Source organism: Cajanus cajan, chromosome 2 (assembly GCF_000230855.2).
Source record: "Cajanus cajan strain Asha chromosome 2, NIPB_CcT2T_4, whole genome shotgun sequence".
NCBI lineage: Eukaryota > Viridiplantae > Streptophyta > Magnoliopsida > Fabales > Fabaceae > Cajanus > Cajanus cajan.
This window is the reverse complement of record NC_138518.1, coordinates 45,279,875-45,351,963: the sequence shown is the minus strand read 5'-3', so window position 1 is coordinate 45,351,963 and position 72,089 is coordinate 45,279,875. Positions and strand designations below refer to the sequence as shown.

Below are 72,089 nucleotides of genomic sequence, written 5' to 3'. Positions count from 1 at the left end.
TGTTAGCGGCAATATGCCATGTGATATGTTACTAGCGCCACATGCATGATAAAATGTAGCTTGTGTCCATACATGTGCATTTTAATGTTATATGATAAATTGATATTTTTATGTCTTGGATGAGTGAGATGTGATATTATTATTAGTTTGTCTATATTATACATATTTTGTTTGTGTTTGGCTATCCAATGTATATTCCTACACTGTGAGCCAGAGTGAGATGTTTCTCACTCCCTTTTTTCGTGTTGTTTTTCTTTGACTGTCTTACAGGTGATTACCAGCATGAGGCTGAGGATGTTGATGATGAAGCTTAGGTTTTTATATTGAGATTTTCTCTAATAGGACGTGTGACATCGAGGCATAGAAATGATTAGATTAGAATGTTTTTATTAAATTATTTAAGGAGACCTTATATTATTTCTTTGTAATTTTTTCTGAGTAAGCTACTGTTTAAGTTATGAATGTGGTACCCTCTATTTACACATGTTTGTTATTTCAATTATGAAAAAATTATGTTATTCAATTTTTGTTAATTGTGTTATGGTATGTGGGGTAGAGGGTGTCACACCTTTAATAGGTTCTACTTCACATGAGGTGTTTAAGCTTATATGGAAATGGGATGGACCTGAACGTGTTAAAACATTATTATGGATAGTTGCACCTGGTAGTTTACTTACAAATTGGAGTAGAGCAAGTAAAGGTATGTCAAAAAATGCTACCTGCCTGCTTTGTATGCATGAGGATGAGACCATCACTCATACTCTACGTCACTGTGCTTTTATCAAGCCAATATGGGAGGCTCTTTTCCAAGGTTAGATAAAGGACTTCTTTTTTACTGTAGTAGTTCGTGACTGGTTGGTTCTTAACATAGAGAAAGATCCTGCCCACGTGGAGTTTTGGCAATTTTTATTTATTATTGGGATAAATGTTATTTGACAAACGAGGAATAACATGGTTTTTTGAGGTGGTACTTTCAATAGTAATAGTGTGGTGCATGAGATAAGTGGACGTGCAGCAGAGTTGCTCCAACTCAAGGGTTTTAGCCACAACCTTTCGAATCGAGGCACGAGAACCAAGTGTGATCTTATCAGTTAGGGCCTACCACCAGTTGGCAAACTGGAACTAAATTGTGATGGAGCACTCAATGGCGACATATCTTCCTGTGGAGGGGTTCTAAGATCAACTCCAATAAGAGTTGCTTAAGGTGTATCTTAAAAGTAAGTATTGGATTTATATGACTTATATAATTAGTTATTTTTGTTTATTTTTTAATTTCCTTCTCTTGTATATATATTGGCTTTTCCATTCTAAAATACAAAATATAGATGCATTTTTCAATCATTCACTTTTTCTTTCTTCTTCCTCCTCTCATCATTATGTTCAACTTTATTATTTTTCAGTACCTTTGTGTGCATCTCTGTGCATGTATGTGAGTTCAACATGGTATCAGAAGAGATTATTCAATACGATCCAAGATCCATTCCCCAACACTCAAACTGTCACTCTGATTGATTTCCTTATCCACTCATGGCTGATCAAGCAAAAGATCCAAGCCAAGATGTCTCCAATCCTCTTTTTCTACATCATTTGGATGGGCCTGGCCTTGTTCTTAGATCTCAACCTCTTGATCATAAAAATTACACCACCTGGAGCAGAGCAATGCAGGTTGCCCTTTCTATGAAAAACAAATTGGCCTTCATTGATGGTACCCTCCCGAAACCTGCGAGTACTGATTCAACCTTTGCTACTTGGAATCGTGCCAATAATGTCATCATCTCTTGGCTCTACAATTCTGTCTCCAAAGATATTATTACTAGCATCCTGTTTGTGTCTACTGCCCAAGAAATTTGGGACGTTTTAAAAACAAGATTCTCAAGAAAGAATGGTCCTCGCATCTTTCAACTCCGGCGCCAATTGATGTCTCTCCACCAAGGCATGGATGATATCAGCACATATTATACCAAGCTAAAGTCAATCTGGGAAGAATTATCTGACTACAAACCAACCTTCCAATGCACCTGTGGAGGACTTCAACAACTTCAATCATTTACTGAATCTGAATATATGATGTCATTCTTGATGGGTTTGAATGAATCTTTTTCTCAAATCCGGGGTCAAATTCTCCTTTCAGACCCCTTACCCTCCATTGGAAATGTTTTCTCTCTTGTTCTTCAAGATGAAGCCCAACGTGAAATTTCTGTCACTTCTTCTCTCCTTATGGCTAATTCAGATAACATTGCCTTTACTGTCAACTCTTCACAACCTGCAACTAGTAGGAATAGATTCACCAAGAAAGAAAGGCCTAGGTGTGCACACTGCGACATATTAGGGCACACCAGAGATACATGTTACAAGCTGGTTGGATATCCTCCAAATTATTTCAAGAATCGTACTACCAATACTGTGAATCAGGTTATGGGTAGCCCTGATAACGTAGTTACTTCTCAGACTTCAAATTTAACTCCTGATCAGTGTCAACAATTAATCAACTTTCTAACAAATCAAATGCAAGCTGATACTACCTTAGATGCAATTGCTACTAATGTGACAGGTATCTGTATGAATGTTGCTCTAGATAATAATTATCATACATGGATCATAGATTCTGGTGCAACCTCTCATATTTGTTGTTTTAAACACTTATTTCATTCTTATACTGCCATACATGATTCGCATGTCCTTTTACCAAACTCCACAAAAGTTAAGGTAGAAGGTATTGGAAGTATCAAGATTAATGATGATATTTTCCTTCATAATGTGCTTTACATACCTACATTCAGATTTAAACTTTTATCTCTTCTAACGTTAATCAATGAAAATTCTTTTAGATTTACTATGGAACCTAACTCTTTCACTCTCCAAGACCTCAAGACATTGAGGAAGATTGGCACGGCTAAACAACAACAAAGATTACTGGTTTTTGAGTTTCCTACATGCACTTTTCCTTCTAATTGTATCAATTCTTGTAATGTTGTTACCTATGATACTTGGCATAAGAGATTAGGACATGTGCCTAAATCTGTTTACAGATTGATTACTAATAAAACTGATCTCAGTTCTATTGATTCTAGTTATCACTGTAGTATTTGCAATATTGCTAAGCAAAATAGATTACCTTTCTCTAATCCTAATAAATTTAGTCCCAATTGTTTTGATTTAATCCATGCTGACATATGGGGCCCCTTTAGACAACCCACCTATGATGGTTTTAGGTATTTCTTGACTTTGGTGGATGATAAGAGTAGATTCACTTGGGTTTACATGCTTCACAATAAATCTGATTGTATTCATATCATACCCCAGTTTTTTGCCTATGTTGAAAATCAATTCCATACTAAAATCAAAACATTTAGATCTGACAATGCAAGAGAACTTAATTTCAAAGATTTTTTTCTACAAAAGGGTGTTCTGCACCAATATTCTTGTGTTGAAAGGCCTGAACAAAATAGTGTTATTGAACGCAAACATTTACACATATTGAATATTGCTCGTGCCTTAATGTTTCAATCTAACGTCCCTATGACCATATGGGGAGATAGTGTTAAAACTGCTATTTTTCTCATGAACAGAACTCCCAGTCCTATTCTAAACCACAAATCCCCTTATGAAATTTTATATGATAAATTGCCTAATTATTCTGATTTCAGAATCTTTGGTACTTTATGTTATGTTTCTACATTACTATCCAGTAGACATAAATTTAGTCCCAGAGCCACTACAGCTGTTTTCATTGGGTATCCTCATGGTTATAAATAAACTTCTCAATTTGGTCACACACCAAACCTTCATCTCTAGAGACGTGAAGTTTTATGAAAACATATTCCCATTCCAGACCAGCAACTCCTCTGCTCCTACTCCTGATGTTTTTCACAATCACATCACACCCAATCTGATACACACCGAATCTTATGATGATCTTGATCCTACACCTACCATCATCAATCAAAACATTACAGAACAACAACACATGATACCTCCTGCAACTCCCCCTGAACAACACCACCCAAGAAGGTCCAGCAGAGTTATCAATCCTCCTGGTTACCTCTCTGATTATCACTGCTACAATGTGACCACCAATAACAATCCCCTCTATCCTATTCAAAACTCCATCAGCTATTCCAATTTATCCAAAACTCATACACATTACCTCTGTCAAGTTTCAGCCAATTATGAACCCCAAACTTATAAGAAAGCCATCAAATTTCCTCACTGGAAGCAGGCAATACAAGATGAACTTACAACTATGGAAGTAAATAACACCTGGTCCATTACCCTCTTCCTCCTGACAAAAAGCCTATTAGCTGCAAGTGGCTCTTCAAATTAAAGTTCAATTCAGATGACACTATTTCAAAACACAAAGCCAGATTAGTTGCTAGAGGCTTCACTCAACAATATGGATTGGATTTTCAAGAAACTTTCTCACCAGTAGCAAAAATAACCACTTTCAGGTTACTTTTATCCCTTGCAGCATCTCAGCATTGGCACCTTGCTCAACTTGATGTCAACAATGCATTTCTAAATGGCAGCCTTGCTGAGGACATCTACATGCAAATTCCTCAAGGTTATACTCATCACATCCTTCCTACTTCCTGTGCTCCCTTAGTATGCAAGCTACACAAGTCTATATATGGCCTCAAACAAGCCTCAAGAAGTTGGTTCAATAAATTCAGCACCACACTAACTTCTCAAGGATTCAACCAGTCCAAGTATGACTACACCTTGTTCACTCAAGGTACTAATTCAACATTCATTGCCATACTTGTCTATGTTGATGACATTGTTATTGCTAGTCCAAACCCTGCTGCTATCACCTCTGTCAAAGACATGCTCCACCGACACTTCAAATTGAAGGACCTAGGTGATTTAAAATTTTTCTTGGGTTTGGAACTATCAAAATCTAAATCAGGGATTTTCATGTGTCAAAGACATTACATTCTCTCCATTCTTAAAGACTGTGGAATGTTGGCCTGCAAACCCTCAACTGTTCCTATGGAAGCTTTGTTGAAACTACATGTTGAATCTGGCACAACACTCTCTGATCCAGGTGCATATAGAAGGCTTATAGGGAGGCTCTTGTATTTAACCATTTCTAGACCAGATATTAGATACACTGTTCACAAATTGAGTCAGTTTGTCTCTAATCCTCATTCTGGTCACATGGATGCTGCTTATATGCTATTAAGATATCTTAAACACACTATTGGTCAAGGAATTTTATTCAAGACCAATTTTGACACTAAACTTCATGCATATGTGGATGTAGATTGGGGTTCCTGCATTGATAGTAGAAGATCCACCACTGGTTTATGTGTTTTCTTTGGAAATTCTCTTGTTTCCTGGAAAGCTAAGCGGCAGAATACTGTTAGCAAATCCTCCGCAGAAGTAGAATACAGATCTCTAGCATCTGTCTCTGCTGAGCTAACTTGGCTGAGGAATTTACTGACTGATTTCAACATACATATTCCATATGCTACTGTTTACTGTGACAACCAGGCTGCTATTCACATTGCTTCTAACCCCACATATCATGAAAGAACTAAACATCTTGAAATCTCTTGTATATATATTGGCTTTGCCATTCTAAAATACGAGATATAGATGCATTTTTTAGTCATTCACTTTTCCTTTCTTCTTCCTCCTTTCATCATGATGTTCAACTTTATCATTCTTCAGTACCTTTGTGTGCATCTTTGTGCATGTATGTGAGTTCAACAATAAGGGACATAGCTTACAAGAAATTTTTATTGGAGTGATCTTACCTAGCAAGAAAAATTGAATTTTTTTTAGATCTGTTCCTTCTTGAAGCTCCGTGCTCAGGACTGTGAAATACCAAATGGAGAGCTCTCAATATTTCATCCCTCTAAGCTGGAAGCTTCAAAAACATCTTTATGCCCAAAGCCACAAACCACCGCATGGAAGAGCGAAACCTTGGACTATTGCGTCAGAGAGCTCTTGGAAGTGCAAGGAGGAGTGCGGCTGGAAGATCTTAGAACAGCACGGAGGAGCGCAACACCCTTGTCATCGACGATGATGAACCCTATCGTATAGCTGTCGTCCGGTGCCACAATTGCCATCCCCCGCACCAGCCACTCCCCGTGCCTGCCGCCCCCACGCCTACCACTCCGTGGACACCACCACCTGTTGCGCAGCCGCCCCGTGTCAAGCCCGCCACCCCCCACGCCTGCTACCTCATGTGCCTTCCCTTCCCTTCCTTCTCGTTTGTGGAACGAAAATGAACATGAGATAGTTGGGGAACATTGCGGGTAAATGAAAATGAAAATGAGAGTTGCATAAGTGAAAAAGAGATGTTGTAAAAGTGAAAGAGGGTAATTTCTTTTTATTATTGCATTTTTTTATTATGTAATTTTTTTTTGTTTTTTATTCATATTCATATATTATTTATAATGATTATTTTTTTAAATTTATTAAAAAGCACAATTTCTTATATTTCTTAGTTTTTATATTTAATTTTGTTGTAATTTTTGGTAATTTTTTTTATTATGTAATTTTTTATTATTGTATTTTTTTATTATGTATTTTATTTTATTTGTTTTCATATTTATATATTATCTATAATAATTAATTTTTTAAAAATTTATCATAAAGTGTAGTGTGAGTTGTAAAAAAAGTGAAGGTGCTTATAAATAATTTTCATTGAAACAAAAATTGTAAAAATGAATCGCTTAAAGTAACGTGGTGTAGTGAAACCCATTTAAAATAAATGGGAATTGCTTATTGTAGATGCTCTAAGAAATTGCGTGGGAAACTTCATAATAACAAACACGTGCAACTTAGACCTATGTTAAGTTGTCCAAGCAAAACTATAGATAATATATCATGGGCTCAAGATCCTACAATAATATAGCCTCTTAGGTGATATTCTTGTTGAGTCTGATTTAGAGATGGTTGTTAAACTTCTAAATAACGGGTGCTTTCGTAGTCACTCGTGCTATTCTTTAGTTAATAAAGTGGTATGGTTGGTGATGATCAAGATGTACGTTGTAGTGATATCCCTCGAGAGGCTAATCAAGTTGCAAATTGCCTAGCAAAGCATGGCTGTTCTATTCTAGTAGGGATTCATATCTTTCTAAATGCACCTCAATGGTTGCAAGTCTTTTTTGTTGGCTAATGTCTCGATTGTTTCTTTTAATTTAAGCGTTAATTTAGCCCCTTCACGTACAAAAAATAATTGATAACACTATTAGTTATGAGTAATATTTAAGATGATAATTTAATTTTTAATAAATAAAAAGTAGTTAAAAATGTTCATATAAAAAATATGAACTAAAAATAATAATTCTAATTTTAAAGAGACGAAAAACACAAAAAATTTATAGAAACTAAAATCAAAATTAATTAATTTTACATGGACTAAAAAAATATTTAAATCTTAAATTTAAAATAATATTTTTTACATTTATTATTTTTAGTACGTGTCGAACAATAAAAAAATACTTATTTGAAAAAACTGCTTTTGCAGGAAAAAACACTATCATTATTTGATGAATATTTTATTTATCTTTTACTCGATATGATTTACACGTATAATATAAAATATATATGAACTAATTATTTGTAAATAACCGTAAATAATTTTTTAAATAAATAAACTTGAATTAATAATATATAGTCATTTTAATATATCTATTTTTCTTTGTTTTCTTTCTTAGCTCATCTATTTATCTTTGTAGTATTTATAATATCTTTCATGTTTACTTAATCATTTATGGGACACTCTTACTACCCCAACACATATATTGTAATAATGAAAACTTACAAATAAATTTTTCAATTTTGGTAAAAGGGTTCACATGAGAATCTTCAAAATTATTCTTCAATAACCACACGCAGGAGTTTACAAATTATTTTCAAAAATAATAATTACAATTCTAAATCCATATAAAAATCTATGTCTTAAAAATCCTCTGCCCCGATGTCACAATATCAGAGCATACCCACAATTTCACTGTTGGCATTCTAGATGCCACTCGAAGCCGGATCTTCCTCACCTAAAACATCCACAATTTATACGGTGAGAAAAGAAAATACCTATATGCAAAGCACATACAAACACACCACAAATGTAATCTCATCAAAACTCGTTGCTTAATAAAATATTTACAAGCATTCATATATATATATATATATATATCATAATTTATCAATCATTCATCATCTTCACATCTCAATTCACAATTACATCAATTCATCACAATCCACATCAATCTTACAATTAACACTATGTCAAGACCACGCCACAACTGACACAAGTGATACGGGTTAATTGCCTCACTCATCCCACACCATGCCAGGGGCACGCTCGTCCTTGTAGCATCACTTACCCAAGGTTCGTCTCATCCTTGGTCATTAGTGTGAGGAACCACAATCACATCACAATCCACACAATCTCTTGCAATTAACCCTATGTCAGGGCTGCCATATTAATTTAACATAAGTGATGCGTGTTAATTGTCTCACTCATCCCACACCATGCCAGGGGCACGCTTGTCCTTGAAACATCACTACTCAAGTTTCGTCTCATCCCTGGTCATTAGTGTGGGGAACCACAATCACAATCATATTTACATCCATGCAACATCTCATCTCATATCTCAATTCTATATTACATACACAATTCCATATCACATACACAACAGATAAGTCCAACAAAATAAGGGTTTACACACCCTTCGAGCAATTTACATCTAGATCATAAATTCTTATCAAATAATATACTAATAACATTCATGAATTAATATAATAATCAATTTAATATAATTTTAGCATAAACAGTAAAACCCCTCAATTATTCCAAAACCTAACTCACAGGCACTTTTCTACAGTTTCATTCTCCCTCTCAGATCATCATTCTTACAAATTAAATATATATTTCTAATCATCAACACATACAGAATCTAATGGTATCATTAATTCCTCAAACAGAAATAATCCAAGTTTTCCAAAACCTAACTTACAGACACTTTTCTATAATTTTGTTCTCTCTTCCAGAGCATCATTTTTACAAATTAATCATATATTCATAGTCCTAAATACATACAGAATCAAATAAGACCAATAATTCTCCAAACAGAAATAATTATAAAATTACTCATAATCTTAAGGGATTCTTCCTCTACCCAATTCCCTCATGTAACTCTACATATAAATAATTTCATTTTCCCCCGTACCTGGATATGTAGAAGCTGAATTTATACGAGATCTGGTTGGTCTCCCTCGCTAGGTTCCCCTCGGTCTGAAACAAAAAGTAGAGGGAAAAGAAGAGAAAGTAGAAGAAAAGAAATCAGAAAATGAGAGGTGTGCTTTTTGGGAGTGGCAGAGAGCTCAATTTATAGGCCACAGGCTTCGCCGGAACGGCCCGTTCCAAATTCGGAACGGCCCGTTCTGGACCCTTGAATCATGGGTAAAAATCACACCCAAAACGGCCCGTTCTCAAACTAGAACGGCCCGTTCTGGTTGCATTTATTACTCACAACTACCATAGCCCGTTCCAAGCCCGTTCCCACTTAGAGTTAAAGGCAGTTTTTAATAGTCTAGAACGGCCCGTTCTGGGCAACGAACTCGCATATATTTTGGTAGTTTGGAACGGCCCGTTCCAATTTCGGAACAGCCCGTTCCAAGCTACTAAATCACATACCTTTTGGTAGTTTAGAACGACCTGTTCCAATTCCGGAACAGCAGTTCCAAGTTACTAAATCACCCCTATATCTTTATAAAATTACAAAAATACCCTCAATTAAAATAAATAAAAAGTGAAATAAAAACTGGGGTGTTACAATTTAGAAAAAAATAGTAGGGATCAAAAAGCAAATTATACTCGCATAAACAAAAATAGAAAAAAAATATTATAAAGACTAAAACAAAATAGTAAGGACCAAAATAAAAAAATTACAAAAACTATTAATTTGAAAAAATTATAAGGAGCAAAACAAAAAGTATATCACATCAAAGATATATTTAAACTTTGAAGTAAATGTATCCGTACTTTTAAATAAATGGAGTTAAGGATTGATTTTGGATATACTTATTAAATATTTATTATAATAAAATTACTTAAATTATTTTATATTTTTCCTTTTGTGTTGAAATCAAAGACTAAGGAAGTGTCCAAGATAATGTTTTGATGATAATAGAGCTTATTAAAATATAGAAATATAAGGAGGCTTGGTTTATGAAGCTTATAAGACTTGTACCAAAAGTTTTATCTAAAGCATCTAATATATGTTACTTCATAATAAATTAAAACATTCAATCTCATAAGTGCCTTTTCTAGATAAAACACCTAATGTATCTCAATGTATATCTTTGATAGAGTTTCTCTTTTGTAATAAGTATAGCTTCTACTGGAGAAAGCTTTTATCATCATATATAGGAAAATGTTTACAAAGTATAAATCAAAATGCTTTGAGATATACTCATATATAAACATCAAAATGCTTTGAGATATACTCATATATTTGCATGTAATATCTTTTGAAATTTTTAAGTGTTTACTAATAAGAACAAATTTGTTATACTTAAAGCACGAAGATTACAAATTCCTATCTTTCAGAGAGGAAAGTAAACCAAAAAGTAGTAAAAGCATAAGCATGCTTTGTTGGTTAGAAGAGAGAATATATTTTTATAAAACAGTTACTCACACTAAAATATTGTTTTATTTGATATCAAGTGTTGTAAGTGTGTTTGAACTGGAAAAACACTTCGATGAGTTCAAACACATTATTAAAGATTAAACATAACTCTTATTAAAGACTAATAAAAAATAAATGAGTTCAAATTTTTTATTCCTATCCTTTCTATCAAATTATTTTTGAAAAAAAACATTTTCTAAGCACTACACACACGTTATTTGCAAATAAGCAAATAAACAAACTTATCACACATAGTTCAACTTCTTATTTTGTGTTTGTTTTATCTTCAATTTTTACTTATATATAATTGAAGTATTTAGCTTATCAGTTTTTTTTTTTTTTTTAACTTTGTGAGATTTAAAAAAAAAAAAATATATTGTACTTTATTTATTTTTGTTTTAGATTGATGAAATTGCATTTCTATAGTTTAACTACCTATTTAAAGTAATTCAAAAATTTTAACATTAAAATAAAAATATTTATTTACAAGAAATAAAAAATTATTCTGCATATAAATTTATAATAATAATGGTTTTTTTTGACATAATTAAAATAATTATGTTAAAAATTCTATAATATTGATTTGAATGATAAGGAACAAATTAACTCATTTTTTGAAGAAATGAGTTTGATTCATCCTAATGTGAGTTATATAATTGTCAAAATAGGTATCAACTTGTGAACTAACCTAACCCACCATGAATTTCAGTTGGATTGAGCTAAAAAAAAGTTATAAATTTCAATACCACTAAGAACGTGTTTCATTCAAGTTGAATTTGTCATGAGTCGGGTTGGCGTACCAACTCACTCACGTGAAAAAAAAAGTAACTCACATAATTTTGACGGGATGTTATTTGAAATAAGTTTCTTTTAAACAATGTTGGCTAGACATAAAAAAAGGATTATGTTGGGTGCTTAGACATTAAAAAATAGATTTTTATAATAAAACAAATTTGGTTGGACATATATTTAAACACAAATTTTTGGTTGGCCAAGTATTTAAAAAAAAATAAAGTTGTTTAAAAAATAGATGTTTAAAAGAAAAATTATGGTTGGTTGAAAATTAGGAAAAATATTTTTTTTTAATTCTTTAAAAATTAAGTAAGTCAACCCATTTTATCCACTATCCTGTGGTGGACAGGACTCATCTTTGTAAGCTCATTAGTAAGTGAGTCTGATTAAGTTGACCCACCTATTAGTTAACCTGTGGTAGGCTAGGTCAAATGGGATCGAATGGTCTATATTGATAACTAAGAAATAAACTCTTAGAGTATTAAAACCTACTCTTGGTATTGGTGAGACTCTAAGACTCAACTCACCTAAACTTTCATAAAGAAAGAAAATCTTAAAATTCCTATTAATTACTAACTCTATTTTCTATTTATAAGACCCAACTTTGAACAATTATTTGTTTCTTTATATAAGACTCAATTCACATTGTCTCATACATTAAGTCTCATACATTAATTATTTTTATACTAAAATATTCTTAATAAAAATGTGTTAATTTGATAAAATATCTTAATTATAAACTCTTTAAATAACATAAATTGCAATCTAATTAATAAAGAGAAAATGAGTATTAATTAGGAGAAAAAAATAACATAGGAAACACACTCTAAATCTCTAATTGACTAGAAGATATATAAGTATTAATTAAAAAAGAGTAATAAAATGATAGTTTTACAAAAATAAAATATATAAATAAAAAAATTTACTCTCAGTTAATTTATAGTAATTAAACTATTATCTTTACTCTCAGTGAACTTATAGTAATTAAGTCGAGATAATATTGTTTATTTATTTATTTTTAATATTAACCACGCATAAATTGAGTAGATGCAAGGCACAGACGCAGGAATTCTAGTAAAAAAAAAGAAAAAGAAAAAGAAAAAGAAAAAAGAATCGCTCTGTTTGTAAACTGTTAACTTGGTTGCTTCATATGTAAACGGACACGTATCCTCATTCCAATTTACTACCCAAAAAAAGGTGTCGCCGCCGTTGAAACGGAATTCTCGCCGGTAAACAAGTTCCGGCCACCATGACAGGTCATTCACTTCTTCCTTCTCTTCTTCAATTTCGATTACCACGCACCAATTGAAGTTTAAGTCACCACCATAATTCAGTTTCTGCAGAGCTCGCATTTGGGGTTTTCTTATTATTCCTTTATTTTCTTTTCAACTTTTCTAGTTAATTTAGGTTTTTCATATTTATACTTGTATTTCTTTTGAATGGTTCTTTCAGTGGCCCCTTTCAGTCTGAACTGATTGTAGGTTTTTATTTTATTTTATTTTATTTTATTTTTTCCCTCTCTTTTGGGTGCAGTATTTCTGGTCTTGGTGCAGATTGTTTGCGTCTTCTTTTATTATTATTATTATTATTAGAGAAATGCTAGGAACTTAGAACACTACGCGTTCTTATGGGGATTTACGAGAAATTATTGAATGGTTGGAGTTTACCACGTGAAATAGTCTATCTTCATGTGACATGCAACTGTGTGTTGGTTTTATTAACCAACACTCTCTCCTAAATTGAAAATCTTATTGTGTAGTCCATCTTCATGTGACATGCTACTATGTTCTAGTTTTGTTAACTCTTTTTGGTAAATTGAAAATCTTAAATATGTGTCACATGAAGATTGATCGTTGATTGAGACTAGTGACACGTGGTGGTCCTGGAGTGGATCATGCAATAGTTTCTCTGGGTTTACTGTTACATGTATCAGTGTTTTATTTTGTATGCTTGGAATACCGGTCTTACTACATGTTTAGAGTCTTTCAGCTAAATAGGAAGGAAAAATTAAATAAACTTCTGTATAAACTTAAGTTGACTTATCTGTAAACTAATTTATAGAACTGTCTCCTATTGACTTCTTTAAAATCTTGATTTTAACTTATTTATAAGCTAATTTTAACTTATAGAGAAACTAATTTCAATTTTTCTTCTTATTGTCTTCTTCTAAAACTTCTTTTGGAGAAGTTTATCTAAGCGGACCCTTAGTTGGAGATTAACCTTGTTATAAAATGCATTTTTTAAAGCTAATTATTTTTAATGTTATAGAAAAGTTTAGATTAGGGGAAAGTTCACTTCCATATAAGGCCAAAGAAGACCACCAAACTCAGCGAGGATTTATGGCAGGTATACGTGTCACTTATCAACCAGTTGTTCTGGAATCTAACCATAGTCCTGGTCTTGCAAGAGCAGAAGGTCCACCAGGTGATTTAACTACCTGTTTGCAAAATATAACTGATTATTTTCTAAGATGAATCGAGCTTGATTAATTACATTGTTGGACTTTAACCTATTTCTTATAAGCGTTGACTATTTGCAATGGTTGGTTCTCTGCCGTGTTATGACGTTGCTTAATGTTATAAAATTTTCAACTAAATAAACAAAGATAGTTTAAGAAGACTTGGAAGCTCCTTTTGAACTTCATATGCTGTGGTTTTGTCTTTTAAACAAAGATCTCTATTCTTTCACACTTTATAGGACTATTTTTTATCCTATGTTCTGTTCTTCCTTTGTCCTTTACCTTTAGACTTCCCAATTCACATTCTGCTATTTTCTTTATCTAATTTGATATGTTCTTTTTCTATTAATTTTACCATCATCTTTCATTTTTTTGACTTTATTACAATGAATTTATTGCTCCTAGACTGGTCATGTTTATCATGAATTTCTTTAATTTTGGGTTTTTGTGCTATTCTTTTTTGAGTATATAACTATTTATATGTGTAACATAAATTATTTAATTTGTATTATAATATTTAAAATAGTGGTCATCCCACTTCCTACCACCCGCTATAGAGTTTTTAGAGTTAGCCACTACGCATTGCTATTTGAGATTGATTACTATGTTTGTATAGCTATGTAACATTAGATACATGTGGTTAATTTGGTATGAGTTTCAGCAACTGACATGACATTGTAAGATTAAGTACATTTCTGCTTCGCCAACCTTTTCACAATTGTGTGGGGTTGGGTGGGGTTTTTGTCTACCAAGTTTTCATGTCTTAGTTAGTTGAGTTCTATATATTTGAGACGGAATTTACATCCCTGTTGCAATGCTCTTCTTTTACCTTACAGAATCCAGTTTATTGCAAAAGAAGCAAAATTATCATAGTGTATATTAACATGGGTTTTCAGGGATGCATCCAAAAGTATACCATACTCGTAGTTCTAGTGACAAAGAGAAAGCAAAGTACATGGTTTGGACAAATGAAATGGACAAGTGCCTAACTGAGGTACTCGCTGAGCAAGTGAAAAAGGGGAACAAAGTGGATAATATCTTGAAGCCAGCAGCATTTGCAGGTGCACTGAAAACATTGAATGAGAAGTATGGTATGTATGTGACAAAAGGACAAATAAAAAATCGACTGAAGACATGGAGGAAGCAGTTTGGGGTTTTGAAGGAACTCCTTGCTCATACGGGATTTATGTGGAATGAGACAAAAAAGATGGTTGTTGCGGATAACTCTGTTTGGAATGACTACATCAAGGTAATCTTGTTACATGTGATACAGTATTTATTCCATCAGTTTGCAGTTTTATGTTGATTGTCTGATATTCTTATGTTACCTGCAGGTACACCCTGATGCGAGGATTTTCCGAGCAAAGTCAATAGAAAACTATGATCAGTTATGTACTATCCTTGGAAATGATCAAGCAATTGCAAGTTTTTCTGACAATGTTACAGAAATAGATGTAAACTTTGCCGTTGATAAGGGGGATCCAGATCTTGCCGTTGTGTCTGAAATACAAACTGATGGAAACCAGACCAAATGCCTCAGGTGGACAGCTGAAATGGACCATTGGCTTGGAAAGATTCTTGTAGAACAAGTGAGGAGAGGGCTTAAAGTAGATAAAGTTTTGCTGACAGAAGCATATGACACAGCTGTTTCAGCAATAAATGCAAAATTGGGGCTTCATCTAACAAAATGCAATCTTAAATATCGTCTTAAAACTTGGAAGAAACAGTATGAACTATTAAAGGAACTTCTGTCTCATACTGGATTTAAGTGGGATGAAACAAAGAAAATGGTCATTGCAAATGAGTCTACATGGAGTGACTACATCCGGGTATGTGTGCATATTTTCTGACTATTAGAACAGAGAAGGAAACATTTTTTTATTTCTCTTATTTATTTTTGAATAATACAGCCACTGATTTATAGACAGAATTAGTCCCAAAGAGGAACTTGAAGTTGCTGCAATCAGGAAACAAATGAGGAAGCAATAAATAGCCTATCACCGATGATATGGTCATAATTCAAATTTTATTTAAATCTGATTCTGAATAAATTTAATACAAAATCAAATCAGTGCCTAAATTAAGGAATAATTGACACAAAAATTAAGGACAAACTTGTAACATCCCTCCTCAAGTTGGTGCATAGATATCTATCATGCTCAACTTGCTTATAAGGAACTTAAAAATTTGACTTGGAAAAACTTAGCGAGAATATCTACAATTTGTTTTGAGGTAGGAATATACAACATACAAATAGTTCATTATCAAGTTTTTCTTCTTAATACATCCTATTTTGAGGAAAATAATTTAAAGAAAAAAACTCCAAAAGGAGTTTTGAATTTCAATGTTTTACTGAGCATTCTATAGGTTGCTGTCAATATGGCTTCTGCTCAAAAGTATTTAAGAGCAATATTTTAAAAGAGTAAAGCTTGAGCTACTTCCAAAAGGTATTTAATTTTTCTTTTGTCTTCAAATACATAGAGTTCATTGATTTCTCTCCATTAGTGGCAATCATCCCCGAGTTCAATTCTTGAAACTTACAACGAAAGGTATCAAATGTTGTTCGACAATTCAAATGAAGGGTAATTTTACAGATAGAAAGTAAATTGCATGACAAATTAGGCACATAAAGGACATTATGAAGAGTTCATGATGGAGAGAGAGGTATTGATCCTATTCCATCTATAGTGAATGAGCCATTTTGCAACTTTGATTTTGTTTCCTGCCCAAGGACTATAAAAGGAAAATAATTTTGAACAAACAGTCATATGGTCAGTGGCACTAAAATCAACAGTCCAAAAAGGTTGAGTTTTCTCTCTCTCTCTCTCTCTGTAAAATACAAAGGGCAGCAATTGAATGATTACCCAAGAAGCTGCTTTATAGCAAGAAATAGTTATACATGCAGAGGAATCTGCTTCTTTTTAAGAAGATATTCAGACAATTGAGTTATGGCCTTATGGGCAATTCAAAATAAATGATGATTAAATGAAGTAATGAAGTAATGAAGGAAAAAGTGGGTGTCTTTCTCAAAATTGATACCATTATCCCCCCACTGCCCCGCTCTGCTACAATGAATATGCTTATGTTTTCTCTTGTTGCATGGCATGATCTTGTTTTCTTTTATTTGGTTAGATGATTGGGTAGAAAGGCTTCTTTATTTGGGAGGGGATGGGGATGGGGTGTGTTTCCTAATATTTGTATTATGATTTCAGGAATTAGCATTAATGTGCAATTAAGGGCTGTAAATAAGCTTGTAATATTTATAGAACAAATATAACGAGAGGAGGCAACAGGCCAAAATTTCTTGACTGGGTGGTAGAGATTAAATAATTGGTTACAAAATGATCCATATCAAATATCCAAAATGAACTACAGTAGCAAATACCATTAAATTTTCGAAAGGAAATGTGTCTTAAATTTTGAATCCTCCCAAATTTAAGATCAATGTGTGCTGGCTCAGGTTATCATTTCAGTAAATGATAGCTATAGTAGGACATTTGTTTTGGGTTATCTTTTCCTATTTTCAGGTTATTTTCAGGAATCTGAATAGGTACAATAAAATAATTAGGCATAAATCATAATCAATCCCTAAAGTTTCGGGATTTAGATAAAACTGACAAAGAAAACTAAACTAGAAAATAGAAGAAGATAAACTAGTATATTTGAACTATATCTTATAGAATTATCTTAACACTCCCCCTCAAGCTGGAGCATATATATTATATGCATCTAGCTTGTTACATATATATGTTATCCTAGGACCTCGTAAAGATTTAGTAAAGAAATCTGCAAGTTGATCCTTGGAGCAAACTGAGGAGGTCTTGATGATACCGGAGAGGATCTTTTCTCTGATGAAATGGCAATCAACCTCTATATGCTTTGTTCTCTCATTAAAAACTGGATTAGAGGAGAGGTATAAAGCTGACTGGTTATCACAAACTAGTTCCATATGACCAACCTTGCAAAACTGCAACTCTTGAATTAATAATTTTAGCTACAAGAGCTCACATGTGGTGTGAGCCATAGCACGATATTCTGCTTCTGTACTTGATCGTGCAACAACACTTTGCTTTTTACTCTTCCATGAGATAAGATTACCACCCATGAAGACACAATAGCCTGATGTTGACCGCCTATCACTTGCATCACCTGCCCAATCTGCATCTGAATATCCAACAATGTCTGTATGTCCTCTATCATTGTAAACAAGTCCTTTTCCTGGTGATCTTTTGATGTATCTAAGGATTCGAACAACTGCAAGCCAATGACTCTCACAGGGAGAGTTAAGAAACTAACTTACAACACTGACAGGAAATGATATATCAGGTCTGGTCATGGTGAGATAATTCAATTTTCTCACTAATCTCTGATATCTCCCTGAGTCAGGATAAGGCTCCCCCTGATTAGGCATAAGCTTTACATTAGGATCCATGGGAGTGTCAACTGGCTTACAATCTGTAAGTCCAGTCTCTTCTAGAATATCAAGGGCATTTTCTCTGAGAAATAGCAATTCCGGACTTTGACTGAGCAACCTCAATCCCAAGGAAATAACGTAAGGGACTTAAATCCTTAGTTTGAAAGTGGTTAAATAAGTGTTGTTTCAGAGTCTTGATGCCCTCCTAATCATCACCTGTAATCACAATATCATCTACATAAACAACAAGATAGATAAATCTATGTGTCGATGAGCGTCTAAAGAAGACAGAGTGGTCTATCTCGCAATGGATCATTCCAAATTCCTGTATAACTTTGCTAAACCGACCAAACCAAACACGAGGTGATTGTTTGAGGCCATACAAGGACTTTTGTAATTTACATACAAAACCAGACCCCCCTTGAGCAACAAACCCAGGAGGTTGATCCATATAAATCTCCTCCTCCAAATCACCATGTAAGAAGGCATTTTTGATGTGTAATTGAAACAAAGGCCAATGCCTCATAGCAGCCATAGCTAAGAAGAGACGAACTGAGGCTATCTTCGCAACTGGAGAGAAGGTGTCGTTGTAATCCAAACCATATACTTGCGTGTATCCCTTAGCCACAAGACGAGCTTTCAATCTATCCACCTGTCCATCAGGGCCCACTTTCACATTAAATACCCACCGACAACCTACAACAGATTTTCCAGGCGGAGGTGGGACAAGTACCCAAGTGTGGTTGGAGTCTAAAGCTGCCATCTCATCAATCATTGCTTGTCGCCATCCTGGATGGGTTTAGGCCTCCTGTACTGTCTTGGGAATGGTAATAGAGGAAATAGCAAAGACAAAAGCATAATAAGTAGGAGACAAACGATGATATGAAAGAAAGTTATAAATAGGATGAGGATTACAAGTAGAACGACTACCTTTACAAAGAACAATGGGTAAGTCAACTAAGGTAGGTGGGGCCGGAGTAGGTAAGGAGACTGGAGCAGGGGCAGAATCACATGACTCAGTTGTAGAAGTACTGGGAGGAACAATAGTATGTGACCGACGCTCATAGGTTATCCCAAATCGGTTTAGAGGACGATCAAACCCTGGTGGTGTGCTAGGAATCTCTGGTGCCTCTAAAGTAGTAGGTGTAGAAGGCACACTGGGATCAAAATGAAGAATAGGCAATACTTGAGAAAGGAGATCTGAGTCAACCGAAGAGACATCTGTAGCAATGAAATATGGTGTATTTTCAAAGAAAGTGACATCTGCACTAGTGTAAAACCGATGTGTAGCTGGAGAGTAACAGCGATACCCCTTTTGAACACGGGAATATCCTAAGAACACACATTTGATAGCCCTAGCAGATATTAGAGAAAAGAATAGAATAATAAATACTTTTATTTTATTATCTTATTTCTGTGTATTTCAAATATATTTTTCTGATTGTATTTCAGCTTATATCTTTAGGTTAGTTAGTTAGACTACTTGGGTTAGTTAAGTCAGTCAAGTATATATACGGATACATCTCTCATGTATTGTTTTCGTGATAATAATCAATAATATTCTTCTTCTGAGAATCGCTTCTCTTATATGGTATCATCGTAAGCCCGTTCGATTCGTTTCTCTGCCTCACGCTGCCCACCGTCGTGTTGCTTGCGTTCTTGCGCGCAATCTCTCTGTGCTGTTCGCGCAATTGGCGCGCCTCTTCCTGTCCACTCGCGCCGCCGTCGTTCACTACTGTTTGTGCTCTTGTGCGCAAATCTCTCGCTTCTGTTCGCGCCAATCTCTCGCTGCTGTTCGCGCGATCTTTTCCGTGCGCAATTGACGAATCTCTTTCTTGCTGATTCTTGCTCGATTCTTGCGTCCTTGCTGGAGTATCAACTCTTACCTTCCCTGATCCAATGGCTTCTTCTGCTTCGCTCTCTGATCATTCTGTTTCGCACACCTTCTCTCAGTCTGTCACGTGCAAATTGGACGACCGAAATTTCATGACCTGGCAACAATAGGTCACTGCTGTAATTCGAGCTCATGATCTCGAACGCTTTGTCGTCAATCCAAAAATTCCACTCAAGTTTTTAACCGCTGACGATCGTGAATCCAACACCATCAACCCTGAGTATACGGTCTGGGACCGCAAAGACTCACTGCTTTTTTCTTGGTTGCTCTCGACGCTTTCCGAGTCTATTCAGGCTCGCGTGGTTTCCTGTCGGCATTCCTACCAAATTTGGGATCTTGTCTTTCAGCATTTTCACTCGCTCACTAAGGTCAAGGCTGCTCAACTGCGTCTTGAACTTCGTACAATCAAGAAAGGCACTCGATCGTGTTCTGACTATCTTCTTCGCATCAGTACCATCATTGAAATGCTTGCTTCAATTGGTAGCCCTGTTTCTTCCCGTGAGCATGCTGAGTGTATTATTGGTGGCCTTCCTCCTGAATATGACTCGTTAATTTCTGCCGTCACTGCCTTTGCCAGCAGGGATGATACCTTCTCTCTTGCAGAACTTGAGAATGTCATTCTTGCTCAAGAAGCTCGCCTTGACCAAGCAAAAACCACTATCCTTCAAGAACCCGCCACAATTAATCTCGCCCAATCTGTTCCTGTTCCTCAAGTGTCCCACAATGCCAATCTAGCCTTCCAACAGCCTCAGATGTCTCATTCCCAAACCAACGCGTTCCAGAATTTCCCTACTCAGACCCGAGAAGGTAGTCGCGGTCGTCGTGGTGGCAGAAACCGCAATTCTCAAGTTCAATGCCAAATTTGTCACAAACGTGGTCACGAAGCCTCCACGTGTTATCAGAGATTCACTCCTGTGCTTACTCCTTATCCTACATTTGGCTCGAGTCCTGCTTATCCTCCTCGTTCTGGTGCTGCTCCACAGTTTGGCGTCACAAACATGCCTGGTTTCTCAAGTCACGCCTCGCTGCCTCCCTACACCGTTGGTGGTCCCCTTGGACCTCCTTCTTATATGCCACCACCTGGCTTTACCTTTCCCACTCAGCAAGGCTATTCTGGTGCTTCCTCCTCTGCTCCAAGAGCTGCGCCAACCCTGAATACTGCCACAGCCTGGATCCCTGACTCTGGTGCATCTCATCATGCCACCCCGGATCCTCAACACCTGCTTCAGAGTGCTCAGTTTACCGGAACTGAGCATATTGCCATGGCCAATGGTCAAGGTACCTCTATTACTGCAATTGGTTCTAATATGTTTCGGTCCCCACTCAAACCTTCCACTGTTCTATGTCTTAAAAATCTCTTACTTGTCCCTACTTTGACAAAAAATCTGATTAGTGTCTCTAAATTTGCCAAAGATAACAATGTCTATTTTGTTTTCTACCCTCATTCCTGCTTTGTCAAATCACAGGATTTGAACGAGACTCTTCTTGAGGGCAAGCTTGGTGAAGATGGTCTCTATCATTTTCATCCAGTTTTTGCAAAGACTAATTCCAAATCTGATGACAATCTCAAGCAACTTACTGTTCTTAATTCTGTACCTTGTGTATTCGTTTCTGAACAATGTAATATTGCTGTTTCAAATACTTACAAACAATGGCATTTACGATTAGGGCATCCTCATCATGATGCACTAATCAAAGCTTTACAATTGTGTAACATTCGTATTCCTCACGTTAATAAAATGTCCAATTTTTGTGATTCATGTTGTGTGGCAAAAGCTCACAAACTTCCCTCTAAAACCTCTACTACTGTTTATTCTAAACCGCTTGAACTTGTTTTCCTTGATGTCTGGGGACCTGCATCATTAGATTCCAGTTGTGGTTACTCGTATTTTTTGACGTGTGTTGATGCTTGCACTAGATATGTATGGATTTATCTTCTTCACCGGAAATCAGATGTTTTCTCTCATTTCCTCAACTTCAAGGCACTTGCTGAAAAACAGTTTCAAGCTCCACTCAAGGCTGTTCAAACTGATGGTGGGGGTGAATTTCGTCCCTTACTCCCATTTTTACAACAAGAAGGCATCGTTCATCGCCTTACATGTCCATACACTCATCACAAAAATGACATGGTTGAAAGGCGCCATCGGCACATCATTGAACTGGGGCTAGCCATGCTTCATCATGCTTCATTGCCACTCAAATTCTGGGATCATGCCTTTTTGACTGCTGTTTATCTCATAAACAGGCTCCCTTCCTCCTCTATTGGTCATCAGTCACCCTACCACCTTATTCATCACAAAGAACCTGATTATCAATTCCTTAAAATTTTTGGCTGCTCTTGTTTTCCATTACTTAGACCCTATAATCAGCATAAGATTCAACCTCGGTCTGAGGAATGTCTCTTCTTGGGGTATTCTCCTACTCACAAAGGCTACAAATGTCTTAGTAAATCTGGTCGCATCTACATCAGCAAAGATGTAGTATTTAATGAAAGCAGGTTTCCCTACCAGGATCTCTTTGTCTCCAAGTCTGTCTCGTCTACTCCAGCCACCTCTGTGTCCAACATTCCATCTCTTATCCATTCCCCTTCTCAATTCAACTCACCTGAGAGCTCTACTCACTCAGATCCTGATTTCTTACACTCTCAGCCTGCGCCTGCTGATTCTCAACTTTCCTCCTTCAATTCATCACCCAACATCTCTGCTGCCTCTGGTTCAATTTCTGAAACCGCCAGACCTCTTAATCTTCATCCCATGACCACGCGTTCCAAAAATGGTATTGTGCAGCCTAGACTCAACCCCACACTTCTTCTTTCTCATGTTGTGCCCAAGACCGTCAAAACTGCTCTAGCTGACCCTCATTGGCTTGCTGCCATGCACACTGAAATCACCGCCCTCCATAACAATCACACCTAGACATTAACCACCCTTCCTCCTGGCCGAAAGCCCATTGGCTGCAAATGGGTTTTTCGTGTAAAGGAGAACCCTGATGGCTCCATAAATAAATACAAAGCTCGACTAGTTGCAAAAGGCTTCCATCAACAACCCGGTTTGGATTTTTTCTGAAACCTTTTCTCCTGTTGTCAAACCTGTCACAATTCGCATTGTTCTTTCCCTTGCTGTCTCCTTTCAGTGGCCTCTTAGACAACTTGATATCAATAATGCCTTTCTCAATGGCATGCTTGAAGAGGACATCTATATGTCTCAACCTCCAGGCTTTATTGACTCTGCAAATAAAAGTCTTGTTTGTAAATTACATAAATCTCTCTATGGTCTCAAACAGGCTCCTCGTGCCTGGTTTGACAAACTCACATCTGTCCTACTCACGCTTGGCTTCAGCAAAAGCAAGTGTGACCCTAGCCTCTTCACTTTCTCCATCTCCAATGTCACTGTGTTCATGCTTGTCTATGTTGATGATATCATTCTTACTGGCAACTCCTCCTCCCTGATACAAAAATTTGTCACTCAACTCAATGCTATTTTTTCTCTTAAAGACCTTGGCACTCTGGACTACTTCTTAGGCATTGAAGTTAAGTCTCTTCCTCACGGACAGTTACTACTCTCCCAAGATAAATATATCACTGATCTCCTCACTAAGGTCAAAATGGAAGATGCAAAAGGCATCTCTACTCCTATGATTGGTGGCCAACAGCTTGCTAAAGATGGTACTCTATTTGATGACCCTACGCTGTACAGGTCCGTCGTTGGTGCACTTCAGTATGCCACAATCACGCGGCCTGAAATTGCCTTCAGTGTCAACAAGGTAAGTCAGTTCATGTGTTCTCCCATGGAAGAACATTGGAAAGTTGTCAAACGTATTCTTCGCTATCTTAAAGGCACTGTCAATCATGGACTTGTTTTCTCGCCTGCCAAGCACACTGCTCCCTTCAATCTTACTGCCTTCACTGATGCTGACTGGGCATCTGATCCAAATGACAGAAGATCCACTTCAGCAGCATGCATCTATCTTGGTCCTAATCTTGTGTCTTGGTGGTCCAAGAAACAACTACTTGTTGCCAGATCCAGCACTGAAGCTGAATACAGAGCCTTAGCTCAAGCTGTAACTGAAGTTTTATGGATTCAGTCACTGCTAAAAGAATTAACTGTTCCTCTAAACACTCCTACTGTACTCTGTGACAATCAAAGCACTGTTGCACTCTCACACAACCCAGTTTTACATGCAAGATCCAAGCATATGGAACTTGATATCTTCTTTGTTCGTGAAAAAGTGCTCAACAAGTCTCTTGTTGTATCACATATACCTGCCCAACATCAGTTTGCCGATGTTCTGACAAAGGCTCTATCTCCTAAGCGGTTTCTTCTTCTTCGCTCCAAGCTCAATGTTGCTGATCCATCCACTTTGCTTCATCCTCCTTGAGCTTGTGGGGGGTGTATTAGAGAAAAGAATAGAATAATAAATACTTTTATTTTATTATCTTATTTCTGTGTATTTCAAATATATTTTTCTGATTGTATTTCAGCTTATATCTTTAGGTTAGTTAGTTAGACTACTTGGGTTAGTTAAGTCAGTCAAGTATATATACGGATACATCTCTCATGTATTGTTTTCGTGATAATAATCAATAATATTCTTCTTCTGAGAATCGCTTCTCTTATAGCAGACAACTTAGCACGTCTTGAGAAAAGATCATGGACAAAACAAGTACAACCAAAGACACGAGGATGAACAGAGTAAATGGGATTCAATGGGTATAATAGGGAATGAGGTACTTGATCATTCAAGACAGAGGATGACATTCAATTTATTAAATACCCTGCAGTAAGTACAATATCTCCCCACAACTTTGGGGATGCATTGGCATTCAATAAAAGAGTACGAGCAGTGTCCACAATATGTCTATGTTTTCGCTCAGCTACACCATTTTGTTGAGGTGTATGAGGGCAACTAGATTGATGTAGAATGCCATGGGAAGTCATAAATGATTTGAAGCAATCTGAAAAATATTCTTTAGCATTGTCACTTCGTAAAATCCGAATTACTTTGCCAAATTGAGTTTTGATCTCCGAATAGAAACTTTGAAAAATATTGAATAACTCAGAACGATTTTTCATTAAAAATATCCTAGTACATCTAGAAAAATCATCAATAAAGGTGACGTAATACTTATGCCCTAAAAGAGAAGGAACTCGACTAGGGCCCCAAACATCAGAATGAATGACATCAAAGGGAGACACAGCTCCACTATTAATACTCTTAGGAAAAGAAGTTCTAACATGCTTCCCTAATTGACATGACTCACACTCTAAGGATTCCAAGTGTGAGAGGTGAGGTACCATTTTCTTTAATTTATTCAAGCTTGGATGACCCAGGCGACGATGAATTAAACTAGGAGACTCAACAGATGCACATATGGTAGAGGTAGAAGACTGAAGGTAGTAGAGACCATGTGATTCATATCCGACTCCAATCGTCTGTCCCGTACTCCGGTCCTGTATCAAGAAAGAATCAGAAGTGAAGGTTATGGCACAATTTAGTGACCAAGTCAACTTACTTATAGAAATCAAATTAAAAGGACATCCAGGAACTAGTAAAATAGATTTTAATGGTAGTGAAGGGATAGGTGATATTTGGCCAATACCAGTGGCTTGGACTTTTGACCCATCTGCAAGAGTGATATGATGTGGAGTTTTAGGTGATGATAGGCAATGGAAAAGGGAGACATTACCAGTTAGGTGATCAGAAGCACCAGAGTCCAAAACCCAAGGTCTAATAGACGTAGAGTGAGAGAGACAGACGGTAGAATTACCGGTGTGAGCAACAATGACAGAAGAAGAGGCTTGTTGCGCTGCCTTCAGTTGAAGATACTCTTTGTGATCATCGGTAGATAATGAGATTGGATGATTGCCCTCAGATTCAATCTTGAGCTCTAGAGCTGAAGTTGGAGATTGATCCATGAAGAGAAAAAAGGAGAAAAACAACAAAAAAAACCTCAATCAAAAAACCATAGAAACAGCAAACAGTCAACCACGGAACACCGAGGTAGCAACCAATCAACCACGGAACTCTGAGTCAGCAACCAAACGACCACGAAACTCCGAGACAACAACCAAACGACCACGGAACTCCGAAACAGCAACCAAACGACCACGAAGCTCCGAGACAGCCACCAAACGACCACGAAACTTCGAGGCAGCAACCAAACAACCACGGAACTCCGAGGCAGCAGCCAAACGACCACCAACAGACCACCTAGAGTGTGACCCACAACCTGAAAAGGGTCAAAACGAGAAGAGGGAGGGCGGACGAGTCCAACGGAGTGAACCGCATCGCAAACGGAGGCCTGGAGGGCAGCACGTGAACCCTACGTGCCGGCGAGCTTCCTCATCAAGAATCGCGCGTGAGGGCGCCTGAGACAGCGGCTGGTGGTGGCTCGCGACGGCGAGGCCGATCGGCGACCTCTGAATGTACAGGCGGTGTCAACTTCGGCAACCCGTCGACAAAAGTCAAAAACCCTTGATGTTGGCAGCTGGATTAGGGTTCCTGGGCCAGAGTACTCTGGTACCAACTTGAATATGAATAATTTCTTATTATTGAATCTGAATAGGTACAATAAAATAAATAGGCATAAAACATAATCAATCCCTAAAATTTAGGGATTTAGATAAAACTGACAAAGGAAACTAAACTAGAAAATAGGAGAAGATAAACTAGTATATCTAAACTATATCTTATAGAATTATCTTAACACATATCAAATATCCAAAATGAACTACACTAGCAAATACCATTAAATTTTCGAAAAGAAATGTGTTTTAAATTTTGAATCCTCCCAAATTTAAGATCAATGTGTGCTGGCTCAGGTTATCATTTCGGTAAATGATAGCTATAGTAGGACATTTGTTTTGGGTTATCTTTTTCTATTTTCAGGATTACGAAAGTGGAAATATTTATTTCCACGTTTGTTAGAAGATCTTACAATGATCTTTCTAGGTATCTTCTATTCTTGGAAAAGTGATATTCTTATGAGCAGGGGAGTTTTATTCCCATGGTGGGGTGTGAGTGAGTGATACTCCCATGGGAATATTGAAGTTATTTTTTATAACCCTTTTAACTTCAATTTTTATTTATTTTTTATTTAAACTATTTTAAATTTTAGAAAATATTTCTAGGAATATTAAAATGAACCAATTTTTTTTCCTTATATTTAGGAATAACATTCCAGGTTATATTATTCCTAGAAATATGATTCCCGGGGATGAAATATCATTCCCTGAAACAAACACTCCCTAAGCAATTAATTAATAAGGAATGGTCAAAAAATTGTCTTGGATGAACGTAAAATGGTCAATGAATTAATAAGGAATCATAACATTTAATTTCTTTCTTCTAGAGGAAAAATTTGGTGAGATTTTGGTATATCATATGGTACTGTTGAGCACGATATGTGGCAGTAAATAAGGAAACATTCTAAATTGAAGGTTTTAGGATGATTGTTATGGGGAGAGTTTCTTTATAACTGATTTAAACTTAGATAAGTGTTTGAGAGAGCTTATCAAAATAGCTTATGATATGTTCATTAGTTGTTGTCAGCTTATTTCATTAAGTTCTTTAGGATAGCTTGTGAAAATAACTTGCAACTTATATGAAAACAGTCTGTTCTTATTTTTCCTTAAAATATGGAAACAACTTATACATAAATGCTTATAATTTAAGGTATTTACCCAAGCCGACCCTATATAGACTTTTTAAAATCATGAAATCATGAAAGATAAATCTGCAGCTCAAAGTTGATTTTACTAGGCTGCTATTTCCGTCAAAGCTATAGAGATGTTTTCTTAAAAACAAAAGAAGTTGGGGAAGAAAGAAGCTATGGTAAACTTATTGTCTATAAAAGTTCACAAAATGTTTTCTTGTTTTCACTGTTTCATTCACAATACTCAAAAACAGGAAACAAAGTGAAAACAAGGTGTCATTTTCATATTTATTAAAAAATACTAATTGAAAAATGATGACAAAAAAAATACCAAACATGGCATTGAATTTAGATTCAAATTGTGAATCAGAAGGTGCTCTGGAGGTCACTTTGGGCCTAACAGGTACACACCCTGGCATCGACTACCAAGAGGCCAAGGGCTTCACAAGCCTGCACTTGGCAAACAACTGACCTATACTATATATAGCTACCCCAAGCAAAAATACATCCATGATAGACAAAGATCGACTTAGTCACACGCATACCGACTTAGGTCATGTAGATGTCCACTTACTCATGAAAAACATAAGAACCTTGTTCAATCGTGGCACATCCCGCAACAAACTGCCTACATGGATAACAATCTTTTCTCACTCCAATGATTGCTCACACCAGCCTATAAAAACCTTGAAACGTCACTAAGTATATTCACGCCCCTTTTTTTCCTCACTAATACTCTGTTAAACCCCATATTGGCTTGAGTGTCGGAGTGTTTGCAGGTGGACACCACCTTTCTTCTCTGTCCTTGATGCTCTGCATTGACCTTCAGGTGGTCCTCTCAGTCACCATTCAAACAAAAGGTTTAATTTTTGAATCGTGAATCAAACTGTATTGTGAATCACAGGATTCATGATCAATAATAAAACATAGCCATATACAACTAAAAAAGATAAAAGCACAAATACATGATGAATAATTGAAAAACATAAATCTAAGGGCATTTTAACATAAAGAATCATATTATAAGTCAAAACACACACAAACCAACTGGGAGAGGCAAAGAAGAGTAAAAGACTTGAAGGATGGGCAAAGAAGAGTAGAAAGAAGACAAGAAAAATGATTAGAAAACTGGACAAGGAGACAATGGGTTACCCTGGGTCTGATTGAAGGGAAACATTTGGCCTATTCCCTCTCTTTTTAGCTATTTTTTTTATATTATAAAAAAGAATTTTTCTCGGTTTTCTGGAACCAGGTTGTGCATGACCCGTCTTGGTTTGGTGTGTGACCTGCATGTGCCAAAATTGTGATATTCATCTGAAGCAAATTGTTCTTGCTATTCATATGCGATTCAAGCATCAAATTAATTTGCTCAGCGTTCTCATCACCAACTGCTTGAATTGAATTGAATTGAATTGTGTGTAACATATCATGAATGATACAACACAGATAACAATGATACCAAATACTACCCTATTAATTAAGTTTCTCTCCTTTTAGTGAGTAAAGGCCTCTTCCAAAATTATATTCATCATAGGCAATAGTAATCAGAAGTAGAATTCGGATATTCAGTTGATGTTTTTACAGACTCCACTTATGAAATAACAGCATTAGAATGAATGGAACCATTTTAATAATGTTGCAATAAAGTGATATCAAAATTATTTTTTGGAAGAGAAATTGTAGTATATGCATATATTTGTGTGCCTGTAATCACATCAGGTGCATAGGAAACTTCTCAAATCTCATGTTGATATTTTTTGATGTACAGGGAAGTACAGTATATTCAATAAGCAAATTCATTAATAGATTTACAATAAATTGAAAGAGAAACTGTTTGATTAACGATGAAGAATAGAATTTTTTTTTTCAAGACTGATGTTTGTGAAAAAAGGGAAAACTAAAGTGAATTATTAGTTCTTGGAAGACAGCTAGATATATCTCATCATTGCTGACTGAAGTGTGTTTGACTTTACAAAATATCATTGGGCAGTTTCAAGGCGTTGATTCCCTCACACAATCACTTTCATGGTCTTTTCTACAAATTAAATTCATTTAAACTAGTTACATAACAAGAATTCTGAATGATTTATCATTCCGATGCTATATTTTAGTATTCAACTGTTGTGTCTATGATTTTTGTGCATTTTACAGCCTTCGATTGTTATAACTTATTTCATGATGTTAATGAAGATGAAAACAATAGATGAAATTTAGCTATTCCTTTTAAACAAATCTTGATCTAATAATGATACCTCAGTTTAATGTTTCATGATGTCTTGAAATTCATACTTCATTTTTGTGTATTCAGGTCTTATAACAGTGTATTTTTAATTCAGAATTTGGTTTAAGAATCAGATGTCAAATTATTAATTTTTTTAGCCTGAAAGAATATACATATGCATGAGAATTTGACCACAGTATTTTGACATTAGTTTTGTGATGTTGATGACTTCATGTTACTCATTCTCGGTATCATGCCAGACACATCCAGATGCAAGGACTTTCCGAGGTAGAATTTTTCAGAACTATGATCAGTTTTGCATTATCTTTGGCCATTTTAACAAGCCTTTGCATTGGGATGAATCTGAGCCTTGTGATGAGCCAGTTGAGGCTCTAAGTGTCTGTCCAGTTAACTATGATATCAATGTTAAAGATCAAGGAAGGCAAATAAGATGGACAAGTGACATGGACAGCTGCCTTAGTGAAATCCTTGTGCAGCAAATAAAGCAAGGTAACAGAAGCAAATTTGACTACAAATTGAAATCTGCTGCATTTGAAGCAGCTGTGTTGGTTATTAATGAAAAGTTTCAGCTTTATTTGGTGAAAGAACATGTTAAAAACCGCCTTAAAACATGGAAGAAACAGTATGATATTCTGAAGGAACTTATGAACCAGAGCGGCTTTGAATGGGACGAGAAGCAAAAAATGGTCATTGCAAATGATTCTGTATGGAATGAATATATAAAGGTACATGAAAAACTACTTTTAATTTTTGTCCGACATTTCTTATTGCATAATGGTATTATTCTGGAGCTTATAATAAGTATACATTTCTGGAGCAGAAAAATCCTGATGCTCGGCTTCTTAAAGGGCGAGTTATCAGAAACTATGACGAATTGTGCATAATTATTGGTCATTGTGATCCACCAGATAGTTCCACGAATGATGCTTGTGCTAATATGGGTATGACTACAAACGATAGTGTTATGGAGGTTCAAGAGACGAACTTTCGTAGAACCAACTCGGCAAAAGAAAAAGGAAAGAATGTGTCATGGACAGATGAGATGGATCATTGCTTGACAGAGTTGCTATTCAATCAAGTAATGTTGGGAAACAAGCTTGAGAAAAATTTCAAGACCTCAGCATATATAGCTGCACTAAATGTTCTAAATGAGAGATTTGGCCTGAATATAACAAAAGAAAACATTATAAGCCGGTTGAAAACATGGAAGAAACAGTATGGCCTTATGAAGGAAATGCTCTCTCAAGGGAGATTTGAGTGGGATGAGGAACGGAAGATGGTTGTTGCAACTGACTTGGATTGGGATGCATACATTAAGGTATATTCCATAATATTAAATTAATTTTGAAGTTGTTTTGGATTATATTTATTTGCTATTGCAATACTTTAGGTAGCTCCTAATGGTTATCAAGTTTAGGCCATAAACCCAGTGATCTGGTGATAATCTTCAATCATATGCTATACCCACTTAGTCACTTCATGCCATTTAAATTTAGGCCCATCATAATAATGACTACCAAAATACACCAACATTGTCTTTGTAGGTGTCATATATTTGTGCCTTTGTTTGTATGATTAGTTGATCGGTTCAGTTGCTATCAACTACAAGCACAACCTCAACTGCATATTTTGCACCTTTATTCCATTGCAGTGCTAAACTCTGTTTTTCTAATTCATCATTGGTCTATGTTTATTCAGAAACATCCTGATGCTAGGCATTTGAGAGACCGGTGTATTGAGAACTACCATGAATTGGGTATGATTGTTGGCAATGAGCAAGGAAGTGGAAATTGGTCCGAAAACATTGAGATGTTTGACGTAAATCTTACACCTAACTATGAAGAACTTGCAGGAACTCCAGCGCCAGTGTTGGCTAATAATGTAGAGATGAGCCATGATGGTAATGCAAGTGATGAAGTGCAGGGTTCATCTGAGCAGACAAGGGCAAGGCCTTCATCATCACAATCACATTCAAAGCAACCGTCAAAAAGAAGACGTACCAGTGATGTTATGCTACAAATGATGAGTGTTATGGCTGCAGATATCAGTCGAATAGCTGACGCATTGAGTGAAAGTAACAAGACTGTGTGCTTGGAGGAAGTAGTTGAAAAGGTACAAAATATGCCTGACTTTGATGATGATCTCATCATCGAAGCTTGTGAGTATTTATGTTTTGATGAGAAGAGGGCATTGATGTTTTTGAAATTAGACGAGAGATTAAGGAAAAAGTGGTTGTTGAAAAGATTGCGTGGTCAAACAGATGTTTGAATTATTTTCTTCTTAGCATCTTCTTACTTGAGGTACCTCTAGTTTAGGTTGTTACTTTTTGTAATAAGAAACTAACATTGAGGGGAAGTGGGAAAAAGTTATGGAATGACAAGCTGCTTCAGCTTTCCTTCTGCTGTTTACCTATTGGCTTCTACTTTCGTGGGTAACTCATCAATATTAGAGTGCGATAGAAAAGTTGTCAAAATTAAATTTTTTTAATAATTGGTTATATAAATAATCATTTATTGTTATAATTAAAATGAAATTTTGTTCAGATAAGTAAATTGATAAATGATTTTAATATGATTAATTTTGTTTGAATACAAAAAAGAAAATAACTTTTATGTAGTAAATTAGCTTAAAAGGAGAAAAATCTATCAAGAATTTGTCATAAGCTTCAAATTTTTAGATTCTTAAAACTAATTTATTTTTTTTAAGAAAAAACTATTTACAAATTTAAGGTGTTGTTTTTAACATACAACATATTTTATAAATATATATTTTTTTTTCTAAAAACAAGCAGTTGAAATGTTATATTATTAATGTTTTCAAATATACTCTTATTATTATGAGCTTTGGTTATGTAGAGTAAATGTCACTTTGTTAAGTCAAAAGATGATTTTTAGATCTCTCATTCTTTTTATAAATTTTAATGATAACAAATACTACATTTGTTAGTAAGAAATGTGTGTAAAAGTCATTATTTTAGACTAAATAAGACGAAGTAGCGTTTATAAGACGAGGTATACAAACTGTCTTTAATGATTATTATTTATTGTAACTAATGAATTTTAAATGTTTAAATGAATGCTTTTTGCCTTAATATATTGAAAACTATTATCTTGAAACTCATTCTATTAAAAATGTGTTAAAGTATGAAGAGTAGCGGAATAAATGACAAAGATCCCAAAAAGACACTAAAAAAGGAGTGCATTCTTATTTGCACGTTGACTTTGTTTTTTGTTGTTATCGCTTTACTGTTCTACTATGATAAGTAGATTGATCTATCAAAGATGACGAATACATTTAAGTAAAAGATATTAATTAAAACATTTAATACACTAATAGATACTTCATCTCTTTAAAGATCAGATGAAGGAGTAAGACGAAATAATTCTATGAATCAAATCTAAAAAGTTGCAACGGTCATCTCTTTTAAAACCATTATATAAAAAGCTCTAAAACTCAGAAGACAAAAAACAGAGTATAAAAGAAACAAAAGAGAAAAACATAGATCCAAGTATACAAAATACAAGTGTAAATATATAACTTCTCGTATAATATCTTTAAAAAGAGCTTTCTTGTACTTAAAACGATTGTTGTAATCATGTTTAGCAAAGATGATAACTACAACCTTACAATACCGTCATAACCATTGTTATAAGGTAGAACTTTGAGAGATTTGTTAGTAAAAGAATACTTGGATTTGAGTCTAGAGAGACTTGTTTATAAAATAATACTCGGGGTTGAGTTTGCAAAGGTTTGTCCGTAAAAAAATACTAGGATAGTATCTTGGAAAGATCGGTCTAAGAACATTTGTTTAAACTATAAATGACTTGGTAAAAAAATACTTGTAATTTTGCTGAATGTTAGTAAAATTCAATTTGGTAACTAGTATAAAAATGTTGTGTAACTCTTCTTCTATTGCAAATACTACTTTATACATTTGAAAATGTGCAAATTTTTGACATATACTATTTAACCCCATTCTAGTGTCTATTTTTTTCCCCACAACCTTGATATATGAATGTAATTTAACACTAGCAAAGTGAATTCCTTTTTATCCATCCCTAATTTTAAAATATTAGTTTTTAGTGTTTTTTATAAAATAAATTAAATAATTTAAATGGCTAAGATCTCATGCATAAAACTTTTTTGTTTTTGTTTTTATTTTTACTTTTAAGATTTATAAGCGGTCTTTCTAGATATGTTTCCACTGACTATGTTTTTATATACACTACAGCTAAATTTCAATAATAATCGATGTATTTTGGAGCGATAAAAACAAAATGGCTTAAATATGTTTTTAGTCCCTCAAATTTAAGGTAAATCTATTTTTGGTCCTTTAAATTTAAAATTGTTATTTTTAGTCCTTATAATTTCAAAAAATCTTATTTTAGTCATTATATTCAAATTTTGTTAAAAAATTTATAAACATTATTGCATAAAATCTACCTATTAGTGTCTCTATTAGTGAATATATCACATTTAATCCGATTGATATTGCATAACTATCTTAATTAGTCATTTTCAAAAATGTTATTAGTGACCTAAGAGATTTTTGAAAATTACAAGGACTAAAAACAACAATTTTAAATTTGAGAGACCGAAAATAAATTTAAATTTAAGGGACTAAAAACATATTTAAGTCAAACAAAATTTATCCCAAATTCATTATAAGGATTGCTTTATACGACAACTATAAAAGAGGTGAGCACAGTCTGCCTTCGAAATTTATTAGTATCTCAATCATCAGACATATACTATGACACAGAGTAACTCAGTGAGATTTGGAGTGAAACATATCCTGATGGTTTGAGTTGATCACTGAGGCAAAACATCAAAAGCAAAAGACTGTTCCATCATTCCATGATATTCCATTTCTATATTCTCAAACTCAAACGACCCTCAATAATAACTACTCTCACAAAAAACACCCACTTTTCTTCACTCTTTTCCACTTTCAACACTTGCTCTCACAGTTGCAACCTTCTGCAACTCTGCACCCTTTGCCACACCCTTTCCCAAATCAAGCAAGTTCACGCCTTTGGCATTCTCCATGGCTTCCTTCCCCGCAGTGTCTCCCTCTGTGCCTCTCTCATTCTCCAATATGCCTCCTTTGGCCACCCCTCTGCCTCCCTTCTTCTCTTCCAACACACTGTTCCATATTCCCGCACTGCCTTCTTGTGGAACACTCTTATCCGTGCCAATTCCATTGCTCGTGTCTTTGATGGATTCACCACCTATAACACCATGCTTCGTGCTGGTGTTAAGCCTGATGAGTGCACCTACCCTTTTGTCCTAAAGGAGTGTTCTGATTTTGGGGAGGTTCACAAGGGTAGGGAGGTTCATGGGGTTGTGTTTAAGTTTGGTTTTGATGGGGATGTCTTTGTTGGGAATACCCTTTTGGCCTTTTATGGTAATTGTGGCCTTTTTTCTGACGCAATGAAGGTGTTTGATGAAATGCCTGAAAGGGATAAGGTGTCGTGGAATACCATTATTGGCTTGTGGTCTCTCCATGGGTTTTATAAGGAGGCTCTAGGGTCTTTTAGAGCCATGGTTGCGGCTGTGCCGGAGATTCAACCAGATTTGGTTACTGTTGTTAGTGTGTTGCCGGTGTGTGCAGAAACTGAGGACGAGGTGATGGCGGGAATTGTGCACTGTTATGCTTTGAAGGTTGGCTTGTTAGGCCATGTAAAGGTTGGAAATGCGTTGGTTGATGTTTATGGGAAATGTGGGAGTGAGAAGGCTTCCAAGAAAGTTTTTGATGAAATTGATGAGAGAAATGTGGTTTCCTGGAATTCTATTATTACTAGTTTTTCTTTTAGAGGGAAATATATGGATGCTTTGGATGTATTTAGGTTGATGATTGGTACTGGAATGAGACCAAACTCTGTCACCATTTCTAGTATGCTACCTGTATTAGGAGAATTAGGACTTTTCAAATGGGGAATGGAAATCCATGGGTTTAGTTTAAGGATGGCTATTGAGTCTGATATTTTTATTGCTAACTCGTTGATAGATATATACGCGAAATCAGGATCTTCGAGAATAGCATCCATCATATTTAATAAAATGGAAGGCAGAAGCATAGTATCTTGGAATGCTATGATTGCAAATTTTGCTCAGAACAGGCTTGAGTTTGAAGCTGTAGAACTAGTGAGGCAAATGCAAGCAAAGGGAGAAACCCCCAACAATGTTACCTTCACAAATGTTCTTCCAGCTTGTGCAAGATTAGGTTTCCTGAATGTTGGAAAAGAAATTCATGCCAGGATTATTCGGGTTGGATCTTCTCGTGATTTGTTTGTCTCTAATGCTCTGACAGACATGTATTCAAAATGTGGATGCTTAAACCTCGCTCAAAATGTCTTTAATATTTCTGTCAGGGACGAAGTTTCCTACAATATACTAATTATAGGCTATTCTCGAACAAATGACTGCTCAGAGTCTATAAGTTTATTTTCAGAAATGATACTCTTGGGCATGTTGCCTGATATTGTTTCATTCATGGGTGTTATATCAGCTTGTGCAAATCTAGCTTCCATAAGACAAGGCAAAGAGGTCCATGGTCTCCTCATGAGAAAGCTTTTCCACACTCATCTTTTTGTGGCAAACTCACTCTTGGATCTTTATACCAGGTGTGGACGAATAGATCTTGCTACTAAGGTCTTTGATCGTATTCAAAACAAGGATGTGGCCTCTTGGAATACAATGATTTTGGGCTATGGTATGCTGGGTGAGTTGGAAACTGCAATCAACCTTTTTGAAGCAATGAAGGAAGACAGCGTGGAATATGATTCAGTTTCATTTATTGCGGTTTTGTCTGCATGTAGCCATGGAGGGCTAATTGAGAAGGGAAGGAAATACTTTAAGATGATGCATGATCTTAATATAGAACCCGCACATACACATTATGCTTGTATGGTTGATCTCCTTGGAAGGGCTGGTCTAATGAGAGAAGCTGCAGACCTTATTAGAGGCCTCTCTATTGTACCAGATACTAATATATGGGGTGCGCTGCTCGGAGCATGCCGGATTCATGGGAACATAGAATTGGGTCACTGGGCAGCTGAACATTTGTTTAAATTAAAGCCCCAGCACAGTGGATACTATATACTCCTTTCAAATATGTATGCAGAAGCTGAAAGATGGGACGAGGCAAACAAGGTTAGGGAATTGATGAAGTCAAGGGGGGCCAAGAAAAATCCTGGTTGCAGTTGGGTTCAAACTGGAGATCAGGTGCATGCATTTCTTGTTGGTGAGAAAATAGATAGCCTGGATGATGACTTTTGGAAATCATATATTTGTTAATTTGTTTTGTAGGAAAAGTCTGAGGGTATTGTCCTTCAATGAAATTGTTGAGGTTGCTGGACTAATATCTAAAGGATTATACTGTTTAAAGGCATTTTGCTGGTTGCATAAGCAAATTGAATTTTGGTTTTCCTTCCTTCACAGTTTAACTACAGTCCCTATTTATTATAAGTTTGTATGTTGTACAGTCAGGTAATGTGATGAAATTTTTTAGGATTTGAGATAATGAAAGTTTCTCTGGAAGTTTGTGTTTGATTTCTGTCTATTTCACGATTAAGATTATGCATGTTTTATCTCTGTAAGGCCAGGATATTAATTTGGTCTCCATTGAAGCCTTTTCCTGATAACTGCCATATATTTATTTAGAAGGCAGTGTTTACATTGTTACTACGCCTGGTGCAATGGGATTTTGAACTTGTGTATTTCATAACTTTTGCCTTACAACTACCTCCTTTGGATTGATAACCAACAAGGATCATAGGCTCACTTTTGTCTTACTACAACTACTACTACATCTTTTTGCTATCAGCTTCACCCCGGAATGAACGTGGTAACTCTTTCTACTTCATCATGCTTTTGGCCAATGCAAGCATCATCCTATTTCTTTTCTCTCACACAATGTGGACAGAAAAATTTAATAGAACTATGTAAATATACTGCCTCATATAGGTAGAAAGTCAAATTAATAGCATAAATCTTTAACTTAATGAATCCTCTAAAATTTGGGGTGAATTGCTTCATTTTTTGAAATATTTTTGTTGTCAATTTTTTAAACCTACTAATTTTTCAATTTTGTATATTTAATGGGGGAGGGGGGTTATAAAAATGAACAAATAGCAGATCAAAATATTTAGGGTTATTTCATTTGTCAAATATTTTCGTTGCTGCTTTTAATTGCATAAATATTACTTTATTTTCTATTTTTTTTTAAAATTGTGTAAACATAATAAATATTTATTTTTAAACGACAACATTTCCTCAAACCACCCCATTAAAAATCATTTCCCCCTTAAGAATTTTTTCACTAATTTTGTTTAAAATGACAGGGTCAAACTACCATCATTTTTTTAAAAAAATTTGATGATAGCTGCACAATAACTAATTATACTCCCTTGACAGAGGAGTTTCTAACCATTCCAATCTCTTGTATTTAATTATTTACATTTTAGCCATTTCTTAAGGACTATAAATTAAGTTCAGACAGCACTAAACAAAGGCAGTCTCAACTTGATATATCTCACTCTTCTTATTGAACCATATTACAACCATGGTTACACCACAAAAGAGCCTATCAACAGCTTTGAATGCTAGAATCATAGGCTCAGACAATGAAACCATAGTTTTATGTCATGGTTTTGGAACACACCAATCCATATGGGACAAAATCGTTCCTCTTTTAGCTGAAAATTACAATTTAGTTCTTTTTGATTGGCCCTTCTCTGGGGCTGTGACAGATAAGAGCCTCTATGACCATGCCAAGTACACATCCTTTGAACCTTATGCTGATGACTTAATCACCATCATAGGTGAGATGGACTTCAAATGTGTCACTTTTGTAGGACATTCCATGTCTGCTATGATTGGTTGCATTGCCTCCACCAAAAAGCCTGAGCTTTTTAAGAGGCTCATTCTTGTTACTGCTTCCCCAAGGTGAGTTCTATACTACTAGGCTTCTATTATTTGTTTATGAAAAAATGTTATTAATTAACGTATGTTTGGAATTTTATTTAATATAATTTTATTATTTAATAGTATTTACTCTTAATATTTTTCCCACACATATATATTGTGTTTTTTTTGTTTGATCTGTAGAAAAACATTACATTTTGTTTTCCCATGTGTTGACTTGAATTTTTGGAACAATACTTTTCAAATATACTTTCTAATTTGGAAGTTTGCTACATATATTCATTTTAAAAACCAAACAGCCGGCCATGCCGGCCAATTCCCTTTAAAATACACAAGTTTTATGCTATCCATTAATTATGTGATTAATCATATTTTAAGTCTCAATTACTACAATTATATGATATATAATGCCTTCTCTAGGTCAATGATAGTATAAAAGTTAAATTTAGAAGAAAAAAAAATAACATTTTGAGGTTTGATCCATTTGTGACTTAATCAATTACCTTTTAAAATGTGTATCTTGATTCTTAAAGTGTGCTAAACAACCCCTCTAACTTTTCTATGAAATACTGACGTAATGCGTATACAGTATGTGATTATAATTTTTTTTTTGTTTTTTAATTTTTCTCTATAAATGGGTCGTGTGTTTTAGTTCTTTACCTTCTAAATAAAGTTTTTCTATCTTTAATATTTTTTAAGTGTGATCTATGTTCTTCACTATATTTTCAACCAGTTTTTCATTAGCAGGAGAATTCCACCATCTCTACTTATCCATTTGTCTTTTGCATAATATGCACGCCACCGTAAATTTGGACTATATTCATACGTAGTAAATTAAATCCCACACCATTGAACTATGCTTGAATTTCTACTTATAAACTCTATTTGCCATTAATGGATAAAGAAAATGCTTCTATCACGCAACCCACATAAAACTTATGCCAGTAAACCAAACCAAATTAAACAGCTTGAGTCCCATTTATCCTAACCAATCTAGTACTCAAACCCAATCACGACAAATCTACATCATTACAACGCCAATATGAACCCTAATATTTATTAAGGATCTAATTTATGTTTTTCCCCTCAAATTTAATATCAAACATTTAAAGTCTATGACATGCTGAATTTTCATTTTTACTTGGGGCAATTATTTTCCAAATAACATCATGTCATTACTCGTATAGGTATATAAATACAGATGAGTACAAAGGTGGCTTTGAGAGGTCAAATGTTGAGGAATTAGTTTCAAACATAGAGTTTCAATACGAAAATTGGGTTTCATACTATGCTCCTATTGCTGTGGATCCAAATGATGCTGTCTCTGTTGAAAAATTCCAAAACTGCTTGAAAAGAATGGGAGCTGAAGTTGCAGTGTCCTTAGCCAAAACAGTGTTTTTCAGTGACTACAGAGACATGCTTGAAAAGGTTGAGATACCATGCACTATCATCCAGTCAAGTAATGATGCGGCAGTTCCACTAAGCGTAGGGAATTATTTGGAGGAGAAAATGAAAGGGATGTCCACTTTGGAGATCATAGACATGAGTGGCCATTTCCCTCAGCTAACTGCACATCTTAAGTTAGTTGATGTGCTGAAGGCTGTTATGGGCTTTGGCTCTGCACAAATTTAAGTGAGTTAATTTGGTATGTAATTCAGCTTTATCAATTTCTATCCCTTTTGTATGGTCAAGAGGTTCACATATTAGTAGAATAACAAGTTTAATTGAGGTGTATTTAAATGAGATTTTTCTACCTAATAAACTAGTGTGCTTCCTTTTATATGCCTAAGTCATAACATGTGGCAATTGTTCTATTGAGAAAATTGTGTAATAGTAAAAAGAAGAGATCTATGCTCAAGAAATACAATGTGGTATTGAGCCTTGTGTGGAAGTGTTTATTATATGGGAAGTTCTGTTGGGTGTAAATATGTATTCATCATGTAATAAATTTTAGTTTTAATGATAAAGTATTCATTAAATTAAATAATTGGTTTGATAAGGTATTTGATTAAAATTAAAGATTTATTATCATAATAAAGATTATAATAATCAAGTCTTTTATAATTTTAATTTAAATTAATTTTTGTTATAAGGTTATTATGAATAATTTATTAATTTACATGTATTGATGATGCACACATGGATGTAATCTTAATAGAGAACTTCTAATGACTAATATTATCTTAATCTTGAGTTAAAAAAATTTATCTTAATCTGTCAATAAAAAACTCTCTAGAAAAAATAAAATAGTGTAAGTTCTTTGATATGAGATTATACTAATTAACAAAATATTTATTATATTTTAATTTGGACACTTAATATTGTAGGACACTAGTTGAATTAATGGGTCAAATATAATTAAAAATATTTATGAAATTTATTTATAAAATAAAAGTCGAGTTACTCAATGTTATGTTGCCGCATCATTGATTGGATTATCCTATGCCACTTCAAGAAATTTATTTGTGTCAATTTTTAAACAATCTTCTATTATATCTCTCTTTTATTAATTATTCTACTCAATCCACCTTTCATTATCAATTTTAATCTAAATTAATCTATTCAATCATTCACTCTTATGTTATCTAATTCTTATTTCACAATCATTCACTCTTATGTTATCCAATTCTTATTTCACATAGCAATCTAAAGTGATATTTTTTCTTCCTCCTTGTTCACTCTGAATTTTTTTCCCTCAAATATGATTTGAGATTTGATAATTTATTTTGCAAGAGAATGAGAATCTTATGAAAACCGTCAATGTCATCATATTTTGAGACACATAAGAAATCCACCTTTCATTATCAATTTTTACCTAAATTAACCTATTTAATCATTCACTTATATTGTCCAATTCTTATTTCACATTGCAATTCTCATTGGAAATCTAAAGTGATATTCTTTCTTCCTCCTTTCTCACTCTTAATTTTTTTTCTCAAACATAATTTGCAAAAGAAGGAGAATCTAATGAGAATTGTCAAGGCCATCAAATTTTGGGATACATAGAAAATCTAAAGTGATATTCTTTCATTTTTTTTCGCTTTTAATTTTTTTTCCCTTATACATGATTTAAGATTTGATAATTTATTTTGCAAAAGGGGAATCATATGAGAATAGTTGAGACCATCAAATTTTGGAATACATGAAGATGGATATGCTAAAGGATAATAAAATATTATTTATTTTCCATGCAACAAGCATCGAATAAGCTAGATTTGTAATCTTCATTTCCTTCTTAAATCAATTATACTTAATTGTAAAATAAAGATACTTATCTAAACTTCCTTTTATTGTGTCTCAACAAATTCGGAGAGGCAAACAAATTTTAATGTTGACATGATATATATGTCTACTTCCTTTGGATTAAGTTTCTAAATTAATTTTTATCTTAACACACCACATGAAAAGAATGAATAAAATAGATATTTCTTTCAAATTAAATTATGTGTATTAATTCCTAATACGACAATAATATTTTTCTATATAGACTATTTCCTCAATTCTTTTAATCTTAGTATTTAACATCTATGTTGCATAAGATTTTTTAAGTTAGATAATTTTTTTAAAATTATGATTAAATATATTCATTACGATATTTCTTTCTTATTTTTAATGAGGAATTTTTGTCCTATTTTAAATAATAAATTTTATTTTATCTAGAAATGTTCATGTTTCAGGAATTGTAATCTAAAAATAAATTTTATCACCAATAAATATACAACAATGGAGTAGTGGAGCAGGGATGGATATTCGAAACATATAAATAAAAATCATCGTTGGAAGAAAATATTATCATATTTGTTTTAATATCAATTAAAATAATTTTTTAATTATAAAATTAATTATTAATATTTGGCTGTTAATTAAATGTAATTTATAACCACATGTTACTGATCATCAATTATAACAACTAAATGTATTTTAAAATTATCAGTTACTAATTATCTATAGATTTCAAAATTTTATTTTGGCAATTGTCTAATTAAATAAAATTTTAATATATGTTTTATTGATTTAATCAAGTCGTGTATTTTGAATTAAAAATGAAAATAAATTATTTATATTTGAAATGAGATGTATTGAGAAATGAGGACATATAATTTGAAATAAGATAAATTTACATTTTAAATTTATAATTTTATAATATACCTAAAATTAAAAGACTTATATCCAGTAAAAAAAAATACACAATCTATTAATAAACTTTTATTTAAATTAATTCTTCAAATAATGTAATTTAATACTATGAAATTTTATCATTTGAAGCATGATAAATATTTGTCTATAATAGTTCATTACTACTAGAATTTTTTTTTATCATGTATTATAATATCATTATCAATACATATAAAATTCATCCAATATATTTTTTATCCTATTGATATCTCAAATAATTTTATAACACAAAATAAGCATTTTGCAAATGTAGTGTCATTTAATTTTTTATTTTAAGTTTGAAATATCAATTAAAGTCATCATTATATTTTAAAAGTAACGTACATATAACTGTCAATTCAATATGTATCTATTCAACTTGGAGCAAAGACAAAAGAATAGGGTTTACATATATTTTATTACAAAAAAGCACTGTTAGTAAATCATCAGAAAATGATTGAATACAAAATTTAGTTTCTAATTTGCATTAAATTGGATGATTCCACACCAACATCACAAATATAATCAAATACATTCTAATTTTACAAACAAAGATAGTTCATCGAAAGAAAACTAACTAATTGGACATCAACATTCAACATCAACAAACCACAAGTTTGATTTGACCAATTACAAATGATAACGAGGAAATTTGTAGAGTTTGGTTAAGCTGATTCAATGCAACTAATAGAGCAATTTGGAACCTTCACAACCGACAAATATCATGTGCCCACCACCTCAGCTACCAACTGCTTTTAATAAGGAAAAGAAAAATATATTCATCTCTTGTAAAAATTTCAAGATCAAAATTATCAATAAGATTAGTTCACGACCGCTTTAAACTATATGTAGATAATAATTTCAGCAGTCAAGCGTTAGAGTCGTGTTTATATGTGTATAGTGAGATATTAAATTGACATCATACTTTTTTGTGGAAATAATTTAAGGCTTTACCTTTTCGATGATTCCTAGTCATCCAACCACTCATATTATCACTTCATCAATATTTATCTGGATGGCAGGAATGTGAGCAATCTTATACCAATATTTTCCTTTCTGATTTTGATACCTCTCTTCTAGTAAAGGACATCTGTATATAGTCAATAATTCAAGAGAGGATGGCAAGTGATCTTCTGGCAAGGACTCAAGGCTTCCACAAAAAGTGATATGAAGCTTTAGGAGAGAAGTGAGATGTTGAAGCCCATTTCCTTCCCACAACTTCAATTTATCTAAACCGCATAGGCCGAGAGACTGGAGAGATGTGAGATGTTGAAGCCCATTCCCTTCCCACGACTTCAATTCAACTAAATAATTTAAGACCAGAGACCGGAGAGATGTGAGATGTTGAAGCCCTTTTCCTTCCATTCCCAAACACTTCAAACCATCAAGACCCTCAAGGTACAACCGTTGAAGAGAAGTGGGCAGTAACGGCTCCTTTAGCAGGATGTTAACAACATCTGCCTCCCCACCACCCTCAATACAAAGATAAGATAGAGAAGTGAGGCGTTGGAATAGGAAACCTAACTCATCTTTAGACATACATGATAGCACTCCAACATTAACCTTCAGTGATTCTAAACTTGAAGGAAAACACCTTGCACCTAATGATGCTACCATTGCAAGCTTAGGGAGCCTTAAGAATTTAAGGGAAGGGAGATCAATCAGTTCTAAAAGTGACCCAAGTTTCTCACAATCATCGACATTAACACTTATTAATTTGGGAGCAGCCCCTCCACCTTGAGTAGTAATTGCTTCCAAGTTGGGACACGAGGTGATCTCTAGACATTCAAGAGCAGGGAAACAATCTAATGTAATGAACGTAAGAGAATGACAACTCTCCCTAATTTCCAGAGATTCAAGTGATGTGTATTTGTGCCACGTTTCATGAGATAAAAATTCTAAGTTCTCACAACATCTAATCTCAAGTGATTTCAATGACGTAGGCAAACCATCATTTGGGAAGGAAATCAAAGAGGGAATACTCTCAAGACTCAACCATTGAAGACAATTGGCACCTAGTATCATTCTTGGCAAACATGACAAGCTATCCCATATGAAAATATTTAGCTTCTCATACGAAAATTCGTCAAGAAGAGACAACAAGCCTTTTCCCCCTTCACTAATACTTAAAGATTCAATTGATGTGTTCCAGTGTAGATCACATGATTTTGCCTCTAATTGGTTGCACTTTGAGATACTAACCTCTTTTAATGAAGGAAGATGGCTGGGCAAGTTTCCTCTCAACGTTGGACATTGTGATAAACTCAAATGCTTCAGCAAAGGAAAAGGAAATTCGCTACTTTCACCTTCAAATGGTAGCCACTCCTCCCATTCTAACATCTCTTCAAACACGAGACTCTCCAACATAGGAAATGGTTGAAAGAAAGGGGACCTTTCGTTGTTGCAGTAGAATTCATCACCAACTATCTTCACCATTTTCATCCGTTGAATCACAAGTTCCTTAAGAGAAGGTAATTGTCCAAATGGTGGAAGTGACAAGCAATAGTTGCAGTCACTGATACGAAGGACTATAACATTAGAATACGAAGACTCACTTAACCATTTCGGAAAGCTTGTGCCACTATAGTATCTGATGGTGAGTTTCTTTAGATTTGTTGATGGTTGCAGGTTCTCAAGTACATCTTTCTCAATTTTTGAATCTTGTGGATCTTTTCCCCATTTCAGTGTAAGCTCCTCAATCTGCTTTTTTTTCTTCATGTTGGCTTGAAATGCATCCATGGGATCAACAATATTTTGTAGCTTCAAAATAGAAAGGTTACCTTGTAGAAAAATAAATTTTCTTAATTCTTTGATGCTTAATCCATCTTCTCTTCCTACAACAAAGGAAGTCAAAGTACGAAGATCTTGTAATTTGCATATTTGTGTTGGTATCTCATTCAAATTTGTGCCCCTAATATCCAGGTGATGTAGATTGACCAAATTTGCTATCTCTCCTGGAAGCTGGATAAGATGTTTACAATTTGCTAATTTCAGAGTTTGCAAATTGTAAAGTGTAAAGGTTGCATCGGGCAATTTTTTGATGGAAGTAAAGGAAAGGTCAAGATACCGCAAAAGCACCAAATTTCCAATTGAATTAGGCAACTCAGAGATATTTCTGTATTTTGACAATGACAGTGTTCGCAAGCATCTTAGTTTTGGAAGCCAACCATGTGATACCTTTTTGGTTAAGTAATAATGAGATACACGTGGGCACTGTGGTAGAAAGGTGCGCACAAACTTTAGCTCATACAAGCCCTCAAATCTTTTAGAGACATCAAATCCTTTCATAGGAAATGCTAAATGACGAGCAGTTCTTGGGATTTCATCACCATCAAAGTTGTAAGAACTTTTTCCCGATACTAGTTTAGCTAAATCATAGATGAGATCATGCATTCGAAACTGTTCCTCTGCTTTAGCTTTGTCTTTTTCAATTAAAGATCTAGATAACAATTCATTAAAGCATTCATCACCTACTGATTCCAATGATTTCTCTCCATGGACTCGTTGAAGAAAGCCTTCAGCCATCCATAACAAAATCAATTCCTTCCTATCCAACAAATGTTGTTTGGAAAAAATTGAGCAATAAGCAAAACATCTTTTCAAATGTGCCGGAAGATGAAGATAACTTATGCGTAAAGCAGGTGTAACATCATCACGTGCCCATAAATTGCTGTTCAAAATTCTATTCCATTCCTCTACATCAACAACTGATCTCAAAAGACCTCCCAATATTTTAGCTGCTAGTGGTAGGCCATCGCATTTTCTTGCAATTTTTCTACCAATTTCTTCTAGCATTGGATATTTGTTGAATCCTTCATTTCCAAATGCATGTTTTGCAAGTATACACCAACAATTTTCATCTGTTAGACGTTTCAGCTCACATATGGGAAATGTATGTGTTATTTGTGCAACACTATGTTGTCGGGTTGTCACAATGATCTTACTTCCCTTCTTTCCACTTGTAAAAGGTGCTATTAAATGATTCCAGTCATTGTATTTTTCATTCCAAAGGTCATCGAGCACAAGCAAGAATTTTTTATCTCTTAAGTTGTTCTTCAATTCAACCCGAAGTGTATCTAAATCAATACTATCAATCTTTTTAGAAGTGACAGATTCAACAATTGTCTTCGTAACTCTAAACACATCAAAATCATCAGATACCCATGCCCAAGTTGTCAAATCAAAATGTTTCTGCACTGCATTATCATTATAAAGACATTGAGCTAGGGTTGTTTTTCCAAGACCACCCATGCCCAATATTGTCAGCACTTCTATATGATTGTTATTCCCATCTTCATCAGATAGAAGCATTCTCAGTAGCTTCTCTTTGTCATCCTCCCTTGCAACAACAACAGATTCAACCAATGAATCTGTAACTGTTCTGTAAGATACTCTCCTAGAAACACTTTGCAAACCAATAATATCTTTATGTTTCACAAAATGTTCTAGCCTTGTAGATATTGCTTCAAGCTTGGAATTGATGCTCCGATAAAATTGATTAAAGGGAGAAGAAAGGAATGATCTGACCTGGGAAGAAAGGAATGTTTTAGATTCTCCCTCTACCTTGCACCTCAAAGAATCTGTGTTGATTTCATCCAACAAGTCCTCAGCATCTAAGACAGCATCTTTGAGCTCATCAAGCCATGCCCTCACTGCAAGATCAGTGATCTGTTTTTCCTCAGCATCATTCAGCACAGCATTGAGTGACAATAACTTTATCCTCAGCTCATCCAAGAGAGAAACATTGAGCTTTCTGTTGGCAAAGTAATCTCGAAACTCTGAAGAAGTAATCCTATCCAACAAGGTTTGCACAGAAGCAGAGATGAGAGCCTCTCCAACCATAGCAAAGGCCATTTCTTCTCTTTTTTAGCAAAAAAGTAGATCTGATCTGAACACTGAAGCTTGAACTATGCTTTTAAGTAAAGTCGATGATGAGTGCGCGTGAACCTTTCACTTTTTGGTTTTTGTTTTTAGCATTAAAGAAGGTTGACTGACCAACAACTGTGTGGCATTATTGATTTACTGTATTGGTAATCAAGCGTTTGTGCATTTTTTATTTACTCAAAATCATGATTCAACAAAAAATACCATCCATGAACACTTTCATTATCATTTTTTCTTTAAAATCATAGAATCTAATTCGGTTATTAATTAAGTCTTTGTTACAAAGGCCATTTCTTCTCTTGTTTTGCAAATAGTGTAAGAACTCTGCAGCTTTAGCTAGTTGTTGAATGTGATAGGGACTCGTCTTAGTGAGAAATTGATGTATTATATATAAATAATTTCCAATAATGTTTTATGATGTCTTGAAATTCATACTTCATTTGTGTAATAAGATTCTAAGATGAGGGGAAGTGAGAAAAAAATTCATATTATTATTATTATTATTATTGGTTCTGATTTTAAATAAAATCACACTTTCACCAAAAATATATTCTAATAACATTTTCACTGTAATTTTTTCTTTTAAATAAAATAAAATTTTAAGTTAGCAATTATGTCTTGATTATAATACTGTTTATTGCAGGGGTATTCATACAACTATTTTGAAAATTAAATTAAACTAAAATATAAAAAAAGTGAACTACTTTTTATAAAAGCCAAATTAAACTATATTTTAAGTTCAATTTTAAAAACTAAACAATTCAACAGTACTGTAAATGCGTGAATCTCTATGCATTTTGGATTTGTTTTATTGCTTAAATCTCACATGCTTGTATATTTTTTATTTACTGCCAAATGTTGTATATAAAACATATTTTAACCAAAAATATATTCTTATAACATTTTCATTGTAACTTTTTCTTTTAAATAAAATAAACTTTTCAGTTAGCATATTTAAAATAAACTTTTCAGTTAGCAATTATGTCTTGATTATAATACAGTTTATTTTTATACTGGATGGTTCAAGTATGTGATATTCTATGTTATCCATTTCACCTATAAAACTTCTTTTTCTTGTTCTAATACTAGAAATAAAAGGTCCTAGCTTTCTGCTGGCAAATATTCGAAACTCTTCAAAACTATCTAGTGTAATAGCATCTTCACAGAAGCAGGGATAAATGCCTCTCCAACTACAGCAAAGGGAAATTCTTCTCTTGTTATGAAAATAGTATAAGAACTCTGAAGCTTTAGTAAAAAGCTGATGGTGATATGGTTGTGACTCATGAGGAATTGAGGTATTATAATGCTAAACTGATGTCAATGATTTGATTTCACGGTGATGCAAACGCGTAAACCACTTCTTTTTATAAAAAATATTGACTGACCAATAGTATGTATCGTTGTAAATAAGCTGCACATTTAAATTAGTAGATACCTCAATAGTGCTAATATTTTATTTGCTTATACTTATAGGATGAATGTGACCATCCAACCACTCTGCATTTCGACTTTTTCATGTATACTTCTTCTGGATTAAACAGGGAAGAAATCCTGTTTCAAACAAACAGATGCATGAATATAGCAAAACTGTTTACCAGGTGACGTAAAGAGATTTGGTGGTAATTAAATGGAAATCACAATTCTAGTAATACAGTGAAATGCAGAAAAAAAAAATTAATAGTTAAATTTACAAAGAGTTAATTATACAGTTTGTGTACATTTATGAATTCCTAAAACTAGACACCTCATACCTCAATCCCTTTGTTTGATGCTTCTTGGTGTATGATTATGGATACCTCAATTATGCAATATTGTGTTTGCTTAATTAGTTTCTAAAAAGTCATATATCAGGGAAGTAGGGAAATCTACAGGTTTGTAAAATCAAGGGAAAACTAAAGAGAAGTAATAGTTCTTGGGAGACAGCTAGGGTGTATTTCATCATTGCTGACCGAAGTGTGTTTGACTGTCACAACTTATTCATGATTTTAATGAGGATTGAATCAATAGATGAAATTTAGTTATAGTTTCCTTTTAAACAATTCTTTATCTATTAATGATATATAGCTCAATTTAAAGTTTTATGATGTCTTGAAATTCATACTTCATTTGTGTAATAAGATTCTAAGATGAGGGGAAGTGAGAAAAAAATTCATATTATTATTATTATTATTGGTTCTGATTTTAAATAAAATCACACTTTCACCAAAAATATATTCTAATAACATTTTCACTGTAACTTTTTCTTTTAAATAAAATAAAATCTTAAGTTAGCAATTATGTCTTGATTATAATACTGTTGTTTATTGCACGGGGTATTCATACAACTATTTTGAAAATTAAATTAAACTAAAATATAAAAAAAGTGGACTACTTTTTATAAAAGCCAAATTAAACTATATTTTAAGTTCAATTTTAAAAACTAAACAACTATAAAATGCAGTTTAGTGCACTTTAGTTACAAAGAAAAAACTTATTATAATGACTTTTTCATAAATGTTATATTCAATCTACTCAAGTAATGGTTTTTATTATAAATAAGACCAAGTATTTTAAATATTTTTTTAAAAAATTGTTATTCAATTTAAAAGTTTTTTTAAATTTAAATTAAACAACTATAAAATGTAATTTAGTGTGTAACAACCCAATTTTCATAGAATGTACGAGTGCCCAAAAGCCCAATGAGGGTAATTTAGTAATTTACAGGAGTGTTTTAGTAGTCTAGAACAGGCCGTTCCAAACTATTAAATTTGCCTATGATTCTTAGTTGAGAACGGGTCGTTCTAGTTTCGGAACGGGCCGTTCCAAAATATGACCGTTGTGAGTTTTTAATGCAAACCCAGAACGGGCCGATCTGGTTTGAGAACGGGTCGTTCTGGATGTGAATTTTACACATGCCGTCAGAGTCCAGAACGGGCTGTTCCAGCGACGCCTGATGCCTATAAATAGAGTGCTCTGTCACATCCAAAATCACACCTTTCAATTCTGACTTCTTTCTTCTACACTTTCTTCTTTTCCTTCTACACTCTATGAAGATCGAGGGAAACTCAGAGGAGGAGACCAAGGAGATCTCTATTTTAGTTTCAACTACTGTTTATCCAGGTACGGGAGAAAAGATTATTTGTATGCAAAGTTACATGAGGGAATTAGGTAGAAGAGGAAGCTCGTAGGATTATGAGTAATTTTATAATTATTTTTGTTTGGAGAATTATTGGTCTTATGTGATTCTGTATGTAATTAAGATTATGAATATATATTTAATTTGTAAGAATGATGATTTGGGAGTGAGAACGAAATTATAGAAAAGTGTGTAAGTTAGGTTTTGAAAAAATTGGATTATTTCTGTTTGAGGAATTGATGATCTCATTAGATTCTGTATGTGTTGAGGATTAGAAATATATATTTAATTTGTAAGAATGATGATCTGGGAGAGAGAACGAAATTGTAGAAAAGTGTCCGTGAGTTAGGTTTTTGGAATAATTGGGAGTTTTACCATTTATGTTAAGATTATATTAAATTGGTAATTCCATTGATTATTATATTAATTTATGAAATGTTATTGTTATTCCATTGATGATCTAGATGTGAATTGCTTGAGGGGTGTGTAAACCCTTATTTTGTTAGACTTATCTGTTGTGTATATGAAATTGTGTATGTGATATGTTATTGAGCTATAAGATGAGATGTGATGAATGTGAATATGATTATGATTGTGATTCCTCACATCAATGACCAGGGATGGCACAGCCCCTGGGTAAGTGATGCTACAGGGAGGGCGGGACCCTGGCATGGTGTGGGATGAGTGAGACAATTAACACGTATCACTTATGTCGAATATGGCAGCCCTGACGACATAGGGTTAATTGTAAGATTTGTGTGGATTGTGATGTGATTGTGGTTCCTCACATCAATGACCAGGCATGGCACGGCCCCTGGGTAAGTGAAGCTACAGGGAGGGCGTGACCCTAGCATGGTGTGGGATGAGTGAGACAATTAACCCGTATCACTTATGTCAGTTGTGGTGTGGCCTTGACATAGTGTTAATTGTAATATTTGTGTGGATTGTGATGGATTGATGTAATTGAGATGTAAAAATGATGAATGATTGATAAATTATGATATATATAAATGCTTGTGAATATTTCATTAAGGAGTTATGATGAGATTATGTTCGACTTTGTACAGACCAGTTATAGTAACCATTTTGACTACTATCAAAGTAGATATTGACTCCAAATACTACCTTATAAGACTCCACATCTTGTAGAAGTTGATTAGTGACTCTCATACTTAGTTATAGATGTTTTCTTTTCTCACCGTACAACTTGTGGATGTTTTAGGTGAGGAAGATCCGGCTATAAGTGACATCTAGAATGTCAACGGTTGAATTGTGGGTATGCTATGATATTGTGACATCGAGGCAGAGGATTTCTAGGACATGAAATTTTTATATGAATTTGGAGTTGTATTTATTATTTAAAAAAAAACAATTTGTAAACTCTTATGTTTCATTTTCTAATTTATTTATTTTCAATCATTTTGGATATTCAAAAATATTTGTGAAGGTTTTTATGTGAACCCTTTTACCAACGTTGAAAGATTTATTCTTTAGCTTATTTACATTGTTACAATATATGTGTTGGGGTAGTAAGGGTATCACATAGTGCACTTTAGTCACAATTTTATTTTATTATAATAACATTTGCATAATTATTGTATTCAATATGCACAAGTAATGATTTCTTTTATTATAAATAAGATTATATATTTTAAATATTTTTAAAGTTTTGTTATCCAATTATACATTAACATAAATAATTAAGATATATATCTTTTGAATAATTATTTAAGCAATGTATTAAAATTAAGTTTTTATTTAAAATATATTGACTATAAATCAAATTATTCAACGCTAGAAAGTTATTATTATAGTTTTAAATATGTTTTTTTTTTATTTTAATTTGCTTTGTTTATGTACCACTTAAAGAATTTAGTTTATCCAAATGAAACCGCATTGTACACATTTTAGTGTGTTAGTATAAGTTTGAGAATGAGTTAATTTGAAATATTTTTTTATAATGTACTTTAGTTAAATTTATAGTAAAAAAGGAGTTCAGTTAAGTTTAAATTATAGTACAATTTGATCTTTTTGAAATATAGTTTATTAAATTAGAAAATAGTTTAGTTATTTTTCTGAACTATATATTTTATAATTTAGTTAGTTTAGATGAACTGTTTCTATAATTCAGTTTAGTTAATAGATAGTTTAGTTTAGATCAACCCTTTTAATACCTTAATGTAGAAGTTATTGTAGGACTCAATGCTTAAAAGTTCTCTAGCAACCTCTCAACAATGTTCTACACACTATAAGAAAAATGCAAATTATTAATGGATAATTTGTGACAGATACAAATCTATCAAAAAAATTATATTTTCAACAAAAAAAATTTATAGGAAAAATTATATTACCGATAGATACAAATTTGTTGAAAAATTTATATTTCCAATAGATAATTTTTGACGAATACAAATCTATCGAAAAATTTATATTTCTGACGGATATATCCGTCAGTAATTTCTAACAAATATAAATTTGTCAGAAAATTTATATTTCTAAAAAAAGAATTCGTAGAAAAAGTTATATTATCAATGAAATATTTTTTATGAATTTATGTTTGTCAAAAATGTAAGAATTTTTGACGAAAAATTTTCGACAGATGCTTAAGTCAAATTTTTTTGATGGAATGTTACTAACAAATAATGGTTTGTCAAAAATTTGATCTGTCAAAAATATTTAATAATCTATCAGAAATTGCATTCATTATAAATGTTTAATATTTCGTTCGATATCAATAAAAATGATTAAAATTGACAATCATATATTAAAAAAGATCAATAAAATTTTAAATATCTATCTATCTATATCTATATCTATATATATATATATAGAGAGAGAGAGAGAGAAGAGGAGGAATCAAATGACACACAAAGTAACTCTTGATAAAATTACTCCGTTCAATAACTCATAGTGTATGTTGAATTTCATTGATCTAACTATTAAATTAAAAGTTATTAAATTTTACCAATAACTAATATAGAAAAAATTGATTAGTTTTGGAATAAATTATTTACAAACAATATAGTTGAAAAATTAATTATTTTAAATTATTTAACTAGAATCTTATTGACAATTTACTATATGATCTTTGATATTTTTGTATAACTAATATCTGATTTTAAATTTGATATGAAAATATTATGATATAATTAGATAAGATTTTAAATTAGTATTTTATCAATGGTTGATAATTAAAAAATAAAATAAGAATAAATACATTTTTTGAATTTTATATCTTAGATTTAAGATAAATAAATATATTAAGTTAATTAATAATTTATTTAAAAATATTAAAATTTAATTTATAAGTGTGTAATAAATAATATTTATAATTTTATAAATTATATTATCATTATAAATTATAAAAATATTTTAAAATATATAAATTATTATTTAAAATTTAAAATTTATAATAAATAATTTAAACTGTATCATAATATTAATTTTAAATAGAAATAAGTAGATTGTTAATTATAAAAGTAAGTATATATATAAATAAATATTAATTAAATATAATATATTTATTATTGGTAATATAATTATTATATTTTTATAACAGTCCAGATATACCGGAATGAGAAGGATCTAGAAATAGTACAAGTATGAGATTGTATAGTTGAGGATGACTTAAATGAATTAATTTGTACTACTAACAACATGCATATACTTTTCGGTAGCTTATCTTAAGGTAATATAGAAATGAATGATCTCGTAGGAAGTTTTCCAAAAATTGTGCGAGTAAGAACAAAGCACGCTGTAAAGTGAAGTGTCGTGAAATGGAACTCTTGACAAAATATGAGGGGTGTTACATTAATAAATTTATTAAAATTAAATAGAAATTTTTTGACAGATTTTTTTTTTACGCCTCTTTTTCTGATGGATTTACATCTGTCATAAATCTGTCGAAAATTCTCTTTTTCCGATGAATATTCCTTTTTATCAATGGATTATGCCCGTCAGAAATTTGCGTTTTTCTTTTAGTGGCGATGCTTTAATAGAAAGGAGTATTGCCAAAAAATGTTTGGAAGATGACTAAAAACAAAACTACAAGGATTTAAATCTAAAGTGACAATATTTTATCAATTTAGAGACATGTGTATGTAATAAACCTTCAATGCACAATAAGTAGTATCAGAGTCACTAGTTTAAATCAGGAAATCAGCAATGAAAATACACATGACAAATGAAAAGTTTTTTTTTTGTCTCAATTTTTTTTAAATTCACTTTTGGTCATCCAATGTTTTTTTTTGTCACGTGTATTTTCATTTGCCAGGTAAAACACCATCATTGATGGAATTACAAAAAGGATCAGCCAATTAGCATATTATAATTTTAGAGAGACTAATTTATTACATAAGAATTTTAGAAGATCCAAAGCAAATTTGAAGAAGATCGAAAGGGAATTTGAAAAATTTTAAAGGGATGAAAAGTAACTTTTACCCTATATTTATATAGAAGGCAGTGTTTACATTGTTACGACACCAGTGCAGTGGAATTTGGAACTTGTGTATTGCAGAACTCTTGACTTACAACTATATATCTCCTTTGGATTGATAACTAACAAGTTGTCTTACTTCTGCATCTTCTTGACACCGGCTTCACCCCGTAATGAATGTGGTAATTCTTTCAACTATTCATTTTCTATCCCACAGTATGGACAGAAAAAATTAATAGAACTATGTATTATATATGTAAATATACTGCCTCATAAAGGTAGAAACTCAAATTAATGGCTTAAATCTCTTAAATCTTTAACTTAATCCTCTAACCACAATTATTATTCAATAACCACAATAATAAAAATAAAATGCAAGAGTTTACAAATTATTTTCAAAAATAACATTTACATTTCCAAATCGATATAAAACCTATGTTTTAAAAATCCTCTGCCCCGACGTCACAATATCAAAGCATCCCCACAATTCAACCGTTGGCATTCTAGATGCCACTCGTAGCTAGATCTTCCTCACCTAAAACATCCACAATTTGTACGGTAAGAAAATAAAACATCCATATGTAAAGCACATACAAACACATAACAATGTAATCTCATTACATAATGAAATATTTACAAGCATTTCTATATATCATAACTCTATCAATCATGTATCATTTTCACTTCATAATTCGCAATCACACCCATTTATCTCAAATCTTGCAATTAACATTATCATTTTCACATTCATAATTCACACAATCTTACAATTAACACTATGCCAAGGCCACACCACAACTGACATAAGTGATACGGGTTAATTGCCTCACTCATCCCACACCATGTCAGGGTCACGCCCTCCCTGTAGCATCACTTAACCAGGGGTCGTGCCATCCCTGGTCATTGATGTGAGGAACCATAATCACATCACAATCCACACAATCTATTACAATTAACCCTATGCCAGGACTGCCATATTTGACATAAGTAATACGTGTTAACTGTCTTACTCATCCCACTCCATGCCAGGGTCACACCCTCCTTGTAGCATCACTTACCCAGGGGCCGTGTCATCCCTAGTCATTAGTGTGAGGAACCACAATCATAATCACATCCATACAACATCTCATCTCATAGCTCAATACCATACACACATCAAATAAGTCCAAAATAATGGGTTTCATACACATCCATCAATTCACATTTAAATCATCAATTTTTATCAAGTAATATAATAACATTCATAAATTAATATAATACTTAACGGAGTTACCAATTTTATATAATTTCAACGTAACGGTAAAACCCCCAATTGTCCCAAAACCTAGCTCACAAGAACTTTTCTACAGTTTCGTTCTCCCTCTCAGATTATCATTCTTACAAATTAAATATATATTCTTAATCCTCAACACATACAGAATCTAATGGGATCATCAATTTCTCAAACAGAAATAATCCAATTTTTCCAAAACCTAGCCTACAGGCAATTTTCTATAATTTCGTTCTCTCTCCCAAATCATCATTCTAAACATATATTCATAATCCTCAATACATACAGAATCTAGTGGTATCATTAATTCCTCAAATAGAAATAATTATAAAATTACTCATAATCCTACGAGCTTCCTCTTCTACCCAATTCCCTCATGTAACTTTGCATACAAATAATCCCTTTTTCCCCCGTACCTGGATATGTAGAAGCTGAACAGGATCTGGTTGGTCTCCCTCGTTGGGTTCCCCACGGTCTAAAGCAGAAAGGAGAGAGAAAAGAAGAGAGAGCAGAAGAAAAGAAATCAGAAAAATGAGAGGTGTGCTTTTTGGGAGTGGCAGAGAGCTCAATTTATAGGCCTCAGACTTCGCCAGAACGGCCCGTTCCAAATTTAGAATGGCCCGTTCTGGAACCTAAAATCATGGGTAAAAATCACACCCAGAATGGCCCGTTCCCAAACCAGAACGGCCCGTTTTGGTGTGCATTTATTTCTCACAACTGCCATAGCCCGTTTTAAGCCCGTTCCCACTTCGAGTTTAATGCAATTTTTAATAGTCTGGAACGATCCGTTCCAACTTGAGAACGGCCCATTCTGGGCTATTAACTCACATACAATTTGGTAATTTGGAACGACCCGTTCCAATTCCGGAACAGCCTGTTCTGAACTACTAAATCATCCTTATACTTTTATGAAATTACAAAAACCCTCAATTAAAATAAATAAAAAATGAAATAAAAACTGGGGTGTTACAAAATCTATAAAAAAAAATTGTATTTTCAACAAAAAAAAATTCGTAGGAAAAATTATATTACCGATGGATACAAATCTGTTGAAAAATTTATATTTCCAATAGATAATTTTTGACGAATACAAATCTAGCGAAAAATTTATATTTCTAACGGATATATCCGTCGGTAATTTCTAAGAGATACAAATCTGTCGGAAATTTATGTTTCCAATGAAAAAGAATTCGTAGAAAAAGTTATATTATCGATGAAATATTTTTGATGAATTTATATTTGTCAAAAATGTAAGAATTTTTGACGAAAAAGTTTTGACAGATGCTTAAGTCAAAATTTTTCGATAGAATGTTTTTAACAAATAATGGTTTGTCAAAAATTTGATCTGTCAAAAATATTTAATAATCTATCAAAAATTGCATTCATTAGAAATGTTTAATATTTTGTTCGATAACAATAAAGATGATTAAAATTGACAATCATATATTAAAAGAATCAATAAAATTTTAAATATCTATATATATATATATATATATATATAGAGAGAGAGAGAGAGAGAGAGAGAGAGAGAGAGAGGAGGAGGAGGAGGAATCAAATAACTCACAAAGTAACTCTTGAAAAAATTACTCTGTTTAATAACTCATGGTATATGTTAAATTTCATTGTTCTAATTGTTAAATTAAAAGTTATTAAATTTTACCAATAACTAATATAGAAAAAATTGATTAGTTTTGGAATAAATTATTTACAAACAATATAGTTGAAAAATTAATTATTTTAAATTATTTAACTAGAATCTTATTGACAATTTACTATATGATCTTTGATATTTTTGTATAACTAATATCTAATTTTAAATTTGATATGAAAATATTATGATATAATTAGATAAGATTTTAAATTAGTATTTTTATTAATGGTTGATAATGAAAAAAAAATAAGAATAAATACATTTTTTTAATTTTATATCTTAGATTTAAGATAAATAAATATATTAAGTTAATTGATAATTTATTTAAAATTGTTAAAATTTAATTTATAAGTATGTAATAAATAATATTTATAATTTTATAAATTATATTATCATTATAAATTATAAAAATAATATTTTAAAACATATAAATTATTATTTAAACTTTTAAATTTATAATAAATAATTTAAATTGTATCATAATATTAATTTTAAATAGAAATAAGAAGATTGTTAATTATAAAAGTAAGTATATATATAAATAAAGATTAATTAAATATAATATAATTATTATTGGTAATATACTTATTATATTTTTATAACAGTCAAGATACACCGGAATGAGAGGGATCTAGAGATAGTACAAGTATGAGATTGTATAGTTGAGGATCACTTAAATGAATTAATTTGTACTTCTTATACTAACAACATGCATATACTTTTCCGTAACTTATCTTATCAAAACTCCACAATTAAACGTGCTTAACTTAGAGTAATATAGGCATGAATGATCTTCTGAGAAGTTTTCCAAAAATTGTGCGAGTAAGAACAAAGCACGCTGTAAAGTGAGGTGTCGTGAAATGGAACTCTTGAGAGACCAAATATGAGGGTCTTATATTTATTTAGAAGGCAGTGTTTACATTGTTACGACACCAGTGCAGTGGAATTTGGAACTTGTGTATTGCAGAACTCTTGACTTACAACTATATATCTCCTTTGGATTGATAACTAACAAGTTGTCTTACTTCTGCATCTTCTTGACATCAGCTTCACCCCGGAATGAATGTGGTAATTCTTTCAACTATTCATTTTCTATCCCACAGTATGGACAGAAAAAATTAATAGAACTATGTATTATGTAAATATACTGCCTCATAAAGGTAGAAACTCAAATTAATTAATAGGGTTTAGGGTTTATTTCATTTGTCAGATATTTTTGTTCCTACTTTTAATTGAATAAATGTTACTTTATTTTCTATTTTAAAAAATTGTGTAAAAATAATTGAAATTTATTTTCAAAAGACAACATTTCCTCGAACCACCCCATTAAGATTTTTTTACTAATTTAATTTGTTTAAAATGACAAAGTCAAACTACCATCATTTTAGTTTTAGTTTTTAAATTTAACGATAGCTGCACAATAACTAATTAAACGGCACTTGACAGACGAGTTTCTAACAATTCCAATCTCTTGTATTTAATTATTTACTTTTCAGCCATTTCTTAAGGAAAGGACTATAAATTAAGATCAGACAGCACCAAAAATGCTATATCTCATTCTTCTTCTTTTCTTTCCTTCTTATTAAACTATATTTACAAGCATGGTGACACCACAAAAGAGCCTATCAGCAGCTTTAAATGCTAGAATCATAGGCTCAGGCAATGAAACCATAGTTTTGTGTCATGGTTTTGGAGCAGACCAATCCATATGGGACAAAATCATTCCTCTTTTAGCTGAAAATTACAGTTTAGTTCTCTTTGATTGGCCCTTTTCTGGGACTGTGACAGATAAGAACCTCTATGACCATGCCAAGTACACATCCTTTCAACCTTATGCTGATGACTTAATCACCATCATAGGTGAGATGGACCTCAAATGTGTCACTTTTGTAGGACATTCCATGTCTGCTATGATCGGTTGCATTGCCTCCACCAAAAAACCTGAGCTTTTTAAGAGGCTCATTCTTGTTACTGCTTCCCCAAGGTGAGTTCTATACTTCTATGCTCCTATTATTTGTTTCTCAAAAATGATATTATTAATAATGAAGACCGAACCCAAGTGTTCACATAGTATTTGATATATGATGTATATTAATTGCAGAATGCCACTCAAGCACAATAAGCATAATTATTAAAAAAAAATTGCTTTCCCATATGTTAACTTGAAATTTTTGGAACAATACTTTTGAAAATGTACTTTTTAATTTGGAAGTTAATTTGCTACATATATTCATTTTAAAAACCAAGCTGCCGGCCTAGCCTGCCAACTCCTTTAAAAGGACACAAGTTTTATGTTATCCTTTAATTATGTGATTAATTATATTTTTAATTAGTCTCAATCACTACAATTAAAAGATATACAACGCCTTCTCTAGGTCAATGACAGTATAAAAATTAAATTTAGAAAAAAAATAATTATTGAGGTTTGAACCATCTGTTTTAGAAGGTGTATCTTGATTCTTAAAGTGTGCTAAATACCCCTCTACTAACTTTTCTATTAAATATTGATCTGACGCATATATATATATAGCACGTGATTATAATTGTTTTTCAAATTTCTCTCTATTAATAGGTCGTGTGTCTTAGTTCTTCACCTTCTAAATGGAGTACTTCTATCTTTAATATTTTTAAAGTGTGATCTCTGTTCTTTACTAGATTTCCAATCAAATTTTCATCAGCAGGAAAATTCCACCATCTCTACTTATCCATTTTTGCATAATATGCATGCCTCCATAAATTTGGACCACATTCATACCTAGTAAATCAAATCCCTGAACCATGCTTGAATGAGATCATGCAACCCACATAAAACTTATACCAGAAAATTAAACCAAATTACACACCCTGTCTCCCATTTGTACTTGCACGTCAACAATCTCCCCTTCAAGAATGCACCGGAAAGAACTCTATTAATAAGCCATGAACAAACTATACAAGTGAACTTCATACTACATCTTAATCCAAAATTTTAAGACATTATATATTTATGTATCTTTATCATTTATATGCTATTTAAGATACCTAATTCTATCCAATACGAGACTGTTGTTCATATTCAGTAAATAAATCTACATCACTACTATCATTGAAAAAGAAAATTACAGTTGCCTAAGTAATTATATATCGCAGTAACAGAAAACTATATCAAATACTAAGAAATCTTATATAATCATAATTTTAATTATAGGGATAATAACATACTACTCCTCTGTATTATCTGCAGTATTCAACAACTACAATGCCAATTTGAATCTTTGCTCAACATTTATTAGCCAACTCCAAACAACTTAAAATGAGTTGACTTTATCAACTTAACTCCTTTTCCACTGCTACCATATTACATCCTCCCTCTTTACTATAGCCAACCCGCACATATGAAACGTCGAAGCATGTCTTTTCAATGAACGAAATCCTTTTGTTTCAAGCATCTGACCTAGACCAATATCACAAGCCTTCACAAACTCACCTTGATCCTCGTGAACCTTCATCCTTAGTTTCATGCAAAAATGAAATAAAGATCATGGAATCCCCTATTTTATGCAAACATAAATGAGAATGGGGTGAATGATAGAGAAAGAGGTCATTTTTGGTATACTTCAAAAATCTTTACTATTGAAATACACCCCTTTTGAAGTGAAGGACTAAGTCACACATTATCCAAAAATTAGTCATAGGGGCAATTTTGATGAAAACAAAAATAACATCCTAGCAAGTGATTTGTTTCATTAGTAGTTAAAATTTTCAAAAGAACTAGATACTCTAGAAGTTAAGGACAGAAACTTTTAGAGTATCCAGTTCTTTTACATTTTCCCCTTAAATTTAATATCAAACAACTAAAGCTTATAACATGTCTGAATTTTCATTTTTACTTGGGGCAATTATTTTCCAAATAACATCATGTCATTACTCGTATAGGTATATAAATACAGATGAGTACAAAGGTGGCTTTGAGAGGTCAAATGTTGAGGAATTAGTCTCAAACATAGAGTTTCAATACGAAAATTGGGTTTCATACTATGCTCCTATTGCAGTGGGTCCAAATGATGCTATCTCTGTTGACAAATTCCAAAACTGCTTGAAAAGAATGGGAGCTGAAGTTGCAGCGTCCTTACCCAAAACAGTGTTTTTTAGTGACTACAGAGACATGGTTGAAAAGGTTGAGATACCATGCACTATCATCCAGTCAAGTAATGATGCGGCAGTTCCACTAAGCGTAGGGAATTATTTGGAGGAGAAAATGAAAGGGATGTCCACTTTGGAGATCATAGACATGACTGGCCATTTCCCTCAGCTAACTGCACACCTGAAGCTAGTTGAGGTGCTGAAGAGTATCATGGGCTTTGGCTCTGCACAAATTTAAGTGAGTTAATTTGGTATACAATTCATCTTTATCAATTTCTATCCCTTTTGTATTGTCAAGAGGTTCACATATTAGTAGAATAACAAGTTTAATTGAGGCATATTTAAATATGAGATTTTTCTACCGAATAAACTAGTTTTTTGAGTTTTGCTTCTTTTTATCCCTAAGTCATACCATGTGGCAATTGTTCTAATGTGAAAATTGTGTAATAGTAAAAAGAAGAGATCTATGCTCAAGAAATACAATGTGGAAGTGTGTATGATATGGAAAGTTCTGTTGGGAGTAAATATGTATTCTTAAGATCCAATTCACAATAGTGAAAAATTAGGATACTACGTTACCCATTTTACGTCGGACATACAAACACCCAACGTAATAAAAACGCGGTGGCATGTTTCGTAATTTTAGTTAAATTATTTATGTCGGACATCCTAGGGTCCGACGTAAATTTTAACATCTACGTCGGCTATGCATTGTGTCCGACGTAGATGTTAAATTTTACGTCAGACCCTACTAGAGCCGACGTAAATAATCCACACCCATTAAAAGAAGGTTTACACGCAATGGAGATTTCAAAAACTACCTTCTCCCGCGCGTTGTGCAATGGAGGCCACACGCGAGAAATCCCTCCGCCTCCTCCTCCTCGCGTGATGATGTTCTTCTTCTTTGGACGGTTGCGTTGGTCATGGTTTTTCTGGGAGGTTCTATGAGGTGGCGTCTTCTGCTGAGTGTGTTCACAGGAATAAGAAGGTAATGTTTGCGTTGCATTCTGAGTTTTTGAAGCTGGAGAAGGAAGTGGCCAAGTCCGAATTGCAGAACGGGCCGTTCTCTATACAAAACGGGTCGTTCTACTTGGACAACGGGTCGTTCTCGAACTAGAATGGCCCGTTCTGCTTGCAGTCATTTTTTTAAAAAATTTTTTTACAACTTTTTACGTTGGACGGTTTTCGCACCCAACATAAATTTACGTCTCCCGCTTCGACGTCGGAAGTTTTTCCGACGTAAAACCCCTAAAATAACCGATGTAGAATGTATATTATGTACTAGTGTCATCTTGTAATAAATTTTAGTTTTAATGATAAAGTATTCATTAAATTAAATAATTAGTTTGATAAGGTATTTGGTTAAAATTAAAGATTTATTATCATAATAGAAATTATAATAATCAAGTCTTTTATAATTTTAATTTAAATTAATTTTCATCATTGTGGATAATTTATTAATTTACATGTATAGATGATGCACATATAGATGTAATCATTAAACTAACTTAATAGAGAACTTCTAATGACTAACATTTGGAGTTAAATTTTTTTTTTAATCTTAATCTGTCAATAAGAAATTCTCATGAAGAAATAAAATATTATAAGTCCTTTGACATGAAATTATCACAATAATTAACAAAATATTTATTATATTTTAATTTTGAAAACTTATAATGTTGTAGGACACTAGTTGAATTAATGGGTGAAATATAATTAAAAATATTTATAAAATATATTTATGGTATAATAGTCAAGTTACTCAATGTTACTTGCCACATTATTGTATTATCCTATGTCACGTTAGTAAATCTGTTTGTGTCAATTTTTAAGCAATTAATCTTCTAGTACACCTCTCTTTTATAAATTGTTCTACTCAACCCACCTTTTATTATCAATTTTAGCCTAAGTTAACTAATTCAATCATTCACTCTTATGTTATCCAATTCTCATTTCACAATCATTTAATCTTATATTATCCAATTCTTATTTCACATAGTAATCTAAAGTGATATTTTTTCTTCCTCTTTTTTCACTCTTAATTTTTTTTTCTCAAATAGGATTTGAGATTTGATAATTTATTTTGAAGAGAATGAGAATCTTATGAGAACTGTCAATGTCATCGAATTTTGAGACACATAGGAAATTAACCTTTCATTATCAATTTTCACCTAAATTAACCTATTTAATCTTTCATTCTTAAGTTGTTCAATTCTTATTTCACATTGCAATTCTCATAGGAAATCTAAATTGATATTCTTTCTTCCTCATTTTTAACTCTTAATTTTTTTTCTCAAACATAATTTGCAAAATAAGGAGAATCTTATGTGAGAGGCCATCAAATTTTGGGATACATAGAAAATCTAAAGTGATATTCTTTCATATTCTTTTTTGCTTTTATTTTTTTTTCCTTATATATGATTTGATATTTGATAATTCATTTTGCAAGAGGAGAATCATATGAGAATGGTTAAGACCATTAAATTTTGGGATACATGAAGATGAATATGCTAAAGGACAACAAAATATTATTTATTTACCATGCAACAATCGAATAAGCTAGATTTGTAATCTTCATTTCCTTCTTAAATCAATTATACTTAAATGTAAAATAAAGATACTTACCTAAACTCTCTTTTATTGTGTCTTAACAAATTCGGAGAGGCAAATAAATTTCAATGTCTACATGATATATATGCCTATTTCCTTCAGGTTAAATTTCTAAATTAATTCTTATCTTAACACACTATGTGAAAAGAATGAATAAAATAGATATTTTTTTCAAATTAAATTATGTGTATTAATTTCTAATACGATAATAATATTTTTTTATAGAGGCTATTTATTCAATTCTTTTAATATTAGTATGTAACATCAAAGTTATATGTTGCATACGGTTTTTCAAGTTATATAATTTTCTTAAATTATAGTTAAATATATTCATTATGAGATTTCTTTCTTATTTTTATTGAGGATTTTTTATCCTATTTTAAATAATCAATTTTGTTTTATTTAGAAATGTTCATGTTTCAGGAATTATAATATAAAATAAATTTTATCACCAATGAATATACAACACTGGAGTAGTGAAGCAGGGGTGGATATTCGAAACATATAAATAAAAATAATTGTTTGAAGAAAATTATCATATTTTTTAATATCAATTAAAATAATTTTTTAATTACAAAATTAATTATTAATATTTAACTGTTAATTAAATATAATTTATAACCACATGTTACTGATAATCAATTATAAGAACTAAATGTATTTTATAACTATTAGTTACTAATTATCTATAGATTTCAAAATTTTATTTTGGAAATTGTCTAATTAAATAAAATTTTAATATACGCTTTATTTATTTAATCAAGTCAATGTGTATCTTTTTTTTTTTTTGTTTTTACCATATCATATTAAATTGATTATTCTATAAAATTTTACATATATATTAGAATGTATTCTACAATTATAAACTTAATCTACACTTTTTTTTACACGAAAGAATATAACAAATTAAAATGAAATATCAAAATTTTAAAAACATTATATCTATTGATTTATCAATCCGTGCATCACAGACTAATATCTAGCTAATAATTAATAAGAAGAAATTTATCAACTATTGATAATGATTCTGGGCTCTATAATAAAAATAAGACTTTAATTAGGGTAACTAAATGAAAAAAGAAATCACTCATTGATCACTTATATTAAATATAACTACTAGATCACAAACTCAAAATCAGAAATTAAAAGAGTCTCAATCTATCACTTGCAAGTTAGTGCTTTAATCAAAACAGGTTCTTTAGAATAATTAATCAATTTGGAGCAAACAAAGACAAAGAATATGGTTTACATAAATTTTATTACAGAAAAACACTGTTAATAAACCATATCAGCAAATGATCGAATACAAAATTTAGTTTCTAATTTGCATTAAATTGGATGATTCCACACCAACATCACAAATATAATCAAATACATTCTAATTTTACAAAGATAGTTCATTGAAAGAAAACTAACTAATTGGACATTAACATCAACAAACCACAAGTTTAGTTTGACCAATTACAAATGATAACGAGGAACTTTGTAGAGTTTGGTTAAGCTAATTCAATGCAACTAATAGAGCAATTTGGAATCTTCACAACCGACAAATATCATGTGCCCACCACCTCAGCTACCAACTGTTTTCAATAAGGAAAGGAAAAATATATTGTCATCTCTTGTAAAAATTTAAAGATCAAAATTATCAATAAATTAGCTCAAAACTGTTTTAATCTATGAGTTAATCACTCATGTCAGTGTAAAGTTTTTTTACATCAACAATTTATTTAAAAATATAATTGATTATCAATATAAATTTTTTTTATATAAATAATATATAGATGATTAACTCTTAATTTATATAAGTTTCAGATTTTAGAATTGATAACATAATGTCGTCAAATCAAGTTCCATTTGAGTTTGTAAACAGAGTATTATATGTAATTTCCATTTTTGTAAAAAGATAATAGATTAGAAAGGCGATTCCATTATTTTCCTTGGTTCACCTCAATAATCCATGACATCAAAATATGCCCTTTAGATAAACGCCTAAACATATACCAAGAAACCACCAAAGAATTGAACTAGTTTCATTTTTAAAGTAATATGTATACTTATGCTATAAACACTAATAAATTAGAAATAAAATCATGAGAAATCATGTAATTCCAGCCTTTAAAACATCTTATAATCATGTTACTTTGTTATCCTTTGGACAAGTAAATATAAATCAGTTTTTATACTCCACTTTACCAACAATCTAAATGAAGAACACATGATACTTAATTATACCGAGACATGGTAAAGTGTCAACCTTTACACGAATAGAAATTTTAACTAATTAAACATGGAATAATATAGATAAATAAATACCTGAAACTTTGAAAAATTATAAGAGAGTTAAATGTGTTTAGACCTTATATATATAGAAATATTCTTTTAGTTTCTTAAAAATAAATCATCTTCTTTTCATTTTTCATATTTTGAAATGTGAGTTGTAGTTTCTATTATTTACAAAAAAGGTCTTCATATTTCGCTTTCTCATTTAAAAGAAAAACATACTAAACACATTTTCATAAATATAAATTTATAAAAAAAGCTATTTAACCTATTATAAATAATGACTTTACATACAACTAGGACACAACTCTCAACAATTTACTAAATTTAATAAAAGGTTTCTCAATTAATATCATGGGATTACTATCCATTCCATTAAACCCATTTTAGTTTATCAAATTTTCAAATATGATTAAGTCGACAGTGCAAAGTACAATAGTGAGACATAGTTTATTGGTGAAAATGATTTATATAGTCAACTATAAGTGTTTGACCTAAATTGGAGCTTTAGATAGGATGATCACAAAATAAATATATACAAATAAAATGACTATATTAAACTCATGTTTCTATGTGTAGTGAGATATTGTAGCGTGATATTAATTAACATCGTAGTTTCTTGAAATAATTGAAGGCTTTACCTTTTCGGTGATTCCTAGTCATCCAACAACTCATATTATCACTTCATCATTTATCTCGATGGCAGGAATGTGAGCAATCTTAGACCAATATTTCCCTTTCTGATTTTGATACCTTGCTTCTAGTAAAGGACAGTGACTTATCCGTAGTAATTCAAGAGAGGATGGCAAGTGATCTTCTGGCAAGGACTCAAGGCTTCCACAACGACTGATCTCAAGGTATCGAAGAGAAGTGAGATGTTGAAGCCCATTCCCTTCCCACGACTTCAATTCATCTAAACCCCATAGGGTGAGAGACTGGAGAGATGTGAGATGTTGAAGCCCTTTTCCTTCCATTCCCAAACACTTCAAACCATAAAGATACTCAAGGGACAACTTTTGGAGAGAAGTGGGCAGTAATGGCTCCTTCAGCAGGATGTTAACAACATCTGCCTCCCCACCACCCTTAATACAAAGCTCAGACAGAGAAGTGGGGCGTTGGAATAGGAAACCTAGCTCATCTTTAGACATACATGATAACATTCCAACATTAACCTCCAGTGATTGTAAACTTGAAGGAAAACACCTTGCACCCAATGATGCTACCTCTGCAAGATTAGAGAGCCTTAAGTATTTAAGGGAAGGGAGATCGATTAGTTCTGGAAGTGACTTAAGTTTCTCACAATAATCGACCTCCAACTTTATTAATTTGGGAGCAGGCCCTCCACCTTGAGTAGTAATTGCTTCCAAGCTTGGACAACCAGATATTTGCATATTTTCAAGAGCAGGGAAACAATCTAATGTAATGAATGTAAGAGAATGACAACTTCCCCTAATTTCCAGAGATTCAATTGATCTGTATTTGTGCCACGTTTCATGAGATAAAAATTCTAAGTTCTCACAATCATTAATCTCAAGTGATTTCAATGACGTGGGCAAACCATCATTTGGGAAGGAAATCAAAGAGGGGATACTCTCAAGAGTCAACCTTTGAAGACAATTGGCACCTAGTATCATTCTTGGCAAACACGACAAGCTATCCCATTTGAAAAATATTTAGTTCGTGAAAAGAAAATTTGTCAAGAAGAGACAACAAGCCTTTCCCCCCTTCACGAATTGTTAAAGATTCAATTGATGTTTTCCAGTGTAGATCACATGATTTTGCCTCTAATAGGTTGCACTTTGAGATACTAACCTCTTTTAATGAAGGCAGATGGTTGGGCAAGTTTCCTCTCAACTTCGGACATTCGGATAAACTCAAATGCTTCAACAAAGGAAAACGAAATTTGCTACTTTCACCTTCAAATGGTAGCCACTCCTCCCATTCTAACATCTTTTTAAACACGAGAGTCTCCAACATTGGAAATGGTTGAAAGAAAGGGGACCTTTTGTTGTTGCAGTAGAATTCATCACCAACTATCTTCACCATTTCCATCCTTTCAATCACTTGTTGGAATATAAATTAATTTTGTATGTTGGGCTTAAAAGATAAAAGCCCAATATTAGCAAAGGCCCAAATAGAATTCTAGAAAATCCTATCTAAAAGATTCTAGAATGATGTACAAAATATCTATAGATGTTTATCCATAAGATGTTTCTAGATAAGTTTAGAAAAGTTTAGAATTGTAGGAATGTTTTAGAAAGTTCTAGAGAAAGAATTATAGCCCTTAGATGAATGTTGTGGTGGCAAGATCCTAGCCATTGGTTAAGGAGGTGCCACTAGTATAAATAGGGGATGGTTGTATCATTTGGATGTAAGCCAAAAAGTTTAGAAGCATTCAATACAACAAGCCTTTCTTTCTCTCAAAATCTTCCATCCTCTCCCAATCTTAAACACTTCCTTCTAGCCTTTAAAGTTTCTTCCCAACAAAGTGGTATCAAGAGCCATAAGATCTTCAGAGAAATGGCAAATACTGGAGTTCCTTTTCAAGTCCCGATGCTCACCAAGAGCAACTATGACAATTGGAGCTTAAGGATGGTAGCTCTCCTTGGTACACATGATGTCTGGGAGGTGGTCGAGAAGAGCCACACCGAACCAGAGAATGTAGAGAGTCTTTCTCAAGATCAAAAGGATAGCTTGAAAGACTCAAGGAAGAGAGACAAGAAAGCTCTCTGTCTAATCTATCAAGGATTAGATGAAGATACTTTTGAGAAGATTTCTGAAGTCAAGACAGCCAAGGAAACATGGGAGAAGCTCAAGATCTCTTACAAAGGAGCAGATCAAGTAAAAAAGGTACGTCTTCAAACTTTGAGAGGAGAGTTTGAAGCTTTACATATGAAGGAAGGTGAACTAGTCTCCAATTACTTTTCGAGAGTTTTAACGGTTACTAATAACCTAAAAAGAAATGGTGAGAAGCTAGATGATGTAAGAATTATGGAGAAAATTCTTAGATCATTGGATCCAAAGTTCGAACATATTGTCACCATTACCGAAGAAACAAAAGACTTAGAGGCCATGTCAATAGAGCAACTTCTTGGTTCGTTGCAAGCTTATGAAGAAAAGAAAAAGAAGAAGGAAGAGATCGTGGAGCAAGTCTTCAAGGCACATGTTGATTCAAGAAAAGAAGAAAATGCACACAACCAATCAAGGCGAAGTTATAGTCAAGAACAAGGACGAGGGCGTGCATATGGACATGGACAAGGACGAAGGCCTAACAATAATAACCAGAGAGGAGAAAGCTCTAACAGAGGTCGTGGGAGAGGAAATCCGAATTCAAGGTATGACAAGTCACGAATCAAGTGTTACAATTGTGATAAGTTTGGACACTATGCTTCTGAATGTAGAGCCCCTAACAAAAATAAAGTCGAAGAGAAAGCCAATTATGCTGAAGAAAGGTGTCAAGAAGATGGTACCTTGCTATTGGCTTACAAGGGCCAAGATAAAGGCGAGGATAATCAGTGGTACCTTGACAGTGGAGCAAGTAACCATATGTGTGGGAAAAGAAGCATGTTCGTAGAGCTTGACAAATCAGTAAAGGGAAACGTGGCTTTTGGAGATGAATCAAAGGTGGCGGTGGAAGGAAAAGGTAATGTCCTCATCCGACTAAAGAATGGAGAACATCAATTTATTTCCAACGTATATTATGTGCCAAGCATGAAGAGCAACATCTTGAGCTTAGGACAACTCTTAGAGAAAGGTTATGATATTCAACTTAAGAATAATAACCTTTCTATAAGAGATAACACAAGTAGATTCATTGCAAAGGTGCCAATGACGAGAAATAGAATGTTCGTGCTCAACATTCAAAGTGATGGCCCACAATGTCTCAAGATGTGCTACAAAGACCAATCGTGGCTTTGGCATCTTCGATTTGGCCATCTTAATTTTAAAGGATTAGAGTTGCTCTCCAAGAAGGCAATGGTGAGAGGGCTGCCTTGTATTACTCACCCCAACCAAGTCTGTGAAGGATGTCTACTTGGAAAACAATTTCAATTGAGTTTTCCAAAGGAGTAAGACTCAAGAGCTCAAAAGCCATTAGAACTCATACACACAGATGTGTGCGGACCAATCAAGCCAATATCACTTGGTAAAAGTAATTATTTCCTTCTCTTCATTGATGATTTTTCAAGAAAAACATGGGTATATTTCTTAAAAGAAAAATCAGAAGTATTCGAGAACTTCAAGAAGTTTAAAGCCCATGTTGAGAAGGAAAGTGGCCTTCTGATCAAAGCTTTGAGATCCGATCGTTGAGGAGAGTTCACATCAAAAGAGTTTCAGAAGTATTGTGAAGACAATGGAATTAGACGACAATTGACAGTGCCAAGATCGCCTCAATAAAACGGAGTGGCTGAAAGGAAGAATAAAACAATCTTGGAGATGGCAAGAAGCATGCTTAAAAGTAAGAGACTTCCAAAGGAGTTTTGGGCTGAAGCTGTTGCATATGCAGTCTATCTAACCAACCGCTCTCCAACAAGAAGC

The 72,089-nt window shown here is 33.1% G+C and overlaps 6 protein-coding genes across 10 annotated transcripts; 4 read left to right on the top strand and 2 right to left on the bottom strand.

Annotated features, from left to right (window-relative positions):
• The first annotated feature begins 12,519 nt into the window (after positions 1-12,519).
• On the top strand, positions 12,520-32,511 carry LOC109804884 (uncharacterized). 5 transcript variants are annotated; one of them, XM_020366790.3, is made up of 7 exons: positions 12,520-12,697; positions 13,710-13,865; positions 14,796-15,148; positions 15,234-15,728; positions 30,343-30,828; positions 30,924-31,421; positions 31,802-32,511. In XM_020366790.3, the coding sequence occupies exons 1-7, from the start codon at positions 12,691-12,693 to the stop codon at positions 32,369-32,371; spliced, it is 2,565 nt and encodes an 854-aa protein (XP_020222379.1). In that variant the 5' UTR covers positions 12,520-12,690; the 3' UTR covers positions 32,372-32,511. The 5 variants fall into 5 exon arrangements, with proteins under 5 accessions (XP_020222379.1, XP_020222381.1, XP_020222380.1 ...); XM_020366792.3 differs by having other exon boundaries at positions 12,521-12,697; positions 13,788-13,865; XM_020366791.3 differs by having other exon boundaries at positions 12,521-12,697; positions 13,720-13,865.
• Positions 32,512-34,816: 2,305 nt separating this feature from the next.
• On the top strand, positions 34,817-37,657 carry LOC109805123 (pentatricopeptide repeat-containing protein At1g18485). Its single transcript, XM_083068279.1, has one exon. The coding sequence runs from the start codon at positions 34,961-34,963 to the stop codon at positions 37,400-37,402; it is 2,442 nt and encodes an 813-aa protein (XP_082924405.1). The 5' UTR covers positions 34,817-34,960; the 3' UTR covers positions 37,403-37,657.
• Positions 37,658-37,801: 144 nt separating this feature from the next.
• On the top strand, positions 37,802-40,774 carry LOC145954291 (putative strigolactone esterase DAD2). The gene is made up of 2 exons (XM_083068280.1): positions 37,802-39,052; positions 40,219-40,774. Exons 1-2 carry the CDS (start codon positions 38,670-38,672, stop codon positions 40,661-40,663), a joined length of 828 nt encoding a protein of 275 aa, XP_082924406.1. The 5' UTR covers positions 37,802-38,669; the 3' UTR covers positions 40,664-40,774.
• Positions 40,775-43,585: 2,811 nt separating this feature from the next.
• Positions 43,586-48,144, bottom strand: LOC109804933 (putative disease resistance RPP13-like protein 1). Its single transcript, XM_020366860.3, has 2 exons — positions 44,141-48,144; positions 43,586-43,935 (listed from the first exon to the last, which is right to left on the bottom strand). The coding sequence occupies exon 1, from the start codon at positions 48,038-48,040 to the stop codon at positions 44,171-44,173; it is 3,870 nt and encodes a 1,289-aa protein (XP_020222449.2). The 5' UTR covers positions 48,041-48,144; the 3' UTR covers positions 43,586-43,935; positions 44,141-44,170.
• An 11,855-nt stretch (positions 48,145-59,999) lies between these two features.
• On the top strand, positions 60,000-63,171 carry LOC145954290 (putative strigolactone esterase DAD2). Its single transcript, XM_083068278.1, has 2 exons — positions 60,000-60,525; positions 62,457-63,171. The coding sequence occupies exons 1-2, from the start codon at positions 60,143-60,145 to the stop codon at positions 62,899-62,901; spliced, it is 828 nt and encodes a 275-aa protein (XP_082924404.1). The 5' UTR covers positions 60,000-60,142; the 3' UTR covers positions 62,902-63,171.
• Positions 63,172-65,640: 2,469 nt separating this feature from the next.
• Positions 65,641-69,595, bottom strand: LOC145954289 (uncharacterized). The gene is made up of 2 exons (XM_083068277.1): positions 68,195-69,595; positions 65,641-66,853 (listed from the first exon to the last, which is right to left on the bottom strand). Exon 1 carries the CDS (start codon positions 69,185-69,187, stop codon positions 68,225-68,227), a length of 963 nt encoding a protein of 320 aa, XP_082924403.1. The 5' UTR covers positions 69,188-69,595; the 3' UTR covers positions 65,641-66,853; positions 68,195-68,224.
• Between the last annotated feature and the right edge of the window lie 2,494 nt (positions 69,596-72,089).

Excerpts from the sequence above, each read along its gene's own strand:
- LOC145954291 (XM_083068280.1), top strand. The coding sequence starts at position 38,670 with ATGGTTACACCACAAAAGAGCCTATCAACAGCTTTGAATGCTAGAATC. Across the intron at positions 39,053-40,218 it reads CTTGTTACTGCTTCCCCAAG|GTATATAAATACAGATGAGT; the intron begins GTGAGTTCTATA and ends TTACTCGTATAG.
- LOC109805123 (XM_083068279.1), top strand. The coding sequence starts at position 34,961 with ATGATATTCCATTTCTATATTCTCAAACTCAAACGACCCTCAATAATA.
- LOC109804933 (XM_020366860.3), bottom strand. The coding sequence starts at position 48,040 with ATGGCCTTTGCTATGGTTGGAGAGGCTCTCATCTCTGCTTCTGTGCAA.
- LOC145954289 (XM_083068277.1), bottom strand. The coding sequence starts at position 69,187 with ATGATACTAGGTGCCAATTGTCTTCAAAGGTTGACTCTTGAGAGTATC.
- LOC109804884 (XM_083068281.1), top strand. The coding sequence starts at position 13,673 with ATGCATTTTTTAAAGCTAATTATTTTTAATGTTATAGAAAAGTTTAGA. Across the intron at positions 15,729-30,342 it reads CATGGAGTGACTACATCCGG|ACACATCCAGATGCAAGGAC; the intron begins GTATGTGTGCAT and ends GTATCATGCCAG. Across the intron at positions 31,422-31,801 it reads ATTGGGATGCATACATTAAG|AAACATCCTGATGCTAGGCA; the intron begins GTATATTCCATA and ends ATGTTTATTCAG.
- LOC145954290 (XM_083068278.1), top strand. The coding sequence starts at position 60,143 with ATGGTGACACCACAAAAGAGCCTATCAGCAGCTTTAAATGCTAGAATC. Across the intron at positions 60,526-62,456 it reads CTTGTTACTGCTTCCCCAAG|GTATATAAATACAGATGAGT; the intron begins GTGAGTTCTATA and ends TTACTCGTATAG.